General features: G+C 41.4%; 3 protein-coding genes and 1 non-coding gene across 4 annotated transcripts; 3 read left to right on the top strand and 1 right to left on the bottom strand.

Annotated features, from left to right (window-relative positions):
- Positions 1-292: 292 nt before the first annotated feature.
- Positions 293-2,104, top strand: LOC131687164 (uncharacterized). The gene has a single exon (XM_058971218.1). The coding sequence runs from the start codon at positions 293-295 to the stop codon at positions 2,102-2,104; it is 1,812 nt and encodes a 603-aa protein (XP_058827201.1).
- Positions 2,105-4,121: 2,017 nt separating this feature from the next.
- LOC131687163 (uncharacterized) lies at positions 4,122-9,731 on the top strand. The gene has a single exon (XM_058971217.1). The coding sequence runs from the start codon at positions 4,122-4,124 to the stop codon at positions 9,729-9,731; it is 5,610 nt and encodes a 1,869-aa protein (XP_058827200.1).
- Positions 9,732-15,114: 5,383 nt separating this feature from the next.
- Positions 15,115-16,311, top strand: LOC131687162 (uncharacterized). Its single transcript, XM_058971216.1, has one exon. It carries the CDS (start codon positions 15,115-15,117, stop codon positions 16,309-16,311), a length of 1,197 nt encoding a protein of 398 aa, XP_058827199.1.
- Positions 16,312-23,179: 6,868 nt separating this feature from the next.
- On the bottom strand, positions 23,180-23,286 carry LOC131694354 (U6 spliceosomal RNA). The gene has a single exon (XR_009306468.1). It is a non-coding gene; the product is annotated as a U6 spliceosomal RNA (small nuclear RNA).
- Between the last annotated feature and the right edge of the window lie 37,662 nt (positions 23,287-60,948).

The raw sequence follows: 60,948 nt of genomic DNA, 5'->3' as shown, positions 1-60,948 counted from the left end.
AGAGCCGTCGATCGATAGGTTTTATCAATGATCTTAGCTTTGGTGAGATCAAAATTGTGGTCGTTTTTGATCATGTGTTCGATGAGAGCGGTTTTCTCACCGAGACTGTCAAATCCAAAACTACATCTCTAAAGCAAAACACAACGAATACAAATCCCCGCTCCACGATTTCTGCAAACATGCAACGACCACAACTGCAAAATTTCTCACTGAACACCAAGACATCTGTATCCTCGAGGCCGACAAAGGTAATAGAACGGTCATAATGTATAAAAAAGAATATGACAACAAAATGTATGCGTTATTGAATGAACCAGCATACCAAACGGTATCCAAAGACCCCACACCTTCCGTCCAAAGACAGAACAACTCGCTCATTACCAGATTGCTCAATCTCAAGCTCATCGACACTAAAACATCTATGCGCCTAAAATCAAATACAGCTGTATGCCCACGCATATACGGACAACCCAAAGCGCACAAACCCAACTTGCCACTGCGCCCGGTGGTCCCCAATATCACAGCACCGACATATCAACTTGCCAAGTTCATAGGCAGTATACTAAAATCATCATTCCACAGTGAGTACAACACACCCGACAGTTTCCAGTTCACCGAGTATATACAACAGGTCACCCTTCCACCTGACTATGTCCTAGTGTCGTTTGATGTGGTCTCTCTGTACACAAATATACCAACAGAGCTGGTCACCCATGATATCATCATGGACTGGCGTAACATTAAAGTTCACACCAACATTAATTTGGATTTGTTTCTCGAGCTAGTCGAGTTTTGTATTAAAAGCAGTTACTTCAGATTCCGGGAAAAACACTACAAGCAAACGTTCGGCACAGCCATGGGCAGCCCCCTATCGCCCATTCTAGCTGATATTATTATGGAAAACTTACTACAAACTTCAATCAAACGACTTCCATTCACCATTCCGGTAATCCGCAAATATGTTGACGATCTATTCTTGGCGCTCCCCAAAGACAAAGTACAACAAACTCTGGATACTTTTAACGCATACAATCAACATCTACAGTTTACAAAAGAAGAGGAGATCGACAACAAACTTCCGTTCTTAGACACAGTAGTAACTCGACATTCAGACCAAACACTATCTACACGCTGGTACGCAAAACCGATAGCATCAGGCCGTCTTCTGAACTACCATTCTTTCCACCCGCTATCGATGAAAATGAACGTCGCTCAACAATTCATTAAAAGAGTGACTGGTCTCACCACGGATAACTGCCCTAACTTGCAGCAAAATATAATTTTTCAACATCTCCGTAGGAACAATTACCCATCATCACTCATCAACAGACTTATATCCCGCAATGCAAAAATATTCTGCCCCTCCAATAACTCTCAACAACCGGATAAAAATAAAAATGCATCTAACACAAGAGATCCTCCCAACGATTGCAGTCCGTCCACCGACCAGGTTTACAGATCACTGCCATACGTACCATCACTCAGCACATCTATAGTAAGCATTCTAAAATCCGATTACCCAAATGTTAAAATAGCATCAAAACCAATCAGCACCACATCCAAACTAATGCTGAACGTCAAAGACCCCGTAGATCCTCTGTTGCAATCTAATGTCATCTACAGTCTGCCTTGTGGGAACTGCCCAATGTACTACATAGGAATGACACGGAATCAGCTCAAAACAAGACTGTACGGCCACAAAACCAACATAAACCAGTATGTACGATTAAAAACCGACGGCGCAATCACCACCGACGAACAGCTGATCAGTCTCGGTGAGAAAACCGCTCTCATCGAACACATGATCAAAAACGACCACAATTTTGATCTCACCAAAGCTAAGATCATTGATAAAACCTATCGATCGACGGCTCTACCAATACTTGAAATGTGCCACATCTCAAACACCGCCAACACCGTCAACCATCGCACCGATGTAGATGGTCTCAACACTACCTACGCCGGCATCCTACACACACTGAAAACGACCAGCACTCGAAGGAATAGAAACACAGAAACCAGTGATGACAGTTGTTTTGGCTCACAATTGCTATCAATCCCTCCATACGCAATCAGTGGGTCACCATCTTCAAACCAGACGTAGGACCACTTCGTGCATACATAGAGCTCCGTACCAAAGATTTTTTCAGATGACTTTTTCAGCACAAAATCGTCATCTCCACAACCATTTCGGCCAGTGCAAAAACACCCAACCTCCCACCGTTGGCAATCAGCGACTACGACAAAAACGACACGATTAAAGTGAGTCACACAGCACTGCAATTTTGTTTTTGTTTCGTACCTTTTCCATATATGTTTTTACTATGCTTTACCTGTTCACTCATAATAAACGATTATTTTAGTTTCCCTTGAAAAAGGCCGCCAAAAACGGTCGAAACGTCGGGCAGTTTTAAAAACAATTCGTTTGCTCAAGCTAAATTGACTGAGAAAGCCGTAAATATTCACAAAAGATTGTAGTTCCAGTCGGTATAATACTCAAAGATAACACAACAATTTTAACACATACGAATCTATTTTTGTTGTATTTCTAAGAATTTTCCACGTTCAACAAGGTACAATTTATTAAAATTGAATGAAGAATAATAGAGATATATGCACGAGAAAATGATAAAATTAATATAAAAGACAAAAGGCCCTATAACTTCTCGTATTCGGACAAAGGTCTAAAAGGTTCCGTTCGATTTCTGAGTTTTTTTTTCATTAGAAAAATTGCAAAATATGTATGGTTTGCACCACGGAGCAGAAAAATTTAAAAAATAGGGGATTTAGGGGCCAAAATGGCACATTACCCCACAATCCCGCATTTTTCTAGGAACAGGAATATCTTCATTCTAATACTAAGGTTATTTCCTTTAAAAAGAGGTATAAATTGTAATTTTCTGATTGCTACTTCAAAAGTTATAGCATTTAATATATTTTCCCTCCACATTTTCCCAAAGCACCAATTTCAAAAATTTCAAGTGAGGTGGGCGGGGGTCTAGAATTGTCCAAATGATGTGAAATTTGGCATCTGAGCTTACTTTGACATTTGTCACTGTTCAATACTCACCTCTAATTCTTCAATACGAACCTGAAAGAAAATGAAATTTTATACAATGTAAATATCTGTAAATACTTACCTAGCCCTAAGAAGAATTGAACTAATCCTAGAATATTATATACAAAATGCCATGTAAAATACCGTACGATTCGCACAGTCAGCCCACTGTGCAAACCCTAAGCAGAAATGGATTCTGCAAACCATAACATAGCTGTCAAACAGCCGCAGCATAAACACACATAGAAAAATGTACACAAACAACATAGAATAAAGACAGATAGTTAAAAGCAATCAGTGGTGTCGGTCGCAGAAAAATAGTTTTCGAGTTTCAGTATTCATTTCGCGATATCCAAAGTTCCTTACCAACCCGTTTAACTCGCGCGCGATCTCCAGCGGAAGGTGCAGTGGAAGCAGAAGAAAGTCCTGGTCAAGCAGGTGAAAACAATAGGAGCAAAACTTTCTAAAAGATCCAGCAAGTAAGAAGAGTTGTGAAGTGCGTGAACATAAATTTGGTCCTTCGAACCGGATCTTGAAGAAAAAGTGCCCGCGGGTGAACAGAAAACTGCCCAGAATAGGCAAAAGGTGAACTAAAGGTGCCCAGAAGAGGCAAAAAGTGATTGTAAATTGCCCAGAATAGGCGAAAAATCGCAAAGAACGGCCCCGCTGTAGACGGGTAAAGCCAGAAAAAGTGCGCGAAAGGTGATTTTCGGTAGCGTCCCCAAGCGGCAAACTAGCCATTTTACGCGGTAGTGCAAACAAAACCGCATAGTGTTCCCTCCAAGAATCCACCATCGCAGAATATTTACATCGTTACAACGAGTAGTGCGTGCGAGACACAGCCAGCTGACGATAGCGTAGGTAGTGTGCATTGTTTACCTACTGCCTGAACGGTGCGCGCCGTGCTGGAACATAAAGATTTCTGAAGGAATATTTTCAAAAAAGTTTTTAAGTTTCGCGGTGAAATTTTTATTTTGCAAATTGACTGTTCGGGTGCTTTTTGGATTCTTGGAGGTTGAAAAGTGCGTGAGTGAACGGGAATACGGCGCTACCGAAGAAGAAAATGGCCGACGAGAGGAAATTCAGTGAGTTGGAGCTGACGAAGCAGAATATTGTCGATTCAATGGCTTTGTTGGAATATTATGCGAAGGAGTTCGACAAGGACAGTAAGTTTGCGGGCCAAGTAGAAGCGTGGGCGGAAAAGTTGGAGAAATTTTACGACGAGTTTCACCGAACGGTGGTGAAATTGGAGATGTTTTCCACCGATAAGGAGCCAATCGACCTGAAAAAGGAACGGCAGTTGTTCGACGGTCGCTATTATGCTCTTCGGTCCTTCTACTTGGCCAAACTGGCGAAGAAAATACGTTCTCCCCCTTCTGCCAACCCCGCACCATCGAGACCAATGAACATCAGGCTTCCGGAGCTTAACCTACCCAAGTTTAACGGTAAGTTGGAAGACTGGTGTGTTTTTCGCGATTCATTTGAATCCGCAGTAGGTTCCCGGAGCGACATCAGTGCGGTCGAGAAGATGCACTATCTGAAGGGCCTCGTTCAAGGAGAGGCAGCGCGCATTCTCGACCCTATCAAAATAAGCGAGCAGGGCTACAAGGACGCTTGGCGAACGTTGCGGCTGCGTTTTGAGAACAACCGGCAGTTAATCAAGTGTCACATTCGGACGCTTTTCGACACTCCAGCGATGCGCAAGGAATCAGCTGAAGATCTGCTTGCGCTGATCGATCGCTTCGAGCAGCAGATCTCCGTTCTGAAGAGCTTGGGTGAACCAGCAGACCGATGGAGCTCTATCCTGGTTTACCAGCTATCTATACGCCTCGATCCTTGTACGCTCCGGGAATGGGAGAACCACTGTAGCAAACTCGATGCTGACAACATCGCTTCGGTTCTGGGAGGAACCGCCGGTACATCAGAGGACACAAGCACTGGTGCGTCAACTTCAATGCCATCATACGTGACGATGGTAAACTTCCTCCAGAACTACGCTCGAGTTTTGCAAGCAGTTTCTTCAGCTACTTCGAACACCGCTCCTCCTCGCAGCAAGCCAAATCCGACATCCAAGCTAGCAGCCTTTCCAGTCGCAGCTACACAGCAAACTGCAGTATCCAGTACACCCTCTTCCAGCGCCAGCAAGCCGAAGCCGTGCGACAAGTGCGGTGAGAGTCACTACCTGTACAGCTGTCCGGAATTTCGGAAACTCAACCTTCGCCAACGGATCGATCTGGTAAGACAGAAAAACCTTTGCATTAACTGTTTGAGATCGAGTTCCCATTATGCCCGGAACTGTTCTGGGTCAAGATGCCGTACATGTACCAAGAAGCACCACACGCTTCTTCATACTGAGCCCTCTGACGACAATCCCGCTTCTGGTCAAGCCACCGGATCAACTTGCTGTGTTGCCCTCCAGCCGACTCTCACCGCAGCATCTGCGCTGCATGCTCCAAACTCACTGTCACCCCAGTCTGTTTCGCAAGCTCCCATCCAGCAACCGTCTACCTCTACCTCAATCGCAAACTTATCCCACATGCATGCGCCTTCCATGAGTTCTCAGACTGCCCTCGTATCACATACTGGTGAAGTGATTCCTGGAACCGTTTTCCTTCCGACGGCGCTAGTGAATATCCGTAACGGTAGAGGTCGCATCGTCACTGCTCGTTGCTTGCTGGACTGTGCTTCCCAACGCAACTTTGTTTCTGGGGCTCTTTGCGAACGACTGCAGCTTCCTCGCATCCGATTGCCGCATGCTATCCCGATAAGCGGAATCGGAAACACTACAACGCTGGTTGAATACCAGGCCACGATAACCATCTTCTCTCGAGTCACTCCCTTCTCCGTACAATGCTCCATGCTCGTTCTGCCTTCCATTACCGTCAAGCTGCCCCAGTCGACGGTAGAAGCCCGCCACTGGCCGATTCCAAAGCACGTGGAGCTTGCAGATCCAACATTCGCTGTTACTGGCGACATCGACATGATTCTGGGTGCCGCCCATTTCTTCCAAATTCTTCGATACGGCAGGATATCGCTCGGGGAAGAGTTACCGCTTCTGCAGAATACAGAGTTCGGTTGGGTCGTCTCCGGAGAGTGTTTATTGGAAAACCACGATCACAGCGATCCACGCAAGTGCCAGTTCAGTAATCCCTGCACAATCGATGAATTGGTCAACCGATTCTGGCAGCTCGAAGAAGTCCACGATGCAAAGGGATGGTCTCCGTCGGAACGATACTGTGAGGAACATTTCTTGAAGAACACCACCCGCAACTCCGAAGGCCGCTACGTCGTCAAGCTTCCCAAGCGTGACGAGCTGCTTTGGCAGTTAAAGGACAACAAATACAACGCCACCCGCCGCTTCTTCTCTCTAGAACGCTCACTCGGTGCGAGTCCCGATAAGAAGGCGATGTATCAGCAGTTCATCCACGAGTACGTGAGATTGGGACATATGCGGGAGATTGGCCCCGATGAAATCGACGCGCAACCGCAATACTACCTTCCACACCACGCTGTGATGAAACTCGACAGCACCACTACAAAGCTTCGTACCGTATTCGACGCATCATGCCGCTCGAAGTCCGGTATCTCGCTGAACGACGTCCTGCTTCCTGGTCCCACAATCCAGGACACTCTCGTGACGATTGTCCTCCGTTTTCGAATCCACCAGTTCGTGATATCTGCGGACATTGAAAAAATGTACCGGCAGATTTTGGTCCATCCCACCGACCAACCGCTGCAGCGAATTCTCTGGCGCGACGATCCCGAGGCTCCACTGAAGAGCTACCAGCTCCGCACCGTCACATACGGCACAAGCAGTGCTCCATTTTTGGCAACTAGGGTGCTGCAGAAGCTCGCCGATGATGAAGGGCAACATTTTCCGCTGGCGGAACCCGCTGTCCGCCACGACTTCTACGTCGACAATTTGCTGTCCGGTTCTGACGAGGCTGAATCTCTCGCCGTTACCTGCAACCAGCTCATTGCAATGCTCGCTTGCGCAGGACTTCCTCTCCGACAATGGTCTTCGAATTGTCAAGCTATTGTTGATACCATTCCGTTGGAGCTCCGAGAGACGAAAACACTACTCGATTTGGACCACGAGTCCTCCGTGACTGCACTTGGCCTCCGCTGGGAACCGTCGACCGATTTTCTTTCGTTCAAGACGCCGAAGTGGAAGGAATGCACGGTTCTGAACAAACGAACGATCCTCTCTCAGATCAGCAGTCTTTTCGACCCCTTAGGTTTGATTGGACCGACCATTGCAAAGGCGAAAATCATGCTGCAGAGTCTTTGGAAGCTCCATCTCGACTGGGACACACCCGTGGCTAACGGATTCGCTCACGAATGGCAGGAATTTCACCAGAAGTTTTCAGCACTTGCCCACCTTCGAGTTTCTCGCCATGTGTTACGTCCGGGTTACGATCGCTTGGAGATTCACGGGTTCAGCGACGCTTCAGAGTCTGCATATGGCGCATGCATCTATCTCCGGTCAATACCTGCCGAGGGCCCTTGTACAGTTCGCCTGGTGATTTCTAAGTCCAAGGTCGCTCCGATGGGGACTCAAACCATTCCACGCCTCGAACTATGCGCAGCTCAACTCCTGTCCAGACTTCTTAAACAAGTTCAGGACAGCATCGACATAACCGCCACCACATATCTATGGACCGATTCTTCCATCGTCTTGAACTGGATATCCGCAACTCCATCGACATGGAAGACGTTCGTAGCCAACCGAGTGGCTGAAATTCAAGAGCTGACGTCTCACGCCGTTTGGAATCACGTCCCATCCGAAGACAATCCCGCCGATCTCGTTTCTCGAGGAATGGACCTCGATGAACTCCTCGCTAGTGCACTGTGGTGGAACGGACCGCAGTGGCTAAAACCAATATTCGCTCCTTGGCCAGCGAAGTACGTCGTCGTAGCGACCTCAAACTCAGACCAACCGGAGGTCCGACAGACTATTGCCCTTCCGGTCGTGAGCGTAGAACCGTCAGATATCGTCGATCGCTATTCCAGTCTTCGTCAGCTACTTCGGATCGGCACACTTCTTCGGCGTTTCGCCGCTAACTGCCTTCACCGGAAGAATCACCAACCAATTCTTGTCGGCCCGTTGACGGCTCATGACATTGATCGCACTCTGCTCAATCTGGTCCGTCGCATACAACAGCAGTACTTTGCCAACGAGATACGCCAACTTGAAACCGTCGGAAAAGTAAACCGTAAATCCAAGCTACGGTATCTGCACCCGACACTCGTAGACGGCATTATTCGTGTCGGCGGCCGGCTTCACAATGCTGCGATACCTGTCGACGGAAGACACCCGATCGTCCTCCCCAAACATCGTCTCACCGACATGATCGCCACGAGAGAACACCATAAGACGCTCCATGCCGGTCCCAGCTTACTACTATCCTCGTTGCGCCAAAGATTTTGGCCCCTCGGCGGACGGAACTTGGTTCGCAACATTGTTCACGGCTGCATGGTATGCGCACGTGCCAAACCCAAGCCGTTGCAGCAGCTGATGGGGGATCTGCCATCTGTTCGGGTCAACCAGGCGTACCCGTTTCAGAATGTTGGCGTTGACTTGGCTGGGCCAATGTACGTGAGAACGTCACTCCGAAATAAGAGATCGCCATTCTTCAAAGCCTACATCACCGTATACGTATGTATGGCCGTGCACTTGGACCTTGTGTCGGATCTGACCACTAGCACATTCATTGCGAGCCTGCGAAGATTTGTCGGCCGTAGAGGAAAGCCTGCGCATATCTACTGCGATAACGCCACGAACTTTGTTGGAGCACAGCGAGAACTGGAAGAACTGCGGAAGCTTTTCCGAACTCAAGTTCACCAAGATGCCGTAGCAAACGAATGCGCAGACAACGGAATACAGTTCCACTTCATCCCACCTCGCTCTCCCACATTCGGTGGAATCTGGGAAGCCTGCGTGAAATCCGTGAAGACCCTGCTTCGCAAAATCCTCGGAAATGCCCACCTAACCGAATCCGAGCTGCAAACCGCATTGATTCAGGTCGAGTCAATGCTAAACTCTCGCCCAATCACGCCGTTGCCGGACAATCCATCCGATGAGCTGGCTCTGACTCCAGGACATTTCCTGATTGGTCGTCCGTTGAATGCGGTACCTGATCCAGATTGCCGTGAAGTTCCTGAATCCAGGTTGTCTCGATGGGAACGAGTACAACAGCTAACTCAGCACTTCTGGAGTCGTTGGCACAAGGAGTATCTAGCCACCCTGCAAAGTCGCTACCGCTGGACAGAAGCCATGGACAATCTAGCCGTTGGTTCCATCGTCGCTCTCAAAGATGAGAGAGCACCGCCGTTGAAATGGCCCCTGGGACGCGTGCTCAGCGTTCAACCCGGCCCTGACGGCCTTGTTCGTGTCGCCACCGTGAAGTCGACCTTCGGCATCGTTCAACGCGCCATCCCGAAGCTCTGCTTACTTCCAGTTGAAGTAGCGCCACCCATCGTAGCACAGAGTCCCGCACCAACTAGCACCCCTACGTCAACAACGTCAAATGAAGGCCCTTGCTCAGGGAACCGAGCCGCCGGACGAGATCCCGGCCCTTGCTCAGGGAACAGAGCCGCCGGACGAGATCCCGGCCCTTGCTCAGGGTACAGAGCCGCCGGACGAGCTCCCGGCCCCTACTCGGGGAAATGAGTCGCCAGACGAGATCCTGGCCCAAGCTCGGGGGTATCGAGCGGTTCGTGGTTCACCTGTAAAGAACCAAGCCTCGCCGTGTGGGTTCCTAGAACCCCCGGCTGGGACTTGACTCGAGTTAAGTACCCATCCTAATTTGTCAAACCAACAGTTCGCGTACAGATGTTCCTCCTTTACAGCACACCACTCCCGGACAGTATCCTGCAGTCGGACCCGACGCACCTCGAAAAATCATCCTGGAAGCTGTAAGGAGGCCTGTACCGACAAGACGAATCCAGATCTTCATATCCCGTTGAACGTCAGTCATCGCAAGAAGCTCGAACTTCCGCCGCTAATGCCCGTTGAATTCCTTAAAATTTCATTGGCGGCCGGAATGTTCAATACTCACCTCTAATTCTTCAATACGAACCTGAAAGAAAATGAAATTTTATACAATGTAAATATCTGTAAATACTTACCTAGCCCTAAGAAGAATTGAACTAATCCTAGAATATTATATACAAAATGCCATGTAAAATACCGTACGATTCGCACAGTCAGCCCACTGTGCAAACCCTAAGCAGAAATGGATTCTGCAAACCATAACATAGCTGTCAAACAGCCGCAGCATAAACACACATAGAAAAATGTACACAAACAACATAGAATAAAGACAGATAGTTAAAAGCAATCAGTGGTGTCGGTCGCAGAAAAATAGTTTTCGAGTTTCAGTATTCATTTCGCGATATCCAAAGTTCCTTACCAACCCGTTTAACTCGCGCGCGATCTCCAGCGGAAGGTGCAGTGGAAGCAGAAGAAAGTCCTGGTCAAGCAGGTGAAAACAACGGCAAAACTTTCTAAAAGATCCAGTAAGTAAGAAGAGTTGTGAAGTGCGTGAACAGTCACAATATGAGAGGTGGGGGGGCTTTGAGAATTCAAAAAAAAAAAATTGTGATGCCCTATTATCTACACTTACTGTATCTACTCACCGAGCTCGTTAAAATTTCTTCGAGACGGTTGATTTATCACTCGATCACTGTGTCTTGCGAACGTGCACTAAGTATGACACAGCACTATACTGGTTGCGAACTGTCATTGGTGGATGTGTTAGTATGATTTTGTTGTTGGAGAAATTCGGAAAGGAATTTTGTTCTCTCAACTCTCTAATGGATTCGAGAATGTGTAATGTGTGAGTAAGAGCTGCTGAGGTTGTCGGTGTCTGTTCGTCGGTTTACCGTGTCAGGAGTGATGGTGATGTGGCACATCTCCAAGTTGGGCAGATTTCTGGGTTTGTGACTGTTGTCGATGATTTTTGGGGTACTCAGAGAAAAGCGGTGTTGGTCTGAAATACAGTGTTCCATGAGGGCAGTTTTCTCTTTGAGATCGTGTATGACGCTGTTGTCGTAGTTGTAACCATGTGCTAGTCTCTCATCTAGTTTGTTTACACGGAAAAAAAATCCGTTCATAAATTCGTGAACAAAAGGTCACGATTTCGTGAATTGAACGATTTACGAAAACCGTGACCAAGTTCCTGAAATTATGAATAATAAACCTCGTATTCATGAAACTATTTGTGTTAAAAACCAGTTCGCCCCGAATATATACATGGCGTTACATTAGAATGGTTGGTTGGATTACTGTTGTTGTTTCCTGGACATGTTTAGTTTGTGTTGTGATTCTTGTTCATGATTTGGGAATACACAATCGTCAGTCAAACATTGTTCATGATTTCAAGAGCTTATTCGCGATTCTTGTGAATACTCATGACGTTAGGGGATTTAAGTCCATGATTTCAAGATCTTAGTCGCGAAGTTCATAATTTCCATTCACGTTATCGTGATATTTTAATCATGAGTAGAGTGCTTCATGTTCACGATTTCCGGATCTTTGCCACGATTTTAAATATTTTCGTCACGAGTTGTGTGATTTAAGTTCATGATTTCAGGATCTTGGGCACGATTTTAGATATTTTTGTCACTAGTTGTGTGATTCTTGTGAATACTCATGACGTTAGCGGGATTTGAGTTCACGATTTCAAGATCTTAGTCACGATGTTCGTAATTTCCATTCACGTTATCGTGATATTTTAGTCATGAGTAGAGTGCTTCATGTTCACGATTTCAGGATCTTTGTCACGATTTTAAATATTTTCGTCACGAGTTGTGTGATTTAAGTTCATGATTTCAGGATCTTAGTCTCGATTTTTGTAATTTCTGTTCATGTTATCGTGATATTTTAGTGATGAATAGATCAGTTCATGTTCATGATTTCAGGATCTTGGGCACGATTTTAGATATTTTTGTCACTAGTTGTGTGATTCTTGTGAATACTCATGACGTTAGCGGGATTTATTTTAATGATTTCAAGATCTTAGTCGCGATGTTCGTAATTTCCATTCACGTTATCGTGATATTTTAGTCATGAGTAGAGTGCTTTCATGTTCACGATTTCAGGATCTTTGTCACGATTTTAAATATTTTCGTCACGAGTTGTGTATTTTTTGTATTGGCTAAATATGATATTTTTTCAAGTTATTAGTTTTTGAACTTTTGAAGTTTATAACATTGAATATTTTTCAATCTCTAATAACTCGTAAACGATTTGGTATACGAAAAAAAATTAAAGAAAAACTTGTATTTTCAAATGAGATCCCCGAAAAAAAGGAAAAAATATTTTTTGTCACATAACTTATGAAAATTGCAATTATTTGAAACAAATTTATTTTTTTTTAAAAAGTTGGTCCAATTTTTTTACTTATTATTTGCTTTAAATATTAGGAGTCATGTTAAAAAGATTGTGTAAAAATTTGAAAGTGGATATCAAAATACTTTGCGAGATTAAAACAAGGCAATTTAACACTTAACGCCCAATGATAGGCGTGTTATAATTGAAATATCTCGTAAAATATTTCGAGTTCCATTTTGAAATTTTCACACAACCCTCTCAATATGATTATAAATTATTTAAAAAATCTAAAAAGAATTTTTTTTTGGCTGAACCCTGAAAAAAAAATGTTTACCACTAATATTTTCAGTATACATTAATTATGTAACAAAAACAAATATTCCAAAAAAAATCCGGTGAGATCATGCGAAATCGTAACTTTTATTATTTAATTTTATTCCGCATTTAGAAATTTAAGACTTTTTTAGTGGTATCCGAATATTAGAAGCAAATACTTGTTTAAAGTACTCCGAAAACAAATTTATTTTGATATCATAAGTATATTAAGAAGATTATGTGAAAGTTTCCGAATGGAACTCGAAGTATTTCACGAGATATTTCAATTATAACAGGCCTATCACTGGGCGTTTAGAGTAAAATTGCCTTGTTTTAAGTTTATAATTGTAAAATCCCGCAAAGTGTTTTGATATCCACTCCCAAATTTTTACACAATCTTTTTAACATGATTCCTAATATTTAAAAAAATAATAAGTAAAAAAAATTGGTTCAACTTTAACCCTCCGGCACTCGCGCGAATGGCTCCCCGAATGAGCAGTCGCTGGTGCTGGAAGAAAATTTCGCCAGAGTTTCGGAAGGTGTTGCACAATATACAACGACGCGAGTGCCGGAGGGTTAAAATATTCAATTTGTTTCAAAAATTGCAAGAAAATTTTTTGGAAGGAATTAAAATTTTGGTTGTAAATCTGACGTGGAATGATCCGTATATATTATAGTCACAAAGACTCAGGAAAAAAGAACACGTCACATTGCCGTGATGCAACGAAAGGATGTCCAGTCGTCGATTCCACGGGATTTTAAATGTCTACAAATACCAATAAACACTCTCCCATCTATCTTTTTCGTGATCATTTGAGACCATGATCACAGCCAAAGCCTTTTTGTCCGCGTCTAAGCAATTTAGACGATTTAGTGCGGTCACCCAGAAAGGTCTCACTAGCCCCAACAATGTCGTTGCGATCTCCCGTAAATTTGAATAGATCTTCATCTATATCGGATTTAATACTGCCGGCAATTCGATAATGTAGCTGCTTCGACCATGTATGTATTTGACTGACAGCACGTGCAAATACAACGGAGGTTGCGGACAACCTCATAACTAAGCTGACCAACTCTGGCGAAAAAATCCGTACACCGTACGAACTGTTTACCTGAGCGTGGTGACCGATTTCGTTTCGTTGCGGCATGGTGTACGGATTTTTTCTTTAGAGTTGGTCAGCTTACTCATAACAGACGTCTCGTCGACGATAGTGAAATGTGGAATGGTTAATTGCTGGGAGGAAAGAATTCCGGGAACGAATCAATATTCACGCCTTACTACTAACCCTAACTAAACTAACTAAAGTTCGAAAATTCTCTCACTACCTTCTAGTGTTTGTCCTGGACTACGTTGCTGATAGCGCAATTGCCTCGGAACATATCATACGACCAGCGTCCAGCAGAGCAGGGAAGAGAGGGTAACAATGAAACACATTTTTTCTACAATTTAATTTGGATGATAATACTTGTTATTTGTATAACCAAAAGTGATACAGAGTGGCACTGTTGTTAACTAATACATATATTTTTTCCAGCTGGTAAAATTCACGGGAAATAACATTTTTTGGATAAGCAGTCGGTGGTAAAATGTATCAGTGTGGCCCATGGATAGAAACTATGAAACACGATGTCGTCTATAGTGAAATATTCTACTTATAAATTTTATTCTTTTGTTTTGACGAAGAATGATCCTAACGCTTTGAATTAAAGTTATATTGAGGCGAAAATCGTTTGTTTACGAAAGAATCAACTATAACATCGCGTAACATTAAACCACCATATATGCATATCAGCTGCAATCCTGAAATAAGAGACAATTTCTACAAAACTTGCCCAAATTTACTAATTTTGCACTATATGAGTAGTATTTACTGTGGAAAATCGGAACCCATTCACATTTTGAGACAGACCACAAAAACAAAAAATAATCACTGTTCCCCATAGGCCATCGTTCCACACTTACCCAATGGGTCTATTCATGAAAATTGTGAAATTACACAGAACCATGAGAAGCTACCAAAAAACTTTGTTCGCGGCAAATGTTGAGCATAAAATTTGCTATAAATAGCAATAGACTAAACATTTATTCAATGAATGATAACTCATAAAGATGGAATAATGTTTTTCATTGCAAATTTACTCTGGCTTACATTGATCAATTTTCCTACATTTTTTCGAATAACTTTCTTCAAATCAGATAGATGTAACTGTTTGCATTTTTAAAACAAGTACTGATACCAATAGATTGAAAACGTCCGAATTGTTTGGTAATTTATTTCGTTTTACTATAAAAATTAAATAAATTTGTTGTAAATGTTGTCCCAGCTTACTACTATCCTCGTTGCGCCAAAGATTTTGGCCCCTCGGCGGACGGAACTTGGTTCGCAACATTGTTCACGGCTGCATGGTATGCGCACGTGCCAAACCCAAGCCGTTGCAGCAGCTGATGGGGGATCTGCCATCTGTTCGGGTCAACCAGGCGTACCCGTTTCAGAATGTTGGCGTTGACTTGGCTGGGCCAATGTACGTGAGAACGTCACTCCGAAATAAGAGATCGCCATTCTTCAAAGCCTACATCACCGTATACGTATGTATGGCCGTGCACTTGGACCTTGTGTCGGATCTGACCACTAGCACATTCATTGCGAGCCTGCGAAGATTTGTCGGCCGTAGAGGAAAGCCTGCGCATATCTACTGCGATAACGCCACGAACTTTGTTGGAGCACAGCGAGAACTGGAAGAACTGCGGAAGCTTTTCCGAACTCAAGTTCACCAAGATGCCGTAGCAAACGAATGCGCAGACAACGGAATACAGTTCCACTTCATCCCACCTCGCTCTCCCACATTCGGTGGAATCTGGGAAGCCTGCGTGAAATCCGTGAAGACCCTGCTTCGCAAAATCCTCGGAAATGCCCACCTAACCGAATCCGAGCTGCAAACCGCATTGATTCAGGTCGAGTCAATGCTAAACTCTCGCCCAATCACGCCGTTGCCGGACAATCCATCCGATGAGCTGGCTCTGACTCCAGGACATTTCCTGATTGGTCGTCCGTTGAATGCGGTACCTGATCCAGATTGCCGTGAAGTTCCTGAATCCAGGTTGTCTCGATGGGAACGAGTACAACAGCTAACTCAGCACTTCTGGAGTCGTTGGCACAAGGAGTATCTAGCCACCCTGCAAAGTCGCTACCGCTGGACAGAAGCCATGGACAATCTAGCCGTTGGTTCCATCGTCGCTCTCAAAGATGAGAGAGCACCGCCGTTGAAATGGCCCCTGGGACGCGTGCTCAGCGTTCAACCCGGCCCTGACGGCCTTGTTCGTGTCGCCACCGTGAAGTCGACCTTCGGCATCGTTCAACGCGCCATCCCGAAGCTCTGCTTACTTCCAGTTGAAGTAGCGCCACCCATCGTAGCACAGAGTCCCGCACCAACTAGCACCCCTACGTCAACAACGTCAAATGAAGGCCCTTGCTCAGGGAACCGAGCCGCCGGACGAGATCCCGGCCCTTGCTCAGGGAACAGAGCCGCCGGACGAGATCCCGGCCCTTGCTCAGGGTACAGAGCCGCCGGACGAGCTCCCGGCCCCTACTCGGGGAAATGAGTCGCCAGACGAGATCCTGGCCCAAGCTCGGGGGTATCGAGCGGTTCGTGGTTCACCTGTAAAGAACCAAGCCTCGCCGTGTGGGTTCCTAGAACCCCCGGCTGGGACTTGACTCGAGTTAAGTACCCATCCTAATTTGTCAAACCAACAGTTCGCGTACAGATGTTCCTCCTTTACAGCACACCACTCCCGGACAGTATCCTGCAGTCGGACCCGACGCACCTCGAAAAATCATCCTGGAAGCTGTAAGGAGGCCTGTACCGACAAGACGAATCCAGATCTTCATATCCCGTTGAACGTCAGTCATCGCAAGAAGCTCGAACTTCCGCCGCTAATGCCCGTTGAATTCCTTAAAATTTCATTGGCGGCCGGAATGTTCAATACTCACCTCTAATTCTTCAATACGAACCTGAAAGAAAATGAAATTTTATACAATGTAAATATCTGTAAATACTTACCTAGCCCTAAGAAGAATTGAACTAATCCTAGAATATTATATACAAAATGCCATGTAAAATACCGTACGATTCGCACAGTCAGCCCACTGTGCAAACCCTAAGCAGAAATGGATTCTGCAAACCATAACATAGCTGTCAAACAGCCGCAGCATAAACACACATAGAAAAATGTACACAAACAACATAGAATAAAGACAGATAGTTAAAAGCAATCAGTGGTGTCGGTCGCAGAAAAATAGTTTTCGAGTTTCAGTATTCATTTCGCGATATCCAAAGTTCCTTACCAACCCGTTTAACTCGCGCGCGATCTCCAGCGGAAGGTGCAGTGGAAGCAGAAGAAAGTCCTGGTCAAGCAGGTGAAAACAACGGCAAAACTTTCTAAAAGATCCAGTAAGTAAGAAGAGTTGTGAAGTGCGTGAACAGTCACAATATGAGAGGTGGGGGGGCTTTGAGAATTCAAAAAAAAAAATTGTGATGCCCTATTATCTACACTTACTGTATCTACTCACCGAGCTCGTTAAAATTTCTTCGAGACGGTTGATTTATCACTCGATCACTGTGTCTTGCGAACGTGCACTAAGTATGACACAGCACTATACTGGTTGCGAACTGTCATTGGTGGATGTGTTAGTATGATTTTGTTGTTGGAGAAATTCGGAAAGGAATTTTGTGCTCTCAACTCTCTAATGGATTCGAGAATGTGTAATGTGTGAGTAAGAGCTGCTGAGGTTGTCGGTGTCTGTTCGTCGGTTTACCGTGTCAGGAGTGATGGTGATGTGGCACATCTCCAAGTTGGGCAGATTTCTGGGTTTGTGACTGTTGTCGATGATTTTTGGGGTACTCAGAGAAAAGCGGTGTTGGTCTGAAATACAGTGTTCCATGAGGGCAGTTTTCTCTTTGAGATCGTGTATGACGCTGTTGTCGTAGTTGTAACCATGTGCTAGTCTCTCATCTAGTTTGTTTACACGGAAAAAAAATCCGTTCATAAATTCGTGAACAAAAGGTCACGATTTCGTGAATTGAACGATTTACGAAAACCGTGACCAAGTTCCTGAAATTATGAATAATAAACCTCGTATTCATGAAACTATTTGTGTTAAAAACCAGTTCGCCCCGAATATATACATGGCGTTACATTAGAATGGTTGGTTGGATTACTGTTGTTGTTTCCTGGACATGTTTAGTTTGTGTTGTGATTCTTGTTCATGATTTGGGAATACACAATCGTCAGTCAAACATTGTTCATGATTTCAAGAGCTTATTCGCGATTCTTGTGAATACTCATGACGTTAGGGGATTTAAGTCCATGATTTCAAGATCTTAGTCGCGAAGTTCATAATTTCCATTCACGTTATCGTGATATTTTAATCATGAGTAGAGTGCTTCATGTTCACGATTTCCGGATCTTTGCCACGATTTTAAATATTTTCGTCACGAGTTGTGTGATTTAAGTTCATGATTTCAGGATCTTGGGCACGATTTTAGATATTTTTGTCACTAGTTGTGTGATTCTTGTGAATACTCATGACGTTAGCGGGATTTGAGTTCACGATTTCAAGATCTTAGTCACGATGTTCGTAATTTCCATTCACGTTATCGTGATATTTTAGTCATGAGTAGAGTGCTTCATGTTCACGATTTCAGGATCTTTGTCACGATTTTAAATATTTTCGTCACGAGTTGTGTGATTTAAGTTCATGATTTCAGGATCTTAGTCTCGATTTTTGTAATTTCTGTTCATGTTATCGTGATATTTTAGTGATGAATAGATCAGTTCATGTTCATGATTTCAGGATCTTGGGCACGATTTTAGATATTTTTGTCACTAGTTGTGTGATTCTTGTGAATACTCATGACGTTAGCGGGATTTATTTTAATGATTTCAAGATCTTAGTCGCGATGTTCGTAATTTCCATTCACGTTATCGTGATATTTTAGTCATGAGTAGAGTGCTTTCATGTTCACGATTTCAGGATCTTTGTCACGATTTTAAATATTTTCGTCACGAGTTGTGTATTTTTTGTATTGGCTAAATATGATATTTTTTCAAGTTATTAGTTTTTGAACTTTTGAAGTTTATAACATTGAATATTTTTCAATCTCTAATAACTCGTAAACGATTTGGTATACGAAAAAAAATTAAAGAAAAACTTGTATTTTCAAATGAGATCCCCGAAAAAAAGGAAAAAATATTTTTTGTCACATAACTTATGAAAATTGCAATTATTTGAAACAAATTTATTTTTTTTTAAAAAGTTGGTCCAATTTTTTTACTTATTATTTGCTTTAAATATTAGGAGTCATGTTAAAAAGATTGTGTAAAAATTTGAAAGTGGATATCAAAATACTTTGCGAGATTAAAACAAGGCAATTTAACACTTAACGCCCAATGATAGGCGTGTTATAATTGAAATATCTCGTAAAATATTTCGAGTTCCATTTTGAAATTTTCACACAACCCTCTCAATATGATTATAAATTATTTAAAAAATATAAAAAGAATTTTTTTTTGGCTGAACCCTGAAAAAAAAATGTTTATCACTAATATTTTCAGTATACATTAATTATGTAACAAAAACAAATATTCCAAAAAAAATCCGGTGAGATCATGCGAAATCGTAACTTTTATTATTTAATTTTATTCCGCATTTAGAAATTTAAGACTTTTTTAGTGGTATCCGAATATTAGAAGCAAATACTTGTTTAAAGTACTCCGAAAACAAATTTATTTTGATATCATAAGTATATTAAGAAGATTATGTGAAAGTTTCCGAATGGAACTCGAAGTATTTCACGAGATATTTCAATTATAACAGGCCTATCACTGGGCGTTTAGAGTAAAATTGCCTTGTTTTAAGTTTATAATTGTAAAATCCCGCAAAGTGTTTTGATATCCACTCCCAAATTTTTACACAATCTTTTTAACATGATTCCTAATATTTAAAAAAATAATAAGTAAAAAAAATTGGTTCAACTTTAACCCTCCGGCACTCGCGCGAATGGCTCCCCGAATGAGCAGTCGCTGGTGCTGGAAGAAAATTTCGCCAGAGTTTCGGAAGGTGTTGCACAATATACAACGACGCGAGTGCCGGAGGGTTAAAATATTCAATTTGTTTCAAAAATTGCAAGAAAATTTTTTGGAAGGAATTAAAATTTTGGTTGTAAATCTGACGTGGAATGATCCGTATATATTATAGTCACAAAGACTCAGGAAAAAAGAACACGTCACATTGCCGTGATGCAACGAAAGGATGTCCAGTCGTCGATTCCACGGGATTTTAAATGTCTACAAATACCAATAAACACTCTCCCATCTATCTTTTTCGTGATCATTTGAGACCATGATCACAGCCAAAGCCTTTTTGTCCGCGTCTAAGCAATTTAGACGATTTAGTGCGGTCACCCAGAAAGGTCTCACTAGCCCCAACAATGTCGTTGCGATCTCCCGTAAATTTGAATAGATCTTCATCTATATCGGATTTAATACTGCCGGCAATTCGATAATGTAGCTGCTTCGACCATGTATGTATTTGACTGACAGCACGTGCAAATACAACGGAGGTTGCGGACAACCTCATAACTAAGCTGACCAACTCTGGCGAAAAAATCCGTACACCGTACGAACTGTTTACCTGAGCGTGGTGACCGATTTCGTTTCGTTGCGGCATGGTGTACGGATTTTTTCTTTAGAGTTGGTCAGCTTACTCATAACAGACGTCTCGTCGACGATAGTGAAATGTGGAATGGTTAATTGCTGGGAGGAAAGAATTCCGGGAACGAATCAATATTCACGCCTTACTACTAACCCTAACTAAACTAACTAAAGTTCGAAAATTCTCTCACTACCTTCTAGTGTTTGTCCTGGACTACGTTGCTGATAGCGCAATTGCCTCGGAACATATCATACGACCAGCGTCCAGCAGAGCAGGGAAGAGAGGGTAACAATGAAACACATTTTTTCTACAATTTAATTTGGATGATAATACTTGTTATTTGTATAACCAAAAGTGATACAGAGTGGCACTGTTGTTAACTAATACATATATTTTTTCCAGCTGGTAAAATTCACGGGAAATAACATTTTTTGGATAAGCAGTCGGTGGTAAAATGTATCAGTGTGGCCCATGGATAGAAACTATGAAACACGATGTCGTCTATAGTGAAATATTCTACTTATAAATTTTATTCTTTTGTTTTGACGAAGAATGATCCTAACGCTTTGAATTAAAGTTATATTGAGGCGAAAATCGTTTGTTTACGAAAGAATCAACTATAACATCGCGTAACATTAAACCACCATATATGCATATCAGCTGCAATCCTGAAATAAGAGACAATTTCTACAAAACTTGCCCAAATTTACTAATTTTGCACTATATGAGTAGTATTTACTGTGGAAAATCGGAACCCATTCACATTTTGAGACAGACCACAAAAACAAAAAATAATCACTGTTCCCCATAGGCCATCGTTCCACACTTACCCAATGGGTCTATTCATGAAAATTGTGAAATTACACAGAACCATGAGAAGCTACCAAAAAACTTTGTTCGCGGCAAATGTTGAGCATAAAATTTGCTATAAATAGCAATAGACTAAACATTTATTCAATGAATGATAACTCATAAAGATGGAATAATGTTTTTCATTGCAAATTTACTCTGGCTTACATTGATCAATTTTCCTACATTTTTTCGAATAACTTTCTTCAAATCAGATAGATGTAACTGTTTGCATTTTTAAAACAAGTACTGATACCAATAGATTGAAAACGTCCGAATTGTTTGGTAATTTATTTCGTTTTACTATAAAAATTAAATAAATTTGTTGTAAATTTTCATTCGTTGTTTTCGGGGTAACTTTGATCGGCAAAAGATATGTATCGAAATAAGAAAAAAACGCTCCAAATGTTGTATAAATTGCATATCTGCAGGCGATTTTATGACCCGATATTGTGTCGTCTCGTAAGAAAACAAAATTGCCTGGAAGGATACGGCCGACTTCTAACGAACTTTTTCGGGAAAATAGTCGAAATAAAATAGTTAGCAATAAAAACCTCGGATTTTACGGTTTCTAAAAAAGTGATCAGTTCAGTTGAAGTTGGTTAATTTCATTAATAGACAAGGAATTGTTTGAACAGATTGAAACTATGCATGAAAGTTGTATCGTTCTCAATTTGAATTTGTGTTCATAAAAGGTACATTAAATGACAAAATAATCGTTGCCGAAAGATGCTGAACATGCTTAGAATATGGTTTGTATTTTGTTTCGATGATTTTGTTAGACGGAATCATCTTATCGTACGTTACTGAAAAAAGTCACATTTGATCAAACTTACCCCGGTGATCAAAGATACCCCGTTTTACGGTACAGCGTAGGTGGCCTTTTAAAAAAATATAATGTGACGTTGTACAATCGTTTAATAAAAAATCCTCTCCCAGTGCATTCGAGTTTTGTAGATCGAATTTTTTATAAAATTTTGTTTATTTTCTGACTCTATAATTAAGTTTGATGTAGGAATTTGAAAAACTCATAACAGATTTCTAGAATGAAGGTCAGGACAGAATGTGTCGATGGTATATTACCCCTTAAGCACTTAAGGTTATACATTCTAAATTTATAAATATTACGGTACTATATTTTCATGTATACGAAACAACTTGAAAGCGTTTCAATAAATCATACGAAGTAAAATTTGACATTATATCTGATTAATCATTCAAGCGGCTGATAAACGTTGATTTACGTGAGGTTACAAGGCAAAGTATATCCTGTTGTAACTTTAGCTTCGTACATAAAAAAAGAAGTTGGAGCTTTTTTAGAACAGAAAATCCGGAACATAAATTTGAACAAAATTAATTTTTTTTAATAAATTTTCAGTGAAATTCAACTTACTTTTCCACATGCTTTTTAACTATTTGTCTAAATGTCAAGAGTTGGATTATATAACTTTTCAATGGTTTACACACTACCGAATCGATAAAAAATATTGTGAATCACAATTTGTGATACCAAAATACGGCAAAGCAAAAACCTCCTTCTGGTGTACAAGCCCGCGGAATGTGTCATTTACACTTTTTGGTTCACAACAGGCATGTTTAAAAGTATAACATTTAATTGCGTTGCGTTGCGTTGCGTAAGCATGGTATACTTCGTAGATTGCAGACCGATGACTCTCAATTCCAGCCAGACTACATGAGGAGCATTGTTTGGGAATAACAATTGATCCAGTCCAAGCGAGAATTTCGCCTGAGAACCACCATTGCTGGCCACGACCATCTTTACCGTAGCTTGGGATATGAGAAAGGAAGTGTTGATGTGGTACTTACTTAACGGAAGGCCCCGACTCGGGAGTGTTGTCGACAATATAAAATGGACCATAAATTGATTTATTGCGTTACTAAAATCTTAAAAATTAGGAACGCTTCTCGATTTTGCGTGTCATCCTTGCGCAGGAGCCATGCTAATCTTCTCTGTATCGTTCCAATTTTAGTATATGTCCAGCCGAAGCTAGGACAACAGGCATGTTTAAAAGTATAACATTTAATTGATCAAAAAAACTCCACTTTCATGATTGGTATTTTTTTAATAAATAATAAATTAAAACCGCAAGAAAATTTAAACTGCAAGAAATGATACGAAAATTCAACTTTCCAACAACTTTAGTTTATTAGAAATTTGGCTTTCTATTTCAAGAGCTGCATTCGTACTCAATTATTTATTTTTGTGTCAATATGATTTGTATCTACATTGTGTATTTGTTTAGCATACAATAAGCCGAATTTAAACATCTGTGATTATTTGTTTTCGTAGTATAAAACTGATGACAACTAGTTGCAGAAAGTTTTTTCATACTCTTCCTTCGAACGCAAGCGGTATCAAAAACCTAAGTTTACTCAACTTTCCTAACGGCTACCGAAGACCCGAACATTGAACACGCTCCATCCAAAGATGGAGCTAAATAAAGACATTTTTCGCATCCCATGACGATGACACAGCAGCTTCATCAAGATTTTCCTCAATCCCAATGTGGCCAAGAATCTACCTCCTCCGTACTGCTCACTTCAAGCAACGGTCTGATGTGATGGGATGGGACCCAACATTTCAAGCAATCAGTACAAATTCCCATCAAGAAGCATTAGCATCGGTGATTACAACATTTGGGCTATGCGCTCTCCGGGCTGTGCCGTTGCCGATGGGTCTCTTCTCGTAAAGATGCAGATCATCATCCAGAATCATCGTCGTCATCCGGTAAAAGACCAACCGATCCTGCCAGCTGCTGCTGCTGCAACAAGCAAAAACCGAGAAATCTTTATCATCATCGATTGAGTACTTGTCAGGGGGTAGTCCAGAAATAAAATTCAGGGGGGGGGGGTGTCCAAAAATATCGATTTTGAAATGAACATTGTACAACACGTAATAACCTCATTTAACGAATTAAAATTAATTAAAATTGAAACTAATTTAAAATTTCTCCACAAGTTGAAATTTTTCTGGGGGATGGATCCGGACCTTCTGGAATCCCCACCTAGATCCACCCCTGGTGCTTGTGAATTCTATCAGTGAGTGAACCGTTGGGTGTGGGATGATTAGAAAATGGGAAACAAAAGTCACTTTTGTTGTCATTGCTTGGGACTTGCCGCACCGGGTTTTGTTTTTATCCTCCGTCGCAAGTTCTTTGGCCGTAGCTGGGGTTCAAACTTATTGCTAAACTTTATTCTAATGGCAGGGACAGTCCGGGCATGGGTTGGGTGTATTTTGTTGTTAGATTAAACATTGATTATTATCAGTACCGATTGGAAATGACGAGCATCAGTCCGAGATGGAGATTACACAAACAAACGAAACGATGGTAAACAGCAGCTGTTTTCTATAGATTGGGATTCGGCTGAAAAAGCGTACATTTCTTGCTTCGATGGGTTCAAATACAAAGTGTTTGATAGATTGAGGAAAAAGGTATTATCATTCATAATAAATGGCAGAAAGGTACATTGTTTTTGTTATCCCAAATGTACTCATTTCGTGTCTAAATGAACTTTATCTGATGTTTGCCAATTCATCAATACAACGTTTAGAAGGAATATTTCAAAAGAAATCTTTTTAGATCGTCGGGTTTAATGTTGTTTGTTTTATTCATGGCAGCATATTGCAATTGGAACCTGAAGACCGTCTTAAAAACACTCGGGCTCCTGGACACTCCACCTTGGGGTGCAATTGTGCCTTTCTCATTTATCAAAAATATGATTTAATATCTGGTTACGTTCAATAATATATTGTGGAAATGTCTATTACATTCTTATTACACTTGGAAAGTATATATAAGTGCACGACTGTCACGAACCTGACGAGCAACATGTCGATGCGGACACTCTTGAAACAAACAAAAATATAATATAATATATTTAATTAGCTTAATCAACGTGAGTTCAATGTTATCCTCATGTTAACAGATTTTGATATGTGGTATGATAGGGGAGGACAGGGGATAATTAGTGGGAGGGGAGAGGATGCATCGGGACTGGATGATGGAGTGGATTACCAACCTGAATCACTTGGAGGAAACCTCCCGTTTCTTCCTGAATGTCCGAAATGAATGAGACGCACCTTTCTAACAAACAAACCATCATGCGGGTTTAAGCTGGTATTGCGAAATTCTTTATTATGTGGCCGGGTGTTATTGCTGGAAGGAGATTCTCTGTTCCCCGCAGAATGCACGTAAATGCCTCTGTTTACGGGTCCGCCCAACCCTATTTTAGCCGTTAGACAACAGAAATAATATGAAAGTTACCTGATATATAAATTCAGTCTACTGTAAGTCTACCCGCATCCACTGGTAATGCCTTGAACTGACGGTGGCTTCCTACTACATACATACATACCTACATACATACATACAGAAGCATCAAAGCGCCTAGAATCAAAGAAAGTCCCTGGTCCGAATGGAATACCAAACGTGGTACTGAAAGCTGCGATCCTGGCATATCCGGACATGTTCAGGATAGTGCTGCAAAAGTGCCTAAATGTACGCAACTTCCCCGAAATGTGGAAGATCCAGAAGCTGGTGATGCTGCCAAAACCAGGGAAGCCACCTAGCGATTCGGCATCGTACAGGCCCATATGCCTGCTGGATACACACGGAAAACTCCTGGAAAGGATCATTCTTAACAGGCTGACGAAATTCACGGAAGGTGAGCGCGGACTGTTCAAGATGCAGTTCGGTTTCCGCAAATGAGCCACAACAGTGGATGCAATTCGGACAGTGCTCGAGAGTGCTGAGAAGTCATCCAAACAGAAGCAAAGAGGAGATCGATACTGCGCTGTGGTCACGATAGATGTGAAGAACGCGTTCAACAGTGCTAGCTAAGAAGCTATCGCTGCCACGCTGCATAGAATGAGGGGTCCCGACTATCTATGCCAGATCCTGAAGAGCTACTTTCAGAGCAGAGTGCTGCTGTACGAGACGAGCGAAGGACAGAAGTCATTGCGTGTCACAGCGGGCGTTCTCAGGGCTCCATTCTCGGTCCAACCCTTTGGAACGGGATGTACGATGGGGTCTTAACGCTGCAGCTGCCTAGGAAAGTGAAAATCGTAGGTTTCGCGGACGACGTGTCACTAACGGTGATGGGTGAGACATTTGAAGAAGTGGAGGTGTTGGTGACGGAGACAATAGACGCGATCGAGAGCTGGATGAACGGGGTCAAGCTGCAAATAGCTCACCACAAGATGGAGGTGTTGTTGGTCAGTAACTGCAAAGCGGTTCAGCGGATGAAGATCGACGTCGGAGGGCACGTGATTGCATCGAAACGTGCATTGAAGCAATTGGGAGTTATAATCGACGACCGGTTGAGCTTCAACAACCACGTTGATTACGCCTGTGAAAAGTCGGCGAAGGCAACGAACGCAAAAGTGAGAATCATGCCAAACGTCGGCGGTCCGAGAAGCAGCACGAGACGTCTGCTATCTACTGTTTCGTCATCGATACTCCGATATGGGGTTCCTGCCTGGAGTGCTGCGCTGAAAACCAAGCGGAACCGTGAAAAGCTAAACAGGACATTCCGACTGATGGCCGTACGAGTCGCGAGTGCCTACAGAACAATATCGTCGGAGGCAGTATGCGTTATCGCCGGGATGATCCCCATCTGCATAACCCTGGCGGAGGACGTGGAATGCTACCAGCGGAGAAATGCACGTAACGCTAGGAGACTGGTTCGAGCGGACTCGTTGGCTAAATGGCAACAGGAGTAGGACAACGCGGAGAAAGGAAGGTGGACCCACCGACTCATCCCAAATGTGTCGGCTTGGGTACATAGGAAGCATGGAGAGGTGAACTTTCACACGGATGCTTCCGGAAGTAGTTGTATCGGTTTGGACATGCTTCGTCATCCCTTTGCCCGGAGTGTGGGACTGTGCAGGAGACACCGGAACACGTGGTCTTCGAATGCCCTAGGTTCGAAGAAGCTCGTAGGGGTATACCTGGTATGACAGTGGACAATATCGTCGAAAAGATGTGCCGCGACGAACATACCTGGGACGCTGTCAACAGATTGGTTCCGAGCATACTCTCCGAGCTGCAGAGGAAGTGGCGAAGGGACTAACAAGAAGCCACAAATCGGGTTTCGAGAGAAATTCCGCCGCCAGGGAACTCTCCGACTGTGTAGACTAGGTCCACCGCCGGGGACCAGTTGAGTAGTACGTGACGTAGCACCGAGTTTGGTACATCGGGGCGCCAGTGAACCGGACGTCAAGCTTCACCGGAATCGCCGAACCGATCTCGTCACCCTACCGGGTAGCTCGAGAGTAGCCTAGATCCACCGCCCGGGATTAGACAGAGTAGACCGCGTCGCACAGCTAGCAGTGGGTCGTTGGGGCGCTGGTGAACCGGAAGTTACGCTCCACCCCGAATCGCCGGATAGACCTCAGCACCTACTGGATGGCCCGTTGAGTAGTCTAGATCCACCGCCGGGGACTAGATCGAGTAGATCGCGAATAAGTGAGGGCGGAAGCTGAATGGCTCATCGGGAAAGTATAGCGAAATGAAACGAGAGGGAGCCAAAGGGCTCAAGAAATTGTGGTGCTAAAACCAAAGAAGAATCGGTATCGGGAGAACTTCCTTCGCCGGGGAACTCTTCGTCGGCGTAAGCTAGATTCACCGCCGGGAACTAGACTAAGTAGACCGCGAAGAGACACCACCAGTCGCGGGTCGTCGGGGCACCAGCGAACCGGACGCCCTGCTTCACGGAATCGCCGAACTGACCTCGACACCAGGCTGGTTGGCTCGGCTGCGGGAGAACTTCTCTCGCTGGGGAACTCTCCGTCGGAGTAGGCTAAGTCCACCGTCGGGGACTAGACCGAGTAGTTCGCGAACAAGTCGGGAGCTCAACGAGTAAATAGCGCTGAATGGTACGAGAAGAGAGTTGCGGTGCTAACTGGCACAAGGGAGCCGAGTCGTGGTGCTGAATGGCATAAGGGAGTCCAAAGGGTTGGGTGAACTAGACAATCTGAAGTTTGCCGCCCAGATTGTCTTCGTAGGGGAGGAGCACTAAGTCTCGACTCATAGCCAGCTTTCCGACTGGCATGTAGAAGTTACCAGTCTGTGTGGATGATGAAGAACTGGTGGTGCGTCGAGGAGTAGGGCGGTAACCCTACTGAAGGAACAAACTACAAAATAGTTGAATTAGTGTAGGTGCTATGCACATAAAAACCCCTCCCCGAAGTAATACCGGAAGGTAGTGCCGGGGAGGAATCAGGTTCTGGACAAGAGCAATTGTTTTAGCGGGTCGGATGATGGCAGCCCAAACCCGTTCCCTGACACACTTGGGTTTTGTTCATTTTTCCCGTTTCAGGGTTTTATTGAAACTTTTTAATGCTCTCAAAAAAACATACACACATACATACATACTTTATACACGATGCTTCACACACCTAGAAAAAACGTGTAAATTTAGATCTCCCGACCCTTACATATACAAGCATCAAAAACGACATAGTTTTACGCTTGATTGTAATTTTACATGACATTTTATTTCGTAAATCGCGTAATTTTACTCCACATATGGCGTTTGTTTTAAATTTTGATAGCAGTAAATGTATTGCAATGCGCATGTAAAGTACATCTTTCATGTAAAATCAAACGGAACACGGTTATATCTCGTGATCTCATGGATTACGATTTGTTAAATTGTGTCACGGTGGAAATTACGTCAGACTTGAAATTCATATTTTTTTGGTTTTCAGCCCTCACGTACAGATGGCTTGCCAAACTAAATATTATTTCAAGAACTTCGACAACTTTTCCTGTTTAAACTTTTCTCGACACTTTCGTTATCCGGTAGCCGTGTAAAACCTTACCCTGGGAGATGTTTAAAATACGGCTTCACTTATGTTTCATGGTCTATTAGGATGCAATCAAACTTGGTCAACAATTTAGTGTTTAACTTACGCGCGCTTGGATTAACTAATGGTGTTTTGCTTATTATCTCGATTGAGTGTCATTGCAGCCTTTTACGTTGACAGTCCGTTTCGTTTCTTGGCTCTTTGCACTGTTATATGTGATGTGTGATTTTGTTGCCAACATAGCTAATGGATAGTGTTACCGCGGCGGTAGCTCTTGGTTACCCTATACACAGAGATGCGTCAAATGCAATCCACCCAGAAAGCACTGACAGATAAAAGAAGATCGTGAACAAACAATAGTCATATTATATTCCTCTTAGATTGAATCAAGAACCAAGTATTATATGATTTAAAATTATAAACTTCATTTACATTTATAATATTGTTTTCGGTTGGAGATCAAAATACCCGAACGAGATCAATCACTGATGATTGTGAGTAGAGTGAAATTATTTTTGTATCATTTTATTAATAAATTTTATTCAGTTGAAGCTGATCAACACAACCAAACTAGGCCTTTCGATCTGCTATCAAATTCAGTGAATTATAATTCGTTCATCGCAACAGATAGGTTAGGATTACTTTTAAACATGTTGACCATTCTTCTTACGGTTATTGTGGATTTGGATTTCCTTCTGAAAAAGTTTCCTTGCTTTCACAGATAAATAAGATACACTTTGTAAAAAACACTTTGAGCTGTAGCAACCTAAACGAGTCAGCACCTGATTAAAGAGTTTTCATGTTCAGATCATTTAACGTCCTAGTTCTGCGTTGACATATTAAGGAAAGCAGCAGCTATAGTCAAAAATAAAAACTTGCGAAATACAAGGCTACAGAGGTGTGCACGAACATCATCTTCCAACACTCAATTGCTTTAAGATGGCCAAACCGTGTGGCTTGTTAATCAAAGCACTATAATTCAAGCACAAGAAAATGAATTTAAAAAGACACATCGGTTTATTTTCCCACGAGGACTCTTGATTTTATATTAATACTATCAATTATCAAACTCGACGAATTTGCACTCAAATCGATTTTGTTATTTTAAAATAGGGAGAACGCAAAAAATCGGTCGCCTCAGACAGAAGGCTATCATCGTTCGATGGAAAGTGATAGCATTAAATGACGAGCATTTTTCGAAAGGGTTCCACATTAATCAATCGAAGCCCTCCCAACGTCTATATTAAAAATTCTACCAATAAAGAATAAAGATGACAAAAATAATAGGCCAACCAACGAGTTGGGGGAAAACTTTCTATCGAATTTTAATTTTATTTCTTTTTATCGCCTTAAATCAATTAGCGCAGAATTGATTTCCCCCATAGCGTCCCAGTCAGTGGGGATTTATGTTGCCGAAGGGGCAGAAACTTTTCGTGTCTCGCTGGCATTAAGACGAAGGGTTTATTCTTTTTTATTTTCTCTCAATTTCTTGTTACTGGTGTAAAAGTTTCTGTTTTGGATCGATGAAACTGATAGGATTAGAACGATCGGTTTATGTTTCCAGTTCTGTTTTTTAAATTGCGGTTTTAATCTGTTTTCTTCCGATAGATCCATGCTTCACTTACGGATAGCTAATTATTGAATGTTATATATTGCAAAGTAACTGTATTGAAGAAAAATAAAGCGTCGGATTGCGTGAACAGAAACTATACGATTAACAATTTAGCCGGGAGCTTGGAGAATCAAGAAAATCATTATATTTTCAGCGACGTTATCTGTCACCTTAAAAGAGGCTTTTACTTCGAACAGCCGGCCAGAAATATGATCAGGCATGTCGGCTTACCCAGGCCTTGATCCAGTCAATGCACGCTGGAACAGAAAGAGAAGTTAGCAGATAAAAACCTCTAGCGCTGTGGGTAGGCGATTTTTTTAAATGCTGTTTTCAGCAAATTACTTGGTTTTATCTGCACCTTCTTTCGGTGATGTAAATTTGATTGAATTTTCACTATATAGTTGGTGCTGCGATGCTAACCTTCTAATTGCGGATTCCAGAGGTATTTCGATCTTCGGCAAAGTTTTAGAATATTTTAAACTATGACACGTTTTCGAAGATACCTGAGCCCTATATATAAATTTTACTGATATTCACTTTTTGTACTGTTTTCTTCATATTTGTTAAAATTATTATTTTCAACATTAAGTAAAATATGAGCAAAAATATTGGAAAATATCATCATTTTAAGAAATGCGAAAGTATGCCCGATACATATTTTAATATATTTGAGATATATTGATTTGTAATGTCGATAATATAGGCTCCGGAAGATGTGTCTATAGCACCCGAAACGAGCAGTCATTATGCTTAAAGGTGGTTTCGTCAGCGTTTCTGATCGTAGTTCACTCGTGCACCAGCGCGACTGCCGGAAAGTTACACAATGTGCTCTGCTCATGCAAGAACTTATTTACCCATAACCAACCGAAGGTAAGTTCTTTTTATTTTCTTGATTAGCTTAGTTCAGTTGACATATTTTTCTTATTTTCATCAGTAAAAATAAATGTTGGAAACACCACCCGACGATTTTTCCTGGATCTAAAAAATCAACAATTGAGTGGGATAGTGTACGTCGAGTCTCTACAATTATTTGTGCGCTGTCTTCCATGAGAGTCTGCTTAATGATTGGCTTTCTAAGTCTTGTATATATAAATCAAACGACTTGGTTTTGAATTATCCGACGTTTCGGCCGTTTTGGCGGCCTTTTTCAAGGAAAATATCTGTCTGTCGCTTTTGTTAGGGACGCATTTTTCCAATGTTGGGACGTCCTAATTAATTTTTTTTCAAGTTTGTGCTAGAAATTTTGTTTTGGCACAAGCAATTTTTCACGGGTACACTATTTACCACCATTCACTACTCAACGATCGCTTTTTTTTTCAATTTGAATTTAATTAGAACGTCCCAACGCTGGAAACATGCGTCCCTAACAAAAGCGACAGACAGATATTTTCCTTGAAAAAGGCCCCAAAAAACGGCCGAAACGTCGGATAATTCAAAACCAAGTCGTTTGATTTATATATACAAGACTTAGAAAGCCAATCATTAAGCAGAAATCATCACAGTCGAACAACAAATAGATCATACATGGGAGAAATAATGAAGTTACTTGTTCGGTTTTAAGACTACTCTATCATTCTCGGCCAATAACGGATGAGCTCTGAACCCGTGATGACACCGATGAAATAGAATTATTAGAACCCCTTCAAAACCTACCACTGATTATCGTATGACCACCACCCGTTGCACTGGACAGTCCAACAGCATTTTTCTGTCACGGCTGAGTATTGTGCAGTCAATATAACAGAGAGCCCGTTTGAGGAGCATGGATATGGTTTCAACCAGGAAGTCAATTTTATTTCGACATCCATCTCACTTTAAGGTGAATCTTTGACAGAAGCAGTGAATTTCGCACGGGCCTAGAGCCCAGTGCAGAATTGTAGAAGAGGCAAGAATTGGAAAGGTGATATAATAGTGGTACTTAACCTTGTTTAACGGTACCCAAGCGGCACATAAGGAAAAGATGCAATTCTGCTCTACTGTACTGCTTCTCAAATAATGGTTATAAACATGCACACACACAAAAGAAAAATGCCTAACCCTTTAAGAAGCGAAAATAACAAAAAAATCTTGAAAGCGGATTAGTCAACGTTGCACTATATCAGCGATTCTCAACCTGGGGTCCGCGGACCCCTTGGGGGCCGTGAAGTCGTTGCTGGGGGTCCGCGAAGAGGAAAATATTGAAACCTCAAGTTTTTTTATCGTATCAGACTGAAAATAATACATTGATAGCATATAAATCGATGTTAAGCCGTGGGGGTCCGCAACAGCCCAGGGTAATTTTGAAGGGGTCCGCGATGACCCAAGGTGATTTCGAAGGGGTCCGCGGAGCAAACAAGGTTGAGAACCGCTGCACTATATGATATAGCGTGACTCTGTACGGACTAAGCGTCTAAGCGGTCCGAAAGTCACCATGTAAATGAGATAAAGGTGTTATTCATGTTCAGTAGAGCAATTCATTGGTTTATTTATTCTGTTGACAGTTGGTTTTTACGCCCTGATCATATGTTTGTCGAGAATTGTATTAAACATATCTTGGGCGATGGTCAGTTGTTTAAAAAACAACTTTGAAACCGTCTTTGAAAATAAACCCCCTTGGTTATGCAACTTTTTGTCCGCTCTTATTTTATTGCAAATAATTAAGGGGGAGGTAAGGGTTTCACCGTAAAAAAATCAGTTTTTTTCGTCAATTTTTTTTAGAAAGATGTGTGAAGCAAATAGATCGAAACTTTTGTAAATTATACTCCATCATTTCGATTACATTCTGTAATTTTTTCATGCAAAAAATATCTACAAGCGACTTGGTGAAAAAGCTTTTTGTGGAACCTCTCTGGAAAAAATGATTTGCGATGTTCACTGTCATTCAAAAACTACTTGACCGATTTATTTCAAACTTTGCATACACATTATATGTTAAAAATGTCTAACCCCTACGTTGAGTTATAAGATGATTTTTCAACTAAGAGGATTTTTTACTAATAAAATGGCGGAATCGCAGTTTTTCAAGAAAAATTTCGCCACTTTATGAGTAAAAAACCCCCTTAATTGAAAAATTATCCCAGAAACTCAACGTAGGGGTTAGTTATTTTTTACATATAATGTGTATGCAAAATTTGAAAGAAATCAGTTAAGTAGTTTTTGAATGGCAGGTAACACCGCAAATCATATTTTTTCAAGAGACGTTCTACAAAAAGCTTCGTCACCGAGTCGCTAGTAGATATTTTTGCAAGAAAAAATTACAGAATGTTATTGAAATGATGGAGTATAATGTACAAAAGTTTCGATCAATTCGCTTCATCCATCTTTCTAAAATAATTTGACAAAAAAACTGATTTTTTTCACGCTGGAAACCGCTACAAACCGAGCATATAAAAAATTAATTCAACAAACGCCAAATCTATCATAAATTCTCGGTAGTCGGCTTCCCAGAGCAATAAACACATGATAACACTTCCGAGAGTTGCATAGATCGTATCACTTATCAAGGTGAATCCAGATTTATGTAACTCTTTACCCCCATCCTATTAACAAAAACTCCTTCCCGTGGCAAAAGTGGAGATGCAGAGGTATATACCCTATAGCAATGCTTGTTGCACTAAAAATCATTTCCTTCCCCGATGACTATAAGGAAGCGGCCGGCGCCTTTATTGGCATGTTAAAGTATAGTAACTTCGAAACGTGCACATTGAGGATGGATAGATCCCAGGCCCCATTCGTTGATTCTCTGAGCAATTTCGCTTGTTCTGGTCAATCACGGAGTAGCAATCACGAATTGTACAGCCCTCATGCTCATGCTCACACTAAAGGGTGTCCCATATCAAATTGCATCACGGAAAAAAACACTGGGTTTTTTCTTTTTAAAATTTGGATAGAAGTGCGGTCAGAATGGATGTTCTATTAGTGATCAGGATCACGAGCGTGTAGTGAAAGCGTTTAAACGTAAACCCAATGCTTCGTTCAAGGATGTGGCTAGAAAGTTGAATCTGTCCAAGTATTTCGTTCAGAGAGCCAAGGACCGGAAGCAATTGCATACGTACAAAGTGCAAAAATTGTGACGAACGGCAAAATACGGTAGGAAAGTCATGGTCCCGGAAACTGTACATCTAGATGCTGACGAAGCCTCACTGTCTCCTCATGGATAATGTGACTTACGGCGAGGCAGACTTCCGGAACTACTGTTCTTCACCACCCAGTACAAGTTTCATGTCCCGAAGGAAGTAACGAAGCAGAAACTTCTAAAATTTGCCAATAAATACATGACTTGGCAAGCGATCTGCTCATGAGGAATTCCACAAAGAGCCGTCCAATTTTGTAAAAAATCGTGACCGACCATCTTCGATTTTGATGAAACTTTTTACGTTGCGCCTATGTGGGAAATTAAGTATATTCAAGAGATAATCAAATCATTTTGTCTCAAGGGCAACTTTTTAAAAGGGCGTATGTGTTTTTGCGTGCACTACTTTCTAAAAAAATATTGTTCAAGAACCGTAATTTGTACAGCAAAACTATTCGAGAATGCGTTGCAGGGCATTCATTAATCTTTTAAAAAAAATATACACTGAAAAAAAATGTACCGATTTTCAAAAAATTTATAATTTATAAAAATTGAAATTAATTTTTTTTTAAATTTTTATTTTTTGCCAGCGAAAACCTAAATAAAAAAGAAACATTTTAAGTCTAATTTCATGTTGGAGAAGTAATCAATAAAAAAGTTTTTCAAACAATAACTTTGTACATGTTTTTCAATTCTGTACTATTTTGCAGACAAAAATATATTTTTTTATCGATTGTGATTCTAAATGTCATTTCAAATGAAAATGCTCTTTACAAAAATCTTCGAAAATGTAGTCGTTTTCAAGATATTTTAAAGTTTGTTTCGACAAAAAGTAATAATTCGTTAAATTACGCCCTTTTCATAAGTTATTCGTGTTTCTCCATCAACAATCGTACGATTTTCACAATAGTCATAATACATTCTACAACCTTCCTCTTTACACCATGACGGTAGAACGAACCATTAAAAAACTACAGGAAAATAATAAAAACTTTATTTGACTACATAGAAATTGAATTCTCTAAAAATGTTGTTTTCAGCGCCAAGCTGATAATATTCGGATAATAGTTCAATTTGTACGTTATTTAAGTCGCACATTTGAGAATTACTCTTTATTCTGGAGAAACCATAGAAGGACATAGATTTTACCTGCCAATGTTTTCTGAAGCAAAATAGTTGATACCTGTATGAACCATGCATTAAAACTTACCTATATTTTACATTGAAATAGGTTAACACATTAAAGAGACTTAGTCAGTACGGTGTTTTGGTGTCAACAAGAGCAAATTATTATGGATATCAATAAAGTAAGGTGTCGTAAGCCATTTCCTAGTAAACGGTGTTCATCGAAGCTTCGCAAAGTAACGCAAAAAATTATTGAAATTTTAAAATCCACAGAGTGTAAAATTCAATTGGATGAGTCTGTTTTTATATGTGATACTTGCAGGTTGCAGGCATGCAAATCTGACAATATAAAATATCTGCAGTTACCGAGCATCTACACTACAGAACCACAATCATCACCTTCAGGATATGATCCAGTAGACATACCATCGGTTACATCAATCTTCTCAGCATCTACTCAGGAAAGCGATGTGCAGGATTATTCCAGAAGTCGAATGGGATATGACACTCGGCCCTCCGGGCCGGGATTAGGTTGACGTTTTTCAGAGTGATTGCATAACCTTTCTATATGAGAAAGGCAAAAATGTGCAAAATCCAAAAAAGTGAATCTTCGTCAAATTTTTTTCGTGTTTGCATCAAATCTCGACGTTTTATGCACCTTGAATACATTTAGCATCAAAAATAAAAATTCAATTTTTAATTTTTCCTATAGTTTTTATGAGAAATTTCTGTGTGGCCGCACTCTGAAACCCGTAATTCCGGAACCAGAATTCCGATCGATCCAAAATTCAATAGCAGCCGATGGGAAGGTTGCACCTTTCATTTGAGACTAAGTTTCGGTCCAGCCATCTCTGAGAAAAATGAGTGACATTATTTGACACATACGCACATACATACACACACACATACACACACATACACACACATGCACACACACATACAGACTTTTTCCGATCTCGACGAACTGAGTCGAATGGGATATGACACTCGGCCCTCCGGGCCGGGATTAGGTTGACGTTTTTCAGAGTGATTGCATAACCTTTCTATATGAGAAAGGCAAAAATGTGCAAAATCCAAAAAAGTGAATCTTCGTCAATTTTTTTTCGTGTTTGCATCAAATCTCGACGTTTTATGCACCTTGAATACATTTACCATCAAAAATAAAAATTCTATTTTTAATTTTTCCTATAGTTTTTATGAGAAATTTCTGTGTGGCCGCACTCTGAAACCCGTAATTCCGGAACCAGAATTCCGATCGATCCAAAATTCAATAGCAGCCGATGGGAAGGTTGCACCTTTCATTTGAGACTAAGTTTGGGCAAATCGGTCCAGCCATCTCTGAGAAAAATGAGTGACATTATTTGACACATACGCACATACATACACACACATACACACACACATACATACACACATACACACACACATACAGACTTTTTCCGATCTCGACGAACTGAGTCGAATGGGATATGACACTCGGCCCTCCGGGCCGGGATTAGGTTGACGTTTTTCAGAGTGATTGCATAACCTTTCTATATGAGAAAGGCAAAAATGTGCAAAATCCAAAAAAGTGAATCTTCGTCAAATTTTTTTCGTGTTTGCATCAAATCTCGACGTTTTATGCACCTTGAATACATTTAGCATCAAAAATAAAAATTCTATTTTTGATTTTTCCTATAGTTTTTATGAGAAATTTCTGTGTGGCCGCACTCTGAAACCCGTAATTCCGGAACCAGAATTCCGATCGATCCAAAATTCAATAGCAGCCGATGGGAAGGTTGCACCTTTCATTTGAGACTAAGTTTGGGCAAATCGGTCTAGCCATCTCTGAGAAAAATGAGTGACATTATTTGACACATACGCACATACATACACACACATACACACACACATACATACACACATACACACACATACAGACTTTTTCCGATCTCGACGAACTGAGTCGAATGGGATATGACACTCGGCCCTCCGGGCCGGGATTAGGTTGACGTTTTTCAGAGTGATTGCATAACCTTTCTATATGAGAAAGGCAAAAATGTGCAAAATCCAAAAAAGTGAATCTTCGTCAAATTTTTTTCGTGTTTGCATCAAATCTCGACGTTTTATGCACCTTGAATACATTTAGCATCAAAAATAAAAATTCTATTTTTGATTTTTCCTATAGTTTTTATGAGAAATTTCTGTGTGGCCGCACTCTGAAACCCGTAATTCCGGAACCAGAATTCCGATCGATCCAAAATTCAATAGCAGCCGATGGGAAGGTTGCACCTTTCATTTGAGACTAAGTTTGGGCAAATCGGTCCAGCCATCTCTGAGAAAAATGAGTGACATTATTTGACACATACGCACATACATACACACACATACACACACACATACATACACACATACACACACACATACAGACTTTTTCCGATCTCGACGAACTGAGTCGAATGGGATATGACACTCGGCCCTCCGGGCCGGGATTAGGTTGACGTTTTTCAGAGTGATTGCATAACCTTTCTATATGAGAAAGGCAAAAATGTGCAAAATCCAAAAAAGTGAATCTTCGTCAAATTTTTTTCGTGTTTGCATCAAATCTCGACGTTTTATGCACCTTGAATACATTTAGCATCAAAAATAAAAATTCTATTTTTGATTTTTCCTATAGTTTTTATGAGAAATTTCTGTGTGGCCGCACTCTGAAACCCGTAATTCCGGAACCAGAATTCCGATCGATCCAAAATTCAATAGCAGCCGATGGGAAGGTTGCACCATTCATTTGAGACTAAGTTTGGGCAAATCGGTCCAGCCATCTCTGAGAAAAATGAGTGACATTATTTGACACATACGCACATACATACATACACACACATACACACACATACACTCACACATACAGACTTTTTCCGATCTCGACGAACTGAGTCGAATGGGATATGACACTCGGCCCTCCGGGCCGGGATTAGGTTGACGTTTTTCAGAGTGATTGCATAACCTTTCTATATGAGAAAGGCAAAAATGTGCAAAATCCAAAAAAGTGAATCTTCGTCAAATTTTTTTCGTGTTTGCATCAAATCTCGACGTTTTATGCACCTTGAATACATTTAGCATCAAAAATAAAAATTCTATTTTTGATTTTTCCTATAGTTTTTATGAGAAATTTCTGTGTGGCCGCACTCTGAAACCTGTAATTCCGGAACCAGAATTCCGATCGATCCAAAATTCAATAGCAGCCGATGGGAAGGTTGCACCTTTCATTTGAGACTAAGTTTGGGCAAATCGGTCCAGTCATCTCTGAGAAAAATGAGTGACATTATTTGACACATACGCACATACATACACACACATACACACACACATACATACACACATACACACACACATACAGACTTTTTCCGATCTCGACGAACTGAGTCGAATGGGATATGACACTCGGCCCTCCGGGCCGGGATTAGGTTGACGTTTTTCAGAGTGATTGCATAACCTTTCTATATGAGAAAGTGAGTGACATTATTTGACACATACGCACATACATACACACACATACACACACACATACATACACACATACACACACACATACAGACTTTTTCCGATCTCGACGAACTGAGTCGAATGGGATATGACACTCGGCCCTCCGGGCCGGGATTAGGTTGACGTTTTTCAGAGTGATTGCATAACCTTTCTATATGAGAAAGGCAAAAATGTGCAAAATCCAAAAAAGTGAATCTTCGTCAAATTTTTTTCGTGTTTGCATCAAATCTCGACGTTTTATGCACCTTGAATACATTTAGCATCAAAAATAAAAATTCTATTTTTGATTTTTCCTATAGTTTTTATGAGAAATTTCTGTGTGGCCGCACTCTGAAACCCGTAATTCCGGAACCAGAATTCCGATCGATCCAAAATTCAATAGCAGCCGATGGGAAGGTTGCACCTTTCATTTGAGACTAAGTTTGGGCAAATCGGTCCAGTCATCTCTGAGAAAAATGAGTGACATTATTTGACACATACGCACATACATACACACACATACACACACACATACATACACACATACAGACTTTTTCCGATCTCGACGAACTGAGTCGAATGGGATATGACACTCGGCCCTCCGGGCCGGGATTAGGTTGACGTTTTTCAGAGTGATTGCATAACCTTTCTATATGAGAAAGGCAAAAATGTGCAAAATCCAAAAAAGTGAATCTTCGTCAAATTTTTTTCGTGTTTGCATCAAATCTCGACGTTTTATGCACCTTGAATACATTTACCATCAAAAATAAAAATTCTATTTTTAATTTTTCCTATAGTTTTTATGAGAAATTTCTGTGTGGCCGCACTCTGAAACCCGTAATTCCGGAACCAGAATTCCGATCGATCCAAAATTCAATAGCAGCCGATGGGAAGGTTGCACCTTTCATTTGAGACTAAGTTTGGGCAAATCGGTCCAGCCATCTCTGAGAAAAATGAGTGACATTATTTGACACATACGCACATACATACACACACATACACACACACATACATACACACATACACACACACATACAGACTTTTTCCGATCTCGACGAACTGAGTCGAATGGGATATGACACTCGGCCCTCCGGGCCGGGATTAGGTTGACGTTTTTCAGAGTGATTGCATAACCTTTCTATATGAGAAAGGCAAAAATGTGCAAAATCCAAAAAAGTGAATCTTCGTCAAATTTTTTTCGTGTTTGCATCAAATCTCGACGTTTTATGCACCTTGAATACATTTAGCATCAAAAATAAAAATTCTATTTTTGATTTTTCCTATAGTTTTTATGAGAAATTTCTGTGTGGCCGCACTCTGAAACCCGTAATTCCGGAACCAGAATTCCGATCGATCCAAAATTCAATAGCAGCCGATGGGAAGGTTGCACCTTTCATTTGAGACTAAGTTTGGGCAAATCGGTCTAGCCATCTCTGAGAAAAATGAGTGACATTATTTGACACATACGCACATACATACACACACATACACACACACATACATACACACATACACACACATACAGACTTTTTCCGATCTCGACGAACTGAGTCGAATGGGATATGACACTCGGCCCTCCGGGCCGGGATTAGGTTGACGTTTTTCAGAGTGATTGCATAACCTTTCTATATGAGAAAGGCAAAAATGTGCAAAATCCAAAAAAGTGAATCTTCGTCAAATTTTTTTCGTGTTTGCATCAAATCTCGACGTTTTATGCACCTTGAATACATTTAGCATCAAAAATAAAAATTCTATTTTTGATTTTTCCTATAGTTTTTATGAGAAATTTCTGTGTGGCCGCACTCTGAAACCCGTAATTCCGGAACCAGAATTCCGATCGATCCAAAATTCAATAGCAGCCGATGGGAAGGTTGCACCTTTCATTTGAGACTAAGTTTGGGCAAATCGGTCCAGCCATCTCTGAGAAAAATGAGTGACATTATTTGACACATACGCACATACATACACACACATACACACACACATACATACACACATACACACACACATACAGACTTTTTCCGATCTCGACGAACTGAGTCGAATGGGATATGACACTCGGCCCTCCGGGCCGGGATTAGGTTGACGTTTTTCAGAGTGATTGCATAACCTTTCTATATGAGAAAGGCAAAAATGTGCAAAATCCAAAAAAGTGAATCTTCGTCAAATTTTTTTCGTGTTTGCATCAAATCTCGACGTTTTATGCACCTTGAATACATTTAGCATCAAAAATAAAAATTCTATTTTTGATTTTTCCTATAGTTTTTATGAGAAATTTCTGTGTGGCCGCACTCTGAAACCCGTAATTCCGGAACCAGAATTCCGATCGATCCAAAATTCAATAGCAGCCGATGGGAAGGTTGCACCATTCATTTGAGACTAAGTTTGGGCAAATCGGTCCAGCCATCTCTGAGAAAAATGAGTGACATTATTTGACACATACGCACATACATACATACACACACATACACACACATACACTCACACATACAGACTTTTTCCGATCTCGACGAACTGAGTCGAATGGGATATGACACTCGGCCCTCCGGGCCGGGATTAGGTTGACGTTTTTCAGAGTGATTGCATAACCTTTCTATATGAGAAAGGCAAAAATGTGCAAAATCCAAAAAAGTGAATCTTCGTCAAATTTTTTTCGTGTTTGCATCAAATCTCGACGTTTTATGCACCTTGAATACATTTAGCATCAAAAATAAAAATTCTATTTTTGATTTTTCCTATAGTTTTTATGAGAAATTTCTGTGTGGCCGCACTCTGAAACCTGTAATTCCGGAACCAGAATTCCGATCGATCCAAAATTCAATAGCAGCCGATGGGAAGGTTGCACCTTTCATTTGAGACTAAGTTTGGGCAAATCGGTCCAGTCATCTCTGAGAAAAATGAGTGACATTATTTGACACATACGCACATACATACACACACATACACACACACATACATACACACATACACACACACATACAGACTTTTTCCGATCTCGACGAACTGAGTCGAATGGGATATGACACTCGGCCCTCCGGGCCGGGATTAGGTTGACGTTTTTCAGAGTGATTGCATAACCTTTCTATATGAGAAAGTGAGTGACATTATTTGACACATACGCACATACATACACACACATACACACACACATACATACACACATACACACACACATACAGACTTTTTCCGATCTCGACGAACTGAGTCGAATGGGATATGACACTCGGCCCTCCGGGCCGGGATTAGGTTGACGTTTTTCAGAGTGATTGCATAACCTTTCTATATGAGAAAGGCAAAAATGTGCAAAATCCAAAAAAGTGAATCTTCGTCAAATTTTTTTCGTGTTTGCATCAAATCTCGACGTTTTATGCACCTTGAATACATTTAGCATCAAAAATAAAAATTCTATTTTTGATTTTTCCTATAGTTTTTATGAGAAATTTCTGTGTGGCCGCACTCTGAAACCCGTAATTCCGGAACCAGAATTCCGATCGATCCAAAATTCAATAGCAGCCGATGGGAAGGTTGCACCTTTCATTTGAGACTAAGTTTGGGCAAATCGGTCTAGCCATCTCTGAGAAAAATGAGTGACATTATTTGACACATACGCACATACATACACACACATACACACACACATACATACACACATACACACACATACAGACTTTTTCCGATCTCGACGAACTGAGTCGAATGGGATATGACACTCGGCCCTCCGGGCCGGGATTAGGTTGACGTTTTTCAGAGTGATTGCATAACCTTTCTATATGAGAAAGGCAAAAATGTGCAAAATCCAAAAAAGTGAATCTTCGTCAAATTTTTTTCGTGTTTGCATCAAATCTCGACGTTTTATGCACCTTGAATACATTTAGCATCAAAAATAAAAATTCTATTTTTGATTTTTCCTATAGTTTTTATGAGAAATTTCTGTGTGGCCGCACTCTGAAACCCGTAATTCCGGAACCAGAATTCCGATCGATCCAAAATTCAATAGCAGCCGATGGGAAGGTTGCACCTTTCATTTGAGACTAAGTTTAGGCAAATCGGTCCAGCCATCTCTGAGAAAAATGAGTGACATTATTTGACACATACGCACATACATACACACACATACACACACATACACACAAATACACACACACATACATACACACATACACACACACATACAGACTTTTTCCGATCTCGACGAACTGAGTCGAATGGGATATGACACTCGGCCCTCCGGGCCGGGATTAGGTTGACGTTTTTCTGAGTGATTGCATAACCTTTCTATATGAGAAAGGTAAAAATGTGCAAAATCCAAAAAAGTGAATCTTCGTCAAATTTTTTTCGTGTTTGCATCAAATCTCGACGTTTTATGCACCTTGAATACATTTAGCATCAAAAATAAAAATTCTATTTTTAATTTTTCCTATAGTTTTTATGAGAAATTTCTGTGTGGCCGCACTCTGAAACCCGTAATTCCGGAACCAGAATTCCGATCGATCCAAAATTCAAAATGCAGCCGATGGGAAGGTTGCACCTTTCATTTGAGACTAAGTTTGGGCAAATCGGTCCAGCCATCTCTGAGAAAAATGAGTGACATTATTTGACACATACGCACATACATACACACACATACACACTGTAACCCGCCAGGGTAACAATTTTGCACTGGGTGGAAATATACCCTTTTTTTGCGTATACACTCCGTAGAGTGTATTGTTTACGTAAAATTATGCTCACCGCTGTTCGGTACCGTTCACATTTAGTTGTAAATTTTTGTTCATTTTCGCGTTTGTGAACGGTTTTATTCGTACAGATAGGTTAGATAATTTTTGTTTTACGTTTGTGAATTAGTAACATAGGGTTTAGGTAGGTCTCCGCTCTCCTCTCGCTGTAAAAGTCATTGCTAACTATGCTGTACCATGGCAATGACAGCTATGCGGCGGTGTGTTTTTTGGTGGTTGTTTGGTGGAGTGAAAAGGCGGCCATCGAGATGGGCAGAAAGTGACGGACCACAGCCACGAACAGACGTTCGAAAAACCGTATTTCTCTTTTCGGGACAGTTTCCCGCCACCGTGATAAAAGTGCAGTGCGCGCGTGCGACGGCAAATTAAAGCCATCAGTGTATCGGTTTGTGGTCCGGGCATTTGGAAAAGTCCTGGTGTGCGGTCGCCGAAACAGGAAGCTAAATACCAAGGAGCCACTCGCTTCCTCGGCTAACCAAAAAGGACCCAGGTAACACCAGTGCCGTTCTCACTGTGGAGGATTAGCCGAACGAGCCTAGCTCTCCTCCACAGTTAATCGTAAAGGAGAACGAAGCAGGGCGGACAAAGGTTCCCCCTGAGGTAGGTTACTGCGGAACCTACCTGGGCCATTCACGGGGAGTGAGTGGACCCGGCGATTATTCGCCCCGTCGCTAGGGAGGTTCCAACAAAAGAGCCTTGCTCACCTCCCTGGCTAATTGCAAAGGACCGCTGCCGGAGCAGCCAACGATACCAGCAGGAGAACTCGGCCGTTGGAGTCCCGGCCGGTCGGGAAAAACCGTCGCCTTCCCGCCGTCATCAGCAGCAGACCGTAAGGAACGACCAGCAGAGGAGAGTTTCGGGAGAATAAACGGTAAAGTTAGAATTTATTTGTTTTTTCCTCTTTTTGTTTGTTATTGTACGAAAATCCGAAATTCCGGTAGGAGCACCTAGGCCGCCCTGAAAAGAAGGGTACGCCGGGCAAACAAGAACCCGAGTAGTGGGCAAAACCCTACTTACATTTGGCGCACAGCGCAAAACACACTGAAAAAAATATTTTCCTATTTTGGAAAATATTTTTTTCTTCCGGAGTGTGGGGTGCTTCTACTAAATAGAGGATTTTCGTAGAACAGTGGTGAGGTTTCTTCCGCAATATTGTTCCGCGGCCGTATTATTTATTTATTTACATTTTTTGGTATATTTATTTGATTTTTTGCATTTTCCTTTTTTGTCCGAATTTGTGGATTGCGTTGTTTGTGTTTGGTCTGCCGGACGAGTAGTTTGAAGGTTGTTTGTTATTATTCGGTTGCGGTGGCCAATTGTCTTGAATTCTCAATCCGATTTGAGACATTTTTGGAGCAGCTTGATTTCCTGAAATTTTAAGGGAATCGTTAGTGGGCGAAAAATTGAAATTAATACTGTGTCAGTACTTACATGCTTTGTGTCTTGGTGATTTCTTCCAATATAGCGCAAGTTATGATGGCGTTGGAGAAACTCAACCAAGCGTGTGTGTTCATGCGCGTCGATCATTTACATTTCGACGAGCTGGATTTTGAGTTGCTATCTCGAAGCATTTTTATCTCTCCTGATTCGGATCTTTCGGGTGTACAGCGGCAGCGGCGTCTTCGGGGAATTTTGTCGCATGAGCGGTCGTCTCGGAGGCAATTTCCGGGGTGACGTGGGTGAAGAAAAGGAGATCTGCCTTGGTAAATTACTAACAATCAAGGAAGATCTCCAGTACCGGTGCCCAAACAAGGAGATTTACCGAACACGGTTGCTTCATTTGGGGTCTAGGCTCCAAGTTATCCGAAATTATGCGGCAGGGGAGGTCAACCAGGAAATTTCGGGGTTGCTGGAGGAAGTTCTAGCAGTTTATGCCAGTCATTTCAGTGACGAACAGGCAGCACTTCCTCCTGACAATCAAGAAGGGGAGGATGGAGAAATTTTGGGAGATTTGCTGAGTACAGACGTACCTGCAATTCCACAGGGATCCAATCCTTCCGATAACCAAGGATCTCTTTCTAAACAGCTCGTAGGGGACGACCTGTTGCGTGTCTTGTGCGAGATGAGGGACGAGATTCGACAATTACGACAGCAATCCGACGATAATAGAGCCCTAGCGTCTCAGGGGTCTGATGCTTTTTCAAAAGCTACCGAAACGCTAATGGGCGGAATTGCTTCACTGACAACAATTTCGTCAGTTTTAAGAAAGACGGTTCAAGAAGTTGTCTCACTTCGTGAATCCGTCAGTGAGCTTCGGGCACTAGTACATCAGAAGGAAAGTGCTCCCGAGATGGATCTGCAGACCGATCTGGAAGATTTGCGTTTGATGGACGTACCCGATTCATTTGATGCACCAGAGATTTCTCGCCCAACACTGGCGCCCAGTCCCGATCAATTTGTGTTGAAGCGAGGATTCTCGGGTCAACAAAATCTATGTCCATCACTTCCTATCGAGAAACCGAAACAGAATACTGGATTCACAGCCCCGTACCAAACTCAGAACCAGCCTTACGTTCCTGAATTGACCGAACAGCTGGCGGGACCATCATATCCGAACTTTTCGATATCCACCAATGCGGGAAACGGACCGATGGTGGCCTCCAGGAATTACTCGCGAAACCCGCAACGCGTCGCTGATTGGAAGATTCGGAAGTATGCTGGAACTGATGAAGGAACTGGACTTAATGAGTTTTTGGACACCGTAGCAAATTACGCTGCGTGTGAACAAATGTGCGAAGAAGAACTTTTCAATTCTGCGATGCATTTGTTCACTGGCAATGCATTGACCTGGTATCAGGCTATGCGTGCGCAAAACCGGTTGTTTAACTGGAACCATCTTGTTTGCGAGCTCAAGGTAAATTTCGTACATCCTGAACTTGATGCTACGCTCAAAATGAAGGCTCTCCAGCGCCGGCAGATGCGTAACGAATCTTTCCAGGAATATTTCCTGGAAATGGAGAAAATATTTCGTGCTATGACGGTTCCAATGGCACCGAGCGAAAAACTCGACGTGCTCAAGCGGAACCTGAAAGCCGATTATAAACAAATGCTGATTCTCAGGCCAGTGAACACGCTTTCAGAATTGATGAGTCTTGGTAAATCGATCGACGCCTCCAAGACGCCGATTTATCAGAAAGTTTTCGGTTCTTCTCGGGAAGTTGCTGCTTATTCTGATAATCCACCACAAAACAAACAAAAACAAAATAATCAAAACCAAAAGGGAGGTGGACAGAATAACGGCAACGCAAAATCCAAAACGTTTTGGAACAAGAATGCCAAACCGGCAGGTCTTGATTCAAGCAAGCCTCCTGACAACCAGAAAAAGAAACAGCAAGGGAATCAGGACGGCAAGAATCTCGAAGGAAACAATCAGAAACCGATCGAACCACCGCAGAAACCTATAATGTGTCTGGAATATTTGGTGGAAAAGCATCGTCCTCCCGTGCTCGGCGTCTGCTACAATTGTGGAGACAAAGGACACGAACATGAGGAATGTCGGAAACCAAAGCGGGTCTTCTGCATCGTGTGTGCGTTTAAAGGTTTTGATGTTTCTCGTTGCCCTTACTGCCTAAAAAACGGGATCAGAACCAACTGAAGTCGCAGTTGGCAGTAAAGCAGCGCTCCAAAGAACAACTAACAATCCATCCCCAGATTTACGACTGTTTTCGACCGGCTCGTGATGAGGACTATGATAATTCGTTGTCTGTCGAAACCATCGTCCTTGACGACCCGTTCGATAACCGTCCATTTGCAATTGTCGCAGTGTACGGCAAATCCTTCAAAGCCTTGCTCGACAGTGGTAGTAACGCCACAATTATAACTAAAAAGCTATACCGAAAGTTTTCGAAAAGTCCGTTGAAAAGGTTGGAACGACCATTCGAACTACGTTCTGCAAATGGTCAATCCTTACCAATCATTGGACAAGCGTATCTCCCGTATACTTTTCAAAATTTGACAAAGGTCCTATGCACTCTTGTAGTAGAGCATCTGACCGTCAACTCCATTCTAGGTATGGACTTTTGGCGCGCCTTTGGGATTTCTCCTGAGATACAAAACTGTGCTCTGTTGAACTCAGGTCAGGAATCGGAAGACGACGAAGAAGATGAAGTACCGCGTGAGTCGATACTCACTTCGGAACAGTTAGCGCGCGTAGAAGAAGTAAAGAAGTGTTTCCAGGCAATAGAGCCCGGAAAGCTAAACCCAACCTCATTCACAGAGCACAGGATTGTCATCAAAGATGAATTCCAAGGTGCGGCACCCGTTTGCCGATATCCTTATCACATGAGCCCAAGGAAACTGTCTAAGGTCTGGGAAGAAGTTGACCGATGGCGGTCTATGGGAATTATCGAGGAGTCTGATTCGGATTGGTCGCTTAATATTGTGGCGGTCACGAAACCAGACGACTCAATTCGCCTTTGTCTAGACGCTAGGCCACTCAATGAGCGTACTGTACGAGATGCATACCCTCTGCCCCACCCTGGGCGAATATTGGGCGGCTTACCCAAGGCGAAGTACCTGTCTACTATAGACTTGAAGGAGGCCTTTCTCCAGGTACCCCTGGCCAAGGATAGTCGCAAATATACCGCTTTCAGTGTTCCCGGCAGAGGTATGTTCCAATTTACTCGTCTACCATTTGGTCTCGTCAACAGCCCCGCTACTCTGGCGCGACTGATGGACCAGGTTCTTGGACGAGGTAAATGGGAACCTTACGTTTTCGTCTACCTAGATGACATCATCGTGGTAAGCGAAACGTTCGAGCATCACATACAGTTGCTCAAAGCAGTCGCCGATTGTCTAGCAAGAGCCAACCTAACCATCAATTTGGAAAAATCCCGTTTTGGAGTCCCCGAACTAAAGTTTCTTGGTTATTTGTTGGATCGGGATGGACTCAAGGTCAATCCTGACAAAATTCAGCCGATTCTCGACTACGAGAGACCGGTTACCGTGACGAAACTTCGTCGTTTCCTCGGTATGTGCGGTTATTACCGCCGCTTCATTGATCGGTTCAGTGAGGTCACTGCTCCCTTGAGCGATCTGCTCAAAACGAAAACCAAGAGCTTAGTTTGGAACTCCGAGGCAGAACTCGCGTTCCTTAAAATTAAGGAACTTCTAGTCACTCCTCCAGTTTTAGTCCCACCAGACTTCTCCAAAGAATTCATTCTTCAGACAGACGCTAGTGACGTAGCAGTCGCTGCTGTTCTGGTGCAGGAGTATCCCGAGGGTGAGAAAGTAGTTGCTTACTTTTCGCACAAACTGACCACTCCCCAAAGGAACTATCATGCAACTGAAAAGGAAGGTCTGGCGGTGATAATGGCGGTTGAACACTTTCGAGGTTACTTGGAAGGTTATCATTTTCGACTGGTCACTGATTCGTCAGCGATTACATGGATACTGAAGACTAAATGGAAAACCAGTTCACGTTTGAGTCGTTGGAGTTTAGAATTGCAACTCTACGACATGTCTATTGAGCACCGGAAAGGCAAGGACAATGTCGTTCCAGATGCGTTATCCCGGGCCGTAGCAGCCGTTTCCGCTTTGTCCACCTCAGACTGGTACTGTTCCATGAAGTCCAAAGTTATCCAAAATCCTGACGACTATGCCGACTTCAAAGTAGAAAATGATCAACTTTTCAAGTATGTAAACTCGAAAGTTGTTCCGTGCGACTCGCGGTTCAGTTGGAAACTCGTCCCAGCACCCGAGTTCCGTCAAGATTTGATTCAACGTACCCACGAAAATTTGCTTCACGTGGGATACGATAAAACGATCCACGAAGTGCAGTTACGATATTACTGGCCTCGTATGGGATCGGAAGTACGAAAGTTTATTCGAGAATGTGGGACGTGCAAGGAAATCAAAGCTCCTTTCGTCCCAGTCCAGCCCGAAATGGGTCAGTCGCGTGCGACTAATGCACCATGGCGAATGGTTTCTGTGGACTTCATCGGTCCTCTTCCAAAAAGCAAACGTGGCAATCAACACTTGCTTGTAGTCCTCGACGTCTTCAGCAAGTACGTCATGTTAACCCCCGTTCGCAAAATCGCTAGTACGTCACTCTGTACGATACTGCGCGAACAGTGGTTCAATCGCCATGGCAGCCCGGAAATTCTGCTAAGCGACAATGCCTCCACTTTCACCTCGAAGGAGTTCAGTCAATTCATAAAAGAAACCAACGTCAAACATTGGCTGAACTCCCGCTATCATTCGCAGGCTAACCCAGTGGAGCGAACAAATCGCTCGATAAACACCGCAATCCGGGCATATGCTCGAACCGAGCAGCGCAATTGGGATGTCCATATCACCGATGTGGAGCGCATTCTAAATACTACCGTTCATTCCTCCACTGGGTTTAGTCCTCATTTCATTATACACGGATGTGAAATGGCATCTGCCGATGACTTCAGCAGGATTTCCGGTGAGGGTGACCTAGAAACAAGACACCCACAGATAGACAAAATCCGGGAGATTGTGGTCAAAAGTTTGGCAAAGGCAAGCGAGGGCATTCGACATCAGTACAACTTGCGTCATCGAAAGTTCTCCAAACCTTTTGAAACGGGACAAATGGTGTACCGTCGAAACATGAAGTTGTCGAATGCACTCGAGTCTTACAATGCTAAACTTGGACCACAATACTTACCGGCAAAAATTGTCTCAAAAAAAGGTGTATCCTCCTACGAGCTGGAGGATTTAGCAGGTAAAAATCTCGGAGTTTGGCCAGCAAATCTCCTTAAACCAGCATAAAAACTTTTCCGTGCCGTCTGTGGACTGACGGTATGCTTTTATATGGATTACTCACTTGGGAGTTTTCCAAAAGCAGCCGTCAGTTCCCTACGGCAACAACACGGACTTTGGTCCGAAATAAAAATAACAATAAACATTTCTCCGTCTTCTCTATTTTTATTATGGAAGACCAACTCTGCCGCGAGAAGGTTCTTCAACACCTTCTTGCAATTTTCCAGAGCCACACTCACGCAGTGTGGTAAACACAACACTCGCGGAAATGGGTTTCCTGCGCGACTACTACTCCGGAGCCGACCGTAAACGAAAAAAAAACCGCGAATAAAAACAGTTTGCTAATCGATTTCGCGAACTGTTTTGTTTTTATTTACGATTTTGATGATTCATTCATCATATCGAATGGATCATCGATTTGACACTTTCCCCGATGTTCGCATCAATGCTCTGCATCATGCAGGTGTAGCCCGATTTGGATCAGAGTAGTGTGAGTGGAAGAGCGAATGGGGTAAAAAGCGCCTCGCGTCTTCGATTTCGAATCGAATAAAATTTCATTTCGCATAATTTTGGGTTTGTGGTTAAACCTGGGGTGGTTCGTTTGATTCCAGCGGGAATCATTTTGATCTGTTTAAATTATGCGAAAGACATTCTTTGGTCCCTCTCAAACGTTTCTTTTGCCATATACGAAGCGTTTTGAGGCGAAAAGGGACGAATAAACAAACATTTTGTCCGGAATGTCTGCGAGTGGGAGAAACGATGACGTGTTAAGCGGTATTGTATGTGTGAATGTATGAGTGTGGAATCGAACAGAGTGAATGAATGTTCGAGTGAATGATTAGATAAAGTTGTTTTGGGGTTAATTCGAAGTGCTTATCGGAATGTGAATGATCGAGCAGGCCAGTGATTGAGGATGAATGAATGAAATTGTATGAATCTATTTGGATAGAAACCCCAGCACAAGCGTATAGTACTGGTACCGTAAGGACACGAGGCATTTCTGGACAGTCGAGGAAAAAAAACGAACAAAATAATGCCGACAACCGTTCCCCTGCAAGTTGGAAGATTGTAAATTGTCAATGTCACTTGCAGAATTTTAGGAATATCGAGTTGTTACCGATCTTGTTTTCGGATTGGATTTAGGGTTCAACCCATAACCGAATAGTGACAATGGCTGACAACCTCTCGCTTCGCGTATGCTGTCAGTATTATCAGACCCAACACAGTCAAACAGTTCACCGATGAGGACATCCGGTCGATTAGATTTTTGTGATGAATATTATTGATAAATTGCGGAAGAAATGGTTAGGGTTAGTTAGTTTTTCTTTGTTTATTTATTGATTCATTTCGTTATTATTATTGTATCGGTGTTAGGTGTTAGGTTAGAAAAAAATTGTTTCCAATTTTTTTTCCACCCGGTGTGGGCGAGATTGTAACCCGCCAGGGTAACAATTTTGCACTGGGTGGAAATATACCCTTTTTTTGCGTATACACTCCGTAGAGTGTATTGTTTACGTAAAATTATGCTCACCGCTGTTCGGTACCGTTCACATTTAGTTGTAAATTTTTGTTCATTTTCGCGTTTGTGAACGGTTTTATTCGTACAGATAGGTTAGATAATTTTTGTTTTACGTTTGTGAATTAGTAACATAGGGTTTAGGTAGGTCTCCGCTCTCCTCTCGCTGTAAAAGTCATTGCTAACTATGCTGTACCATGGCAATGACAGCTATGCGGCGGTGTGTTTTTTGGTGGTTGTTTGGTGGAGTGAAAAGGCGGCCATCGAGATGGGCAGAAAGTGACGGACCACAGCCACGAACAGACGTTCGAAAAACCGTATTTCTCTTTTCGGGACAGTTTCCCGCCACCGTGATAAAAGTGCAGTGCGCGCGTGCGACGGCAAATTAAAGCCATCAGTGTATCGGTTTGTGGTCCGGGCATTCGGAAAAGTCCTGGTGTGCGGTCGCCGAAACAGGAAGCTAAATACCAAGGAGCCACTCGCTTCCTCGGCTAACCAAAAAGGACCCAGGTAACACCAGTGCCGTTCTCACTGTGGAGGATTAGCCGAACGAGCCTAGCTCTCCTCCACAGTTAATCGTAAAGGAGAACGAAGCAGGGCGGACAAAGGTTCCCCCTGAGGTAGGTTACTGCGGAACCTACCTGGGCCATTCACGGGGAGTGAGTGGACCCGGCGATTATTCGCCCCGTCGCTAGGGAGGTTCCAACAAAAGAGCCTTGTTCACCTCCCTGGCTAATTGCAAAGGACCGCTGCCGGAGCAGCCAACGATACCAGCAGGAGAACTCGGCCGTTGGAGTCCCGGCCGGTCGGGAAAAACCGTCGCCTTCCCGCCGTCATCAGCAGCAGACCGTAAGGAACGACCAGCAGAGGAGAGTTTCGGGAGAATAAACGGTAAAGTTAGAATTTATTTGTTTTTTCCTCTTTTTGTTTGTTATTGTACGAAAATCCGAAATTCCGGTAGGAGCACCTAGGCCGCCCTGAAAAGAAGGGTACGCCGGGCAAACAAGAACCCGAGTAGTGGGCAAAACCCTACTTACAACACACACATACATACACACATACACACACATACAGACTTTTTCCGATCTCGACGAACTTAGTCGAATGGGATATGACACTCGGCCCTCCGGGCCGGGATTAGGTTGACGTTTTTCTGAGTGATTGCATAACCTTTCTATATGAGAAAGGCAAAAATGTGCAAAATCCAAAAAAGTGAATCTTCGTCAAATTTTTTTCGTGTTTGCATCAAATCTCGACGTTTTATGCACCTTGAATACATTTAGCATCAAAAATAAAAATTCTATTTTTAATTTTTCCTATAGTTTTTATGAGAAATTTCTGTGTGGCCGCACTCTGAAACCCGTAATTCCGGAACCAGAATTCCGATCGATCCAAAATTCAATAGCAGCCGATGGGAAGGTTGCACCTTTCATTTGAGACTAAGTTTGGGCAAATCGGTCCAGCCATCTCTGAGAAAAATGAGTGACATTATTTGACACATACGCACATACATACACACACACATACACACACATACACACACATACACTCACACATACAGACTTTTTCCGATCTCGACGAACTGAGTCGAATGGGATATGACACTCGGCCCTCCGGGCCGGGATTAGGTTGACGTTTTTCAGAGTGATTGCACAACCTTTCTATATGAGAAAGGCAAAAATGTGCAAAATCCAAAAAAGTGAATCTTCGTCAAATTTTTTTCGTGTTTGCATCAAATCTCGACGTTTTATGCACCTTGAATACATTTAGCATCAAAAATAAAAATTCTATTTTTGATTTTTCCTATAGTTTTTATGAGAAATTTCTGTGTGGCCGCACTCTGAAACCTGTAATTCCGGAACCAGAATTCCGATCGATCCAAAATTCAATAGCAGCCGATGGGAAGGTTGCACCTTTCATTTGAGACTAAGTTTGGGCAAATCGGTCCAGCCATCTCTGAGAAAAATGAGTGACATTATTTGACACATACGCACATACATACACACACACATACACACACATACACACACATACACACACATACACACACATACATACACACATACACAAACACATACAGACTTTTTCCGATCTCGACGAACTGAGTCGAATGGGATATGACACTCGGCCCTCCGGGCCGGGATTAGGTTGACGTTTTTCAGAGTGATTGCATAACCTTTCTATATGAGAAAGGCAAAAGTTCAGGTTCTCATAACATTTGTGTTTGTACGATTCACGAGAATATTCTTTTAATGCTCCATAGTCTACAAAAATATTCTTTCGAAAAAGATTACAAGTGTATTACGAAAAAATGTTGTGTAGTGCATCGTCACGATCAAAAGATTGTTATCTTCGTGAATGTGACCGCTGTCCAAATCTTTCAATGTTTGAACTCAATTTTTCGGAAGAATTGGAGGAACGTTGTGTTAGAGAAATAACTTTCGAACAATGGGTGGCTACCGATAGATGTAATCTAGAAACACTCGTCAAACCAGTTGATGAGTTTGTAACATATTTTGGTGAGAAGTTGGAAAAATTGATAACTCATGATTGTATAAAAAATCAACGGTCTATTTTTTTAAACGAATCAAAATCGTCTTTAAAAATAGGCAAAGTTTTAGTAATTTGTGATTTTTCTGAGAATTATTCATTTGTTTTGCAGCATGCTTCTCAGAGTAGTTATTGGAACAATGATCAAGCTACAATTCATCCGTTTGTTATTTATTATATGGACTCTGGAATAATAAAAAAAATTAAGTTTTGTAATAATATCCGAAGTTCTAAAACATGATACAATCGCGGTGCAGGTATTCATTTCAAAGTTACTAACTTTTCTAAAACCAAAAATGCAATTAAAGAAGACTATATTTATGTCTGATGGAGCTGCTTCTCAATACAAACATAGAAAATTTTTTGCTAGTCTTTGTAAATTTAAAACTAATTATAACATTGATGCTGAGTGGCACTTTTTGCAACTTCTCATGGAAAAGGACCCTGTGACGCAATTGGCGGGACATTGAAACGAATGGCAAGAAATGTGAGCTTAGCAATAGCACACGAACATCCAATCACAAGTGCAGAAGAGTTATATAAATGGGCTAACCAGCAAAGTAATGAACAATTAACAAAAAATTCGTTTTGTTTTGTATCACAAGAAGAATACGAACAGGAAGCAGCTGAATGGAGTAGCCTGTATCAGAAGGCAAAAATGATTCCAGGTACACAGAAATATCACTCTTTTGTTCCTATTTCAGAAAATAAAATTGCCGCGAAACTGTTTTCGAATGACGAAACACCAAGTATTTTTAGCATATATAAACGAACAAATTGTTAATGTGTATATAGAAGATAGGAATTGTATATAATAGGAAGAAATAAATTTTAGTATAAAAATTACCGATAGTGATTTTATAAATCGGACCTATAACTTGCAACATTATCCTCTTTTCATCTTGGTGTCAAAAGGTAAGTTGTAGAACTTATCATGACTATTATGAAAATCGCACGATTGTTGATGGAGAAACGCGAATAACTTACGAAAAGGGCGTAATTTAACGAATTATTACTTTTTGTCTAAACAAAATTTAAAATATCTTGAAAACGACTACATTTTCGAAGATTTTTATAAAGAGCATTTTGATTCGAAATGACATTGGGAATCACATTCTATAAAAAAAATATATTTTTGTCTATAACATAGTATAGAATTGATAAACATGTACAAATTTGTTGTTAGAAAAACTTTTTTATTGATAATTTCTCCATCATAAAATTAGATTTAAAATATTTCTTTTTTATTTAGGTTTTCGCTGGCAAAAAATAAAAAATTAAAAAAGGGGTTTTTTTTAATTCCAATTCTTAATATAAATTATGAAAATCGGCACAATTTTTTTTTCAGTGTATATTTTTTTACAAAGATTAATGAATGCCCTGCAACTCATTCTCGAATAGTTTTGCTGAACAAATTATGGTTTTCGTATTATTATTGTTTGTTCATTGTGCATGCAAAAACACATACGCCTTTTTAAAAAAAGCTCTTGAGTTAAAATGGTCTAATAACCTGTGGAAGTCATGGAGACTCATAAACCAAACATAGCTGCAAATTTTTGTTAAAATCGGATATGGTGGATTTTTATGGTCGGCCACTTCCCCGTGGAATTCCTCTCATGTGACAAACGCAGTGCGCCGTTCTTGCCTATCGGGTCTGTAAACGGGGAGATCTACCTCAAGGAGTGTCTACAGAAGCGTCGGCTTCCTCTGTTTAAGCAACACAAGGGCCATACGATCTTCTGGCCGGATGTAGCTCCACGACCCATGGAAAAATACTGTGCAATTGCGAAGGAGGCACTACGAAAGCATCACAAGGAGGTCAAATCTGAGGAAGACATGAAGAAAAGTGGGTTTCCATACAGAAGAAGCTGCAGCCAGATGTTGTACAAAACCTAATGAGTAAAGTTAGGCGTAAGGTGCGAGTGCATGGTTACAGTATTGAAATATTTAAATTCTAAAAAATATATCTTGGTGGGAAAAGGCTCAGGCAACTGTATCGTGTATTTTAATTCAATTTGTTTCATCTGTGATAAAGTTGTGTTGGTATAATGAAGTAACTAAATAGCGAAATAATAATGAAACAATGTAAAGCATTTATAGTATTACCCAAGTAGCAATTGCGATTTTATGACACTCTTGAAGAGCCTCTTAAAACTTAGATTGCACTTGTAGTGTGCTATGAAACTTTAAATGCTACTTGGGTAGGGAATTGTCGTGGATTCAAGGTCGAAAGGTTTTGGATCATAGGACATCTTACAATTTGTTTTCTATGAAAATAATTAAAATTTTGAAAGACTATTTTATACTTTTGAGGATGTTACTTTGTTTTACCTTCTAAATTACTCTTAAAACTTGATGTGAACCATCGCTCCATTTCAATCGATTTCATAGACTTCATCATACATGCTGAATCATACATCTTCTGATATTTTGAAACCATCCTAACATCGCTCCGAATGATGATACAATTATAACATAGAGTAATGAAAGTAGGCAACACAAAAACTTGTAAGAAACTTCAAAATTATCTACCAAATATCACAAAAGGTACTTAACACCTATAATACAAAGTAATGGAATGCATTAATTTTATAACGTAGAACAACACTCAACAGTCAAAATGACCAAATAAATATTCCAAACCCACTCACTGCCAGCTGTCCCCTTCCAAGCAACAGCATGGAAGACTGCCAAAAATCTTAATTCGTAAACCTGTAATTACCATTTCGGTAAACTGTCGCTACACTTCGGTCCCTAGTAGTTCACCGGTTACAACGTAGAAGCAATTTTCTTCCCAAAAGCGTATCTAACAGCGCCACCCACCATTGGCATTGGCGCTACTAATAGCCTGTTTGCGAGCCGAAACACCTAGCTGCGCGTGTACTACTTGAAAGTAAGCAATAATTTGTCTCTTGTGGAAAATTTCTCCATTTATTTCCCTGCCTTTCCTCGCAGCAATACCATCATCATCATAACCATCATCTTCGCCATCAACAGCGTCCATGACTCTCGTGCCATCCCACAACAGAAGAACCTAAACGAACTCGATCATGGTTGGTCGGAACGATGAAAATCTTAAACGGTTGGAAAAGTGCCAGCGATTTACTCCTGAGAAAATGCCAAGATGCAATTGCGGAGTCGACCGGTTGCCGCACCGTGTTTATTGGATCAAAACGATGGCCGAAAGGAACAGGAGGGACGGACGGTACCACGACCATTCTCTCGTTAGGAGTTGTTTTTGCAACCCGGTAGCCGCCACGTCGAGAATAGTTAGAACTTAAACGTCATCATGATAGAAGGATCAAAGAAGAAAAGGAACCAGTAGCTTCACAAATTAAATAGATGTAAATTTTTTCTCCGTTTATGCAGGTCGCCTTATCATAATGCTTTTATTTGAATTCACCTAACTAAACTAAAAATCACTGTATGGTTAACAAGAAAATTGTTGAGCGTGAAAATTATTATCCAAATTGAATAGGACAGGACAAGCGCGTTTCTAAACTATTGTCCAGTGAAAGTGAGCTAAACAAAACGTGCATTTAGATTTTTATTTTTGTACATCTCAGTTATACTATTTGGAACTTCATTGTAATTTGTATTAGCTTTAATTTTTATTCGATTTACGAATAAAAATTAAAGGTGCGCCATGATGTATGCAAGAATTTCAAGGGCCAGCGTTGTTCCCATGGATCCTTGACACGTATAGCTGCGCTTCCATGCGACATCATCTCAGAAATTCATTGGTGCGTTTAAGTTTCAGCGAAATACAGACTTTCAAAAGTTATTATTAAACCAATAAACCGAGATGTAATGTGTCAAATTACTTTTACCGTTGTGTGTCCGACGCGGTACCCGGGTACCTTTTTAAGTTTCAATTAATTAAATTCCTATGTTTTATCCATAGCTGGAAATTGAAATTTTGTGACATATTAGAACTTTACTAAGTCAAGCTTTTGGGTTAATAATATTGTTGATATAGTAAGGGTGGGAGTGAGGAGGAGCTCCTGATTTTTTTTACTACGAAACAGGCCGACGTGGGTACCCGGGTACCCACGAAACTAAAATGCCCATAACTAAGGTAATATCCAACCGATTTCGATACTTTTGGCCGTTTTGGATTCAGGAACTCATCCACTTTTGGACTTGGTAAAAATGAATCGGGTTACTTAATTCGGTTCCCGGGAATCTGGGTTTCCGGAAGCAGGTTCCAGTGCTGGGGTACTATTTGCGAACTTCAATGGAATACTAGCAATACGGGTATCAAAATTCTTGGAATTGCATCAGTAGGCTGTATCTCGTGGTTTTGGAACCATTTGATGACTTGACCCCGGAACGGACATTTCGGAGCAGGTTCCCGTGGGGCCGTAGGGGCCATTCCATTCCAATTCCATTTTTTAAATTGCCATAGGGTCCCGTAACAATAAAAACAGACTTCCGCGACAATTTGAAGAGCTTTGATACTCATATTGCTAGGACATTATTAAAATTTACAAATCATATCGTTGTACTGTAACATAACTCCGGAAAATCCGGATTACCAAAAACCAGATCCATTATTCCGGTGCTATTGTACAGAATTAAAAAGTAGACGAGTTCCTGAATCCAAAACATCTAAAATTGTCCAAATCGGTTAAAGGAAGCCATAGTTATGAGCATTTCAATTTGTGGGTACCCGGGTACCCTCGTTGGCCTGTTAAAGGTGTTTTTTTTTGCTGGAAACATAACTGTTAAGCGCCTCATCTATCAGCAGTAGTCATCGATTGATGTACGGCATAAAACTCATATGATGTTGATTTTTTTCAAGAGTTACAATTTTATAGTGGAAAAAAGCTCAAATTTATGCAACACTCCACTTATTGGGATTTTTGAAAGACGCGCACTATTTTTTGAATAAATTTCGTTTATTGAAGATTTTGGCTAATCAAACCACGCATTCATAACTTTTTGGTGGCATCCGACGAAAAAAAAAAGAAAAAAATATGGTGAGTTAAACGAAAGAAATTATGTAAAAAAATCCTCCAGAGACAGGGTTTGAATCTACGACCCTTCGGACTCCGGCCCAATGCATATGATTATCGCATTGGCGACAGTGATCATATCTTGCCTCTAAAACGAGATCACACAACCGCCGCTGCAACCCAACACATTTGATCTATTTAATTTCCCCTCTACATACTTATAAAAAAATTTCTGTCATTATGAGCCAGATTTTAAAAGCTTTCGATATTTCTGATCCTCTAAAATGCAACCTAATAATCTTTCAAAGTTAAGAATCATCTAGTTGGAATTTCCAATTCCAATGCAAACATGTAATAAAAAGCAATGCCAATTAAATAATTGCACTCTGTGCAAAAGCAGTAGCGTATCGAAAGCACTTTAGCAGTTTCCCAGTGCTATAGAAAGGTTGCAACAATAATTTATTTATTGTGAAAACAGCAAACCGGAGCAAATTCGGGCAACCTCTTCCCGAAAAACCTTCTCCGGTCCTTGTGCAAATACGCAGGAAAATATAGCGAAAGCTGAAAATGAACGAACCTAACCAGGTCGTGTTTGCAAAGCAGCGCTCTTATTGTTGCATCCCGGGGCTCGAGACAGCGGACACAGATGTTTTCGCTGTAGATTTTTCAAGCAAACGGGACATCCAATGCAGTCTCGGTCGGTGCTGCAATTTGAGCAAGGTCCTTCTAATTAGTTTCCCGATTTTTAAACTAGAACAGTGTTGGTTCAAATCAAGCTGCTGTAGAAATTGTATTTCTTTCTCCAATGTTGATTCGTTCGGATATTTGCGACGGTATTGCAATGTAATAAACTTAGCTTTTAATTACAAATGCTTTCGAGTTATTGAGCCGAGGTAATTTCGCAGCTATCAAAGAAAAACGAAATAGACTAATTATTTCTTATTTGTCGACGAATGCTCCATGTCAATATGTATTTGAAACTTCATGAGTATATTAGTGTCTAACATAGGATGTTTTATGCGTAAAAATATTTTCTCTTTTTTTCAAAACATGGACTCTAGCCTGGCCCAA

This window comes from Topomyia yanbarensis, chromosome 3 (assembly GCF_030247195.1).
Source record: "Topomyia yanbarensis strain Yona2022 chromosome 3, ASM3024719v1, whole genome shotgun sequence".
Lineage (NCBI taxonomy): Eukaryota > Metazoa > Arthropoda > Insecta > Diptera > Culicidae > Topomyia > Topomyia yanbarensis.
Note: the sequence above shows the minus strand (reverse complement) of the source record. Positions and strands in the feature narration are given on the sequence as shown.

Coding starts and splice junctions, on each gene's coding strand:
- LOC131687163 (XM_058971217.1), top strand. CDS start 4,122: ATGGCCGACGAGAGGAAATTCAGTGAGTTGGAGCTGACGAAGCAGAAT.
- LOC131687164 (XM_058971218.1), top strand. CDS start 293: ATGTATGCGTTATTGAATGAACCAGCATACCAAACGGTATCCAAAGAC.
- LOC131687162 (XM_058971216.1), top strand. CDS start 15,115: ATGGTATGCGCACGTGCCAAACCCAAGCCGTTGCAGCAGCTGATGGGG.